The sequence below is a fragment of the Salvia splendens genome, chromosome 11, assembly GCF_004379255.2.
Source record: "Salvia splendens isolate huo1 chromosome 11, SspV2, whole genome shotgun sequence".
Classification (NCBI taxonomy): domain Eukaryota; kingdom Viridiplantae; phylum Streptophyta; class Magnoliopsida; order Lamiales; family Lamiaceae; genus Salvia; species Salvia splendens.
The window spans coordinates 14,025,289-14,097,377 of NC_056042.1; the positions used below are offsets into that span (position 1 = coordinate 14,025,289).

Consider the following 72,089-nt stretch of genomic DNA (forward strand, 5'->3'; position numbering starts at 1 on the left):
AGAATGGCTTGATCAACCAAGCCTTGTTGCATGAGAAAAGTGAAGATATGCATGTGAGGAATTCGCTTGAAAGTTCTACACGAGAAAAGACAAGTGACAACTCCGAGCAAGCTGTCGTCCGCGACCCCACACCTCACGAGCTCAGCTCGTGATTGTACCCATGCTCACAGCTAAGATGGGGACCATGAATGTACTTGGAGAGACGTGGTGCTAAAGGGATTAAAGAAGGAATTAGATTAGCAGAGTTTGTTATGATTAACTTTGTAATCTTGTTTTAACTTGTACTAGATGGATTATGTTAGAGTTCTAGATATTTCCTATGCCGCATATATTAACGACACTTTAAGCATTTTGGATCACTTGAATGAAACAGTAGCTTGAGCTTCCCCATTCTATTTGCAGCAATGTTTAATCTTGCTTCTCCATTGTTTATTCTTGTTGTTTTCAAGAGAATGGGTCCCACCTCATTAGAGAGAAAAGACTTTCCAAAATTAGAAAGTGCATATTCTTGTGGGACGGGCTAAAAAGGAAATAGTGCATATTCTTGGGGACGCAGGGAGTAAAATAATATTTCTTGTACATAGATATGTTGCAACTAAAGTTTGAATCCTCCTAAATTATACTCTATCCGTCTTTACATAATAGTTTCCTTTTTTTCATTTTTGGTATGTCCATAAATTTACTCCCTTCATTCTACAATAAAGTGATATTTTGCCATTTCGGTCAGTACCATAATAAGAGTCACATTTGACTTTTTACCATAAATAAGTAGGTCTCTCACATTACACTAACTCACTTCATTCAAATTTATTATAAAACCAATATAAAAAAAAGTGGACTCAATTCCACAAACTTTTTTTTAATCCATTATTCTTATTTTTCTTAAAATCCATGCCCATAACAAGAGTTACTCTTATTGTAGAATGAAGGGAGAGTAGTTTTATCATTTAGGCAAAGTATTCTGGTATATCCATAAAATTACTATCCCTCCTAACTATATTAATTGTCACAAGCTCTTCTCTACATTATCCTCTCTTTATTTTACCATTTCTCTACTTTAACTTTTTATTATCATTTTATAAAACGACTGTAAAAAACACAAGTGTGACAGTTAATGTGGGACGGAGGGAGCAGTTTTTATGAGCAGTTTTTATGTTTTATTGGCAAAGTATTCCAACCAAAGCATAAAAAATGTACGTAGTCATTAGTTATTCCCTTTGTCAGCTACTTTTTAGTTTATTATCTCCTCAACTCCAAGAATAATTATATACAGTAAAATAATTCTATTGTCTCCTGTACACTTTGTCATGTTTCTAAAATATTAGAAACATTAGATATTACCAGTTTGCTTGATTGTTGAGACTACAATCAGCGGATAGAATATTTGTAACCTTTTCTGCAATTTCCCGCGGGCCGCAGCTCTGTGTTCTCCCAACTTATCTGCTCCCCACTTACTGTGTTTGGAGCCGTAAAATTCGTTGTGAAGCAGAGCAACATGAGTAAATAAGATGAGTATACGTAGAGAGAACATCAGCAATTTGCGTCCTTCCAAGAGATGATGCACAGATTTCACTTTTCGTGTTCTGTAGAATGATAGGTATTTTGATTATTAGACACCATCAGCTATGAGTAAGATATAACTAGAACCGCAGAGTTTATGAGTAAAATCTCAGAAATGATATAGAATGACAACTTTTTAGTGATAATTGGTGGAAATATTTTGGAGTGCATCGCATTTCTTCACCGGATTTGGTTAAATCATGTTTGACGTTAAAAGACCAAGCTAAAATTTCATGATGACAAAGAAAACAGAACAGTCACCTGATTTAGGAAAGGAAAAGATTCCAGAACCGAAGTTTCATCTCCTATCCTTTACGATTGTCTGTAAAGAATTTCAGCATGAAAAAATAGCGCAATTAGTGACAATGATGCCATCTTCGGATGAAACGAAAAACAAGAAACTGCTGGTTTTCGTCGATATACTGCCCATCTGTGAAATGCAAGGTAGAGTACTCGGATGTATGCCAGTTAGAGTAGCAACTGCATTGAAAGTGACTCAAATTCATTAGGTGATTGCACAAAGAAACTCTGCAGGCAACACTGTTTTCGGTTGTCATGCTTGATTATCTCACCTCTGACATTGAAGGATATCTCCACAAATTATTTGGTTTGAGTAGCCATGGTGCTCACGAGTTCATTGACATTCTTCGACCACACAAGATTGCACACCTGCATAGTATTGTTTCGGTTCAGGTTGTCATTCTGACAATAATGAATAAGAGCTTTGGTTGCTTAAACCTCCTTCATTAAATTCCGTTGAACACAAAATAATTTATTCTAAAACGAAATAACAACGAAATAGCTCTACTATAGTCGTGAATTGAGATTTGTCCTAGAGAGCTATGAACCCCATTGAAACCACACTGATAACACTTAAAAAATTAAATACAAAGGAAGTAAATGAATAGATTCATCCATTTCTTGTCAACTAAGGCTAAGGAAGAAGATTTAAGATCCAAGAGGTCGTAGTAGTTGCTATCTAGCACAAGAGATCTTTTTCATGACACACTAGAAGTATTACTATTTAATCATGCTATCATAAACATGTAATATCAGATGTCACATTATGACTTGAGTTTCACATAATAACAATTAGCCTGACTTCCAGTATCCCCAATCTTGACTTTCATTAGTCGAGACCATAGAGGGTAATTCTTTCCATTCAATTTGAATGCTACGGTGATGCTCTTGCAGTTTCGTAGACTCTTTGTCTGATCTGGATTGGGTTTCTCCTCCTCCGTGTCTGACATGTTTTTTATGCAGGATGTGGTTTCTGGATTTGATTTTTTGGTCGGAAAGGTCGAGAATTGGTATTGGCAATGATGAAATTTTTCTGAGCCTAGGATCGTTCTTCCTGCTCTGAGGCCATGTAGAAATCAGTAATCGGTAATTTCATTCTATTATGTTCACTGAATTGTATTACAGAGTTATACCTTTATAGGCTAATTCCATCCTATACAAGGTAAACCTAATTTACAATAAAGGCACTTCTATTCTTGGCAAGATATTCTCTAAATCAATTACACATTCATGCCTGATTCTAGGGATATTATTCTAACACAAACAATATGAATGAAATGGTCAATTGATGGACAGGGCTAAGATTCTTGAACAGTGCATTTGGTGCGTGTTCGAACTATGTTATCTTATCTTTTTTGTCCATCTTAATTGAAGCCCACATTCTCATTTTCCACAATGTACTTCTTCCGTTCCTTCTTTATTTTTTTTTTTCTTTTTTAACCTCATGTCTATTTCTCCATTTTTTGATGGTTGAATTTTGATTTGTGTTGTTGCGTTATGTGAAACTATAGGCCTCATCATTCCGTTCCATCCTCTTCTTCCTCGCCGACTTAGGCATTGACCCAGACTCAGGAGCGGGAGCTGCCCACAACTCGGCTCCTTATCATCGACCCTGTACGAGTCCGTGTTGAAGAACGATCGAACTCAGCTTCTGAATCGAATGTGGCCCTACAGAGCCAAGAGTCTCGACCCTATAGTCTTCGTGGCTGGGCCAACAGGCGCCACTTCTACCGAACAATGGCATGCCGTCGTCCTTCAGCTTGTCCTTGCGATTGTCCTTCAGCTTGCAGTGGCAGGACGAGCGCAGATGATGGATCGTCCGGACCAAAAATACACGATTGTGGATGCTCTTACTATGCCTAACCCTAATTCCTCATTCACTGCTCCACTACATTGGGTTCAATGACATCGTTGTTCCACTACTCTTCTCATAATCTCACCGTCTAACCAGAGAACTCTTGGTTTTCTTCCGCCGCCGTAGGTTACCATCGCCGCTCCAGACCACATATTCACCGTCATCATTTCCAGTCAATCTATATATCAGTTTCTCTTATTCTCATGGTTTGGCTTATTTTGTCTCTAATTTTAGAAGAATATTGTAAATGTAATGAGTTATTGAAGGGGTACATTTACCAAACGCGGAAAAAGTAAATGCGGCCATTATTTTGTTAACTGACTATATTTCGAGGAGTATATTTTAAATGTAAATTAGCGACGAAATATATAAATTTAAGATGGAGGAGTACATATTAAGTAGAATTTGGACTATATTTGATAATGCAAAACAATGGATTACTACATACGACTTTTGGAGTGCATTTGATTTTTTTTAGTTCGTGTGTGCGTATATATTACTCCATCTGTTTTCAAAAAATAGACAAACTTGTACTATATGACACGTGTTTTAATGTGTAATTGGTAAAATAAGAGAGAGATATGAAAAAGTAAGAGAGTGGTGGAAAAAATAGTGGAAGTAGTGTTAGTGGATTGTGGGATCCACATTATTAGTAATGTGTGACTGGTTAAAAACTTTCCATATTTGGACTTGGTCTAAGTTTGAGAGACGACCAAAGTAAAACTAGTGTATTTTTTTAGGATGGGGTATTTACTTTCAGTTAATGATAGACTAAAGGCCAAATGTGGTCCCAAACATATGGAGATTTTACAAATTTGGTCAAGAACATTATCCTTTTGAATTATTCTGTCCCTCACAAATAAAAACCGGTCACATTTAGTCCTAAATGGATGGCACTGTTTCAATTTAACAGTCAACGAATGTTAATTTGATTTTGACCGGATTAAGAGTTTATATTAGAATTTTAATATTTTTCCAAAAAAAATTAAAATTTTTATTCGATTTAAAAAAAAATAATAGCTTGTCTTTTATAAACGCGCCGCCTACCCTAGTTCTAATTTTACATTCTTTTTCTCATTCATCTTCTTCGAGAGGAAGCCTAGTTCTTGCAAGAACCTCAAGTAACCCAATGTCGTCAACCATGGACCTGTCACGACCGCCCATACAAGGGGTACCACAACGCGGCGATCGTGACCGACATGCATGGATTACAATTTAAAAAGAACAACTTAATTAATTTGAAGAAAGAAAAACAACTTAGTTTAAAGATTTTAAGGTTATATTTTTTTTTAAAAGACATAAGATAAAATACTTTTAAAAAGACAATGGGAAAAAAATTTGACTTAAGAAATATAATAACTAAAAACTAAAGTAGCACAAGCACTTAACTTAAATCTCGGAGAATACCATTTTCAAAAGACAACGTAGATGCACGTTTAAATCCTAACACCACCATACATGTCCCAACACCAAAACGAAAAGCTTACGGTCTTAAGACATAAATTAAAACATAGCAACGGATAAATAAGGTTCAAGGAGAGTCAAGGATCACGCCTATGTATGACGACACAATGTATCCTAAGGTCTCTAGCCAGCTCAACATCCACCGCAACATCCCGCTCAACCTGCAAAATTTTTAAAAGAAAAAGCAGGGCTGAGTACTTGTTGTACTCAATGGGCTCATGCCGAAAACATTTATCAAGTTATGTCATCCATACCAGTGATCTCGAGTTTTATACGCAGTAAAGAAAATATCACGAGAACACAAAAATGTTTCCATAGACTGGCCAGTCAAATAATCTCTCCCACTTTTCACATCAATCCAACAATCACAACCACAGTGCGACGAAAGTGTGGCCACACTATTCGCCCACGAGACCGGCCGACTTGCAAGGACGGCTCACGATCCCACCAGTGTACACAACCCGATAGGGTTTACGGTCCTACTCGGACCCGAATTCGTTTCACAAAACAACCATGTAGCCTAACGGAGTAAACTCATACGAACTAGGCATCAGGCACACAATCTCATAACAAAAACAGTCCATGGCATGACATAACAGTTAAACACCCTTGTATCTCCACATAATATTTTTCGGAAAAATAAAGAGGTTTTGAAAAGAAAAGCCCACCTCGTTCTCTTAGAAATTCACAACCCAACTTAGCAACTCTCGATCCTCGAGTTCACGAGTACCCAACACCCTTGTCAACGACAACACAAGTCAGCCTCACACAACATTATTTTACTATGCATGTCCTATCGTCGCTCCCTCAACGTTTTCCTCAATTTCCCAAACCCAACATACATCTCAAAGGTGTAAAACACACGTAACACATTTCAACTTATCACAAGTGATTTCAACATTTAGGCATATTCCTTGGACATACATGCATCATACAATACTTTTAAACTTGAGAAATAAGTGTCATTTAATCAAGGCAGAAAACTGGCAGAATTGCGCGACCGTTTTGTAAAAATCACTTTAAATTCACCCGACCTCAAAACATGCTAAATTTTGGTCACGATACAGAGGACACATTCAAGTTCATCCATGAAAATTTTCATATCGAAATCACGTCATTTAGTCAGTCATATCACATATTGAACTCTCTGGTCGGAACATACAATTTCTGACAGTATTGCGCAATTCATTTGAAAAATTCACCATAAATTCATACGATTCCCAAAAAGGCTGAAAATTTACACAACACAGAAGACACTTCAAATTTTCATATAGTTTAAGAATCACATCGATCGGAGGTCATTTGGTCAATCAAACAGAAAACGAAACATTCATGGCAAGAACTCACGTTTCTGGCAGATTTGCGCAGTCAACTTCAAAGATTTATTAAAAATTCATTTTTTGATAAAACAGGCTGAAAATCACACGAGACATAGAAAACACCTTGAAGTTTACTCAGTAAAAATTTCATAGCCAAATTCGTTCGTTTGATGGGTCGAATACTGTGAAATGAATCCACCGAATTGAAAATGCACGGATACGAAATTATAACTTGAAATGAAAGAACAACGGGCATACGTGGTTCGGCCAAAATCAGCCTACATCCACGGGAGAACTCGAGCAATTTGTATTAATAAGGAAACGAGATTACAAGCTAACTTCCAACCTGAACTTACAACAAGAACAAGCTCTTCTCTCTTGAATCTCCCGAGAAACTCGACCCTGAGATCCCTGGTCTGAGAAGATCAACAACACCACGAACAAGAGCTGAGACTCCTTCCTTGATCACTGAGATCACTGATCAATCACAACTTGGATTGAACGATGAATCACCTTGCTTCTTCTTCTTTTACGATTGCTATCACTTGCTCTGTTTTTAGGTTGAATTGAATGAGGAATTCTGTTATGATCTTCTCTCACTCATGCGTGTGTAGTTATGAGCCTATGTATTCAGCTCAACCGATTCTTGGGTGAGAGTAATCCCATGCACACGAGCCCTCATGAATGCTCACGTACACCCTCAACTAAACCCCATCTTATGCACGCTCAAAATGCTGCAATTGATGTTGTGAGACGCACACTCACGCAACAAATCTCCACCTCGTTTCCAACATCAATAACTCGCTGTCCTAATCCTCCAACTCCTCTGACTTTTATCTTCTAACAACACTCACCAGTTCCAAGCAATATGCAAACTTGGATGCTGGAATAATCTTTGTCAATGCATCAGCCGGATTGTGCTCTGTTGCTATTTTCTTCACTTCCACCATTCCCTTCTTTACTTCATCTCGGATGAAATGCAAACGCACATCTATGTGCTTACTTCTATCATGGAAAGTCTGATGCCTCGACAAACATATGGCGCTGCTACTATCACAATTTATCACCACTTTCTTCTGCTTCAGACCCAAGTCTTCAAGGATTCCCTTGATCCAAAAACTTTCTTTCACCGCATCAGTTAGTGCAATATACTCGGCTTCAGTTGTGGATAAAGCCACCACAGACTGTAAGTTCGACTTCCAAGTTACAGCGGCACCAAACAATGTAAACACATACCCGGTCTGTGATTTCCTGTTGTCTCTGTTGGACGCGAAATCAGAATCACAAAAGCCTTCCAAACTATCCTTGATGCAGTCATCTCTTCCCTTGTACAATATTCCATATTCTGCGGTTCCACCAAGATATCTTAGCATCCATTTTAGTGTTTGCCAATGCACTTTCCCCGGATTGCTCATGTACCTACTAGTGACACTCACTGCATGAGCCAAGTCAGGTCTTGTGCATATCATGAGATACATCACACTTCCTATGATGTTAGAATAAGGGATCCTCATCATCTGTTCTTCCTCTTCTTTACTCTTGGGACAATCAGCAGCTGATAGAACAAACTGCTGTCCAATTGGTGTAGAAACAATCCTTGACTCATTCATTTGGAATTTTTTGAGTAGCTTGTCAATGTAATGCTGCTGACTTAGCCATAAAAGCCTCCTCTTTATGTCTCTAATGATATCTATACCAAGAATCCTTTTTGCTTCACCTAAATCCTTCATCTCAAATCTGCCATTTAGGTCATGCTTCACCTTCAATTTTCATTGATGTCTGATACTGTCACCAACATATCATCTACGTACAAGAGTAAGAATGCCACTGGCTTGCCTTCCCTTTTCTTCACATATACACAGCTATCATATTGTGAGCTCTCAAACCCCATCTTCTTCATATGAGTATCAAACTGAATGTTCCATTGTCTACTGGACTGCTTCAATCTGTAGATGCTTTTCTTCAATAAGCACACCTTGTTCTCATCCCCGGGCCTCACAAACCCCTCAGGCTGCTCCATGAAGATGTTTTCCTCTAGCTCTCCATGAAGAAAAGCTGTCTTGACATCCATTTGATGCAACTCCCAATCATTTTGAGCAACCATGGCCAAGAGTAATCTGATGGAGCTATGCTTTACAACTGGGGAGAATATTTCATTGAAATAAATACCCTCTCTCTGATTGTACCCCTTGGCAACTAACCTTGCTTTATATCTGATTCTATTATCCTCTGATGCTTCAATCTTCTTCTTGAAGATCCACTTACAACCTATCAGCTTTTGCATCCTCTTCTTTGTAACTAGAATCCATGTTTTATTTTTCAACAGGGAGTCAATCTCCTCTTGCATAGCCTTGATCCACTTGGTCTTTTCTTTCCCCTTTATTGCCTCACCATAGTTGCTAGGCTCCACTGATTCCACCTCATCTGCTACACAGAGAGCATAATACATCAAGCTTGAGTTGCTGTATCTGGCAGGTCTTCTAATTACTGCCCTTCTTGTTCTATCTCTTGCTAATTGGTAATCAGTGAGATCTTCTTGATCTTCTGCCTCTTGATCAGCTTGACCAGCACTCTCAATTTCTTCATTGGACTCATGAAGCCCTTGCTCTGATTCTGAGGAACTTGCTTCATCTGAAACTTGACCAGTGTCATGTTGTAGTTGTAGCTCCACCTCAATTGGAACTCTTACTTTCTCTGATATCTCAGCCTTCTCAAGATCCTTGTATGGCATTTCCTTTTCTCTGAATATTACATCCCTGCTTATCACAACCTTCCGATTTCCAGCCTCCATGCACCATAGTCGATATCCTTTAACTCCACTTTGATATCCAAGCATAGCACACTTGAGAGCTCTTGGCTGGAGCTTTCCTTGCTTTATGTGTGAGTAAGCTCTACATCCAAACGGCCTTAGCCTACTGTAATCACCATGCTTCCCATACCATTTGTAATCTGGTGTCTGGAAATCAATAGAGGCTGTAGGGCACTTATTCATCATAACTGCAGAAGTGGCAGCTGCTTCTCCCCAGAATCTTGCTGGCATTCCAGATGAGATAAGCATGCATCTCACCCTCTCAAGGATGGTTCTATTTGCTCTCTCCGCAACTCCATTTTGTTGTGGATTGTTGGGCACCGTCCTATGTCGTTTAATCCCTTTAAGCTTGCAAAAATCATCAAATTCATGGGATAGGAACTCTAGCCCATTGTCTGTCCTGAGGCATTTTAGAGTGGTTGCTTTTTCCACCTCCACCTCTTTACACCAGTCTCTAAACTTGCTGAATGCATCTGATTTTTCCTTCATTACATACAACCACAATTTCCTGGAATGATCATCTATGATGGACAAGAAGTACCTGCATCCCCCCATAGAAGCCACCTGTGAAGGCCCCCAAATGTCACTGTGAGCATAGTGTAATACTGATGAAGATGTATGTTTCCCAGTAGGGTATACCATCTTCTTACTCTTGCCAAGTATGCATACCTCACAGTCCCTCGAACTCAACATAGAGGTTGCCTTGATAACCCCATCCTTTATCAATCGATTCACTCCATCCTTTGAGACATGTCCAAGCCTCAAGTGCCAAGATTCTGGGCTTTGATGATCTGCAACATTCACTTCATTGGTTATGACAATAGCTTCCAAGTAGTATTCTCTTGGCTGTCATGACCAGCTGAGAGCTCTTCAAAACCCTCATGATCCCATCAGCTGACTGGAAAGAGCATCCCTTTCTCTCCAGTGCCCCCAAAGAGATCAGATTCCTTTTAATTTCAGGGATCAATCTGACTTCAGACAATATTTTCACTGATCCATCCTTCATTCTAAGCTTCACATCACCAATGCCCTTGATACTGCATTTGTGGTTGTTCCCCAGATAGACAGATCCTGATGCTTTCTTCAAGTCGTCAAACCATTCAATCTTGGGACACATGTGAAAGCTGCATCCACTGTCCATAATCCAAGATTCAGAGATCTCAGCATCAGCCACATTCAAAACTTGAGCATTCTCTATTTCTTGAGCCACATCAGCAATGGGAGCAGCTGCGGCCTCTTCTTCCTTCTTCTTTTTGAGTGCATAACAGTTCTTTTTGATGTGACCCGGCTTCTTGCAATAGTGGCAAGATCTTGACTCTTCTTTCTTGTCAAATTTTCCCTTTTTCTGCCATTTCTTCTTGCCTAATTTCTTATCAGCCGCTTTGACATTGAGAACTTCCCTAGCCGAATCAATGGGCTTGCTCACAGATGCTCTTTGGAATTCCTTGGATTTCAAGGCAGTTAACACCTCTTCATATGTGAGTGCAGAGCTTCTCCCATACAAGAGAGCATCCTTGAGTTGATCATAGCTCCTCGGCAGAGCATTCAAGAGCATGATTGCCTTGTCTTCATCCTTTATTTCACCATCTACACTCTCAAGATCGTCCACTGCCTTCACAAAGTCATCCATCTGTTCCATGATACCCTTTCCTTCAAGAAATTTGATCGAGTATAGTCTTTGCTTCAAGAATAACCGGTTAGCCAAAGACTTGGTCATGTATATGGACTCCAATTTCTTCCAGACATCAGAAGGAGTCTTCTCCTTGCAGACTTCTCGCAATACCGATCTCCTAGGCTGAGCATTAGAGCACTATGAGCTCTGTCCATCGCATCAATCTTCTTGATCACATCCTTATCATCAGGATCGGCTGTCTTGTCAGGCAGCTCATACTTCATAGCTTCCCAGAGGCCTTGCTGCACGAGCATGGCCCTCATCTTCACTTTCCATAATCCAAAATCATTTTTTCCCGTGAACTTCTCGAACTCAAAACGATTCCCAGCCATTCCTTTCGTTGCGCCTTCAAGAACTTCCCACAGACGGCGCCAATTTGTGAAATGAATCCACCGAATTGAAAACGCACGGATACGAAATTATAACTTGAAATGAAAGAACAACGGGCATACGTGGTTCGGCCAAAATCAGCCTACATCCACGGGAGAACTCGAGCAATTTGTATTAATAAGGAAACGAGATTACAAGCTAACTTCCAACCTGAACTTACAACAAGAACAAGCTCTTCTCTCTTGAATCTCCCGAGAAACTCGACTCTGAGATCCCTGGTCTGAGAAGATCAACAACACCACGAACAAGAGCTGAGACTCCTTCCTTGATCACTGAGATCACTGATCAATCACAACTTGGATTGAACGATGAATCACCTTGCTTCTTCTTCTTTTACGATTGCTATCACTTGCTCTGTTTTTAGGTTGAATTGAATGAGGAATTCTGTTATGATCTTCTCTCACTCATGCGTGTGTAGTTATGAGCCTATGTATTCAGCTCAACCGATTCTTGGGTGAGAGTAATCCCATGCACACGAGCCCTCATGAATGCTCACGTACACCCTCAACTAAACCCCATCTTATGCACGCTCAAAATGCTGCAATTGATGTTGTGAGACGCACACTCACGCAACAAATACAGATCATAAATCACTGGTCATGCATCACAGATTCTGGTTCAAGTTCGAAATATAGGGTTTTTAAAACATCCACAACAAAACACCGATTCTTCATGCTCGAGAACACACATTCATGCTCACACGTTCCTCATTCACATATTTGCATACAAACACATATCATTCACAAATATTTCGATCCAACACCCATGATTTCAACCAACAAATGCAAAAATCAAACAAGTTCTTACGAACACACAATTTCCCTCCCGTTAAAACTTGCGATCTATCAAACCTACACTCTCTACATGCATGTAGGACTCAAAACATGGTTTAAAAGAGAAGTAGGAGGAAAAGTGTGTGAATATACCTTCCTTTGACAAAATGAATCGGTAGAAACGTAGAATGGAGCGATTTGTCGGAGGTTCTCGAAGATAACTTCAACGGATTGCAAGAACAAGGGTTGGATGGAGGATTTTTGGAGATGGGAGAGTGGGAGAGATGAAGAACCATGTGGGAGAGGGGGAAAGTGAAGTGGACGAAAATTTTGGGGAATGGGGGCTAGGGTTTGATAACTTTGTATTTATTTGCTAGGTTTAAGTCCATGAATGAATTAAATAAATAAATTGTGGGGAATTAAAATATAGGCCAATGAATAAAAATCCCACAATTATAAAGAGCCTAATTTTTGAAAATTATGGCTGCAAATTAATAAGGGATTATTTGATACTTACTTGGAGAGAAATAAATCCACAATTTGGGAAATAAAAATAATGAATACAAGGAAACAATTAAATTAAATCTCCAAGTAGGAAAATTATGGTGGGGGCCGAAAATTTTAAGGACTTTGCACAACGAAATTATTTAAATCCCCAATTAAATAGAATAGGATTTAAATTTGGTAATTTCTTTTATGGAAAAAGGCTTCCATAAAATAGGTAACAATCAATTAAATTCCCACAAGGAAAATAATAGTATGGGGCGTGTGACATGGAAGGGAAGTAGTAGAAAAATATTCACATCCCCAATTAAATTGACATAGAAATTTATTTGGATAAATAGGGATTCCACAAATTAGGAAACAAATAAAATATTCTCCAAATTTTATTGGAGAAGGCCGAAAATTGCTAGGCTAAATAGCCAAGGAAATATCCCAACTCTCTATCTATTTTGGGTGAAGGAATAAATTTTAACATGATTTAATTGGATAAAAATCAAAGGAAGGGAGTCAATAAAGCACCAATTAAATCAAATAAAAATAATTCTTTCTCCTATAGGAGATTTTCGAACACTCCCAAGGAAAATAAAATGGAGTTCGAATTTCATGTAGTACTACTTAGGGGTCATTAGTTTGGATTTAATTTGGATTAAAGTCCCAAAACAATTAATTAAATCCACAAAAGAAGTACTATTTCAATAATTAGGAAGGCCGTATATTTCAATGAATCGACTCGAGAAAGAAATAAATGCATGATCTTATTAATTATTTCCCTTCATTGGAAAAGTATAAAACTCAAGCTCATCAATCACATTAAACACGATAATTCATTCCACATAAGGCCACTTAAATCACATAGAAGCAAACGTTTCTAAAATTCCAAAATTCCAATAACGTATCAAAAGGGTCACAAAAGTTTGGGATGTTACAGGACCATTCCAACTACATTGCTGCCTAATACTTCAATGAAATTAATGCACGCAACTACATTTATAAATGCACACAACCATCCTCATACCATAAATGAGGCCAAATATCCATAAAATGATTGATGAATAATATCAGAGAGAAAATGTAAAGAGCTGTTGTGATTACAAAATAAATCTTATCTGTTGGATGCATGCGTCTCACAACATCAAAACGCAGCAAGATGAAGTGTTGAGATGAGGGTGTACATGAGTGCACGTGAAGGGTCGCATGCAAGGGATCACACACTCCACAATTCAGTTGGAAGTCAAGTATATATACTGATCATTCTTGACGCATGCTAACTAATTGAAATCAACTTGATACAAGAAAGTTACAAAGAGAAACACAAAGAGAGAGCTCAAGCTGCAGTTATTCAATCTAAGTCAAGGATTGATAGATGATCTTAGTGATCGGAGGTGAAATCTCAGTTTGATATCGTGGTGTTTTGTATTCTCGGTGTATAGATCTCGAGGTCGAGTTTCTTGAGAGATCTAGGAGAGAAAGATCGGTGTTCTTGTTGTGAATTCTTGTTGATCGATAGTTTGTAATCTCGTTTCCTCATTAATAGAAATCATTCGAGTTCTCCCGTGGACGTAAGATGATTTTGGCCGAACCACGTGTATGCGTTGTCATTTCTTTTCAGTCTTTATCTTCGATCGCACGTTCAAATCTGGTGATTAGTTATTTCACAAATTGGCGCCGTCTGTGGGAAGTTAGGACGTTAAAGGCGCGACGACTGCAATGGCCACCAATCGGTTTGAGTTTGAAAAATTCACGGGGAAGAATGATTTTGGGCTGTGGAAAGTGAAGATGAAGGCTATGCTAGTGCAGCAAGGCCTCTGGGAGGCGCTGAAGTATGAGAAACCGGACAAAGCTGCTGATCTTGACGATAAAGATGTGATCAAAAGGATCGATTCAATGGATTGAGCGCACTGTGCTTTGATGCTTAGTCTTGGAGATCGAGTACTACGTGAGGTGTGCAAGGAGGAGACACATTTGGCTGTATTGAACAAGCTCGAGTCCATATACATGACCAAGTCCCGGGCAAATCGGTTGTTCTTGAAGCAAAGATTATATTCAATCAAGTTTCTTGAAGGAAAGGGGATTATGGAGCAAATGGATGAATTTATCAAGGTCGTGGATGATCTCGAGTGTGTAGATGGCGATATAAAGGATGAAGACAAGGCCATCATGCTCCTGAACGCTCTGCCAAAGAGTTTTGATCAGCTTAAGGATTCTCTCTTGTATGGCAGAAGCACTTCACTCACCTATGAAGAAGTGTTAACTGCTTTGAAGGCTAAGGAGTTTCAAAGGGTCTCTGTCAGCAAACCTATAGATCAGGCTGGAGAAGTTCTCAATGTAAGGTCAGCGGATAAGAAAGCCAACAAGAAGAAGTGGCAGATACGATAAGAAGGATAACATAGAAACAAGATCCTGCCATTATTGCAAGAAACTAGGCCACATAAAGAAAAACTGCTATGCTTTTAAAAGAAAGAAGGAGGAAGAAGCTGCAGGTATTGGGAATGCATATTTGGCACAAGAAATTGAAACTGCTCAAGTTCTTAATGTGGTAGACTTGAATATATCTGAATCTTGGATAATGGACAGTGGATGTAGCTTTCACATGTGTCCAAAGATAGAATGGTTTGCTAATCTCAAGAAGTCCTCTGGATCAGTATACCTCGGGAATGATCATAGATGCACAATCGAAGGAGTTGGGGATGTTTAACTTAGAATGAAGGATAGATCACTGAAGCTGCTTACTGAAGTAAGATTCATTCCTGAAATCAAACGAAACCTGATATCCCTAGGAGCTTTGGAAAGGAAAGGATGCTCTTTCCTATTTGATGATGGGGTAATGAAGGTAGTGAAGGACTCACAAGTCATTATGGAGGCAAAACGTATACACAGCCTGTACTATCTGGAAGCAGGTGTGGTTATGACTCAAGTGAATGTTGCCATTAAGCAGATCCCAGATTCTTGGCACCAGAGATTGGGTCATGTGTCAATAGATGCTGTGAATAGATTGATCAAGGATAAGATCATTGATGCAGACTCCATGATGACATCTAGAGATGGTGAAGTCTGCATACTAGGTAAGAGCAAGAAACTGGTTTATCCTGCAGGGAAGCACACATCCTCTTCAGTGCTAGATTATGCCCATAGTGACATATGGGGGACCTGCACAAGTGGCATCTATAGGCGGTTGAGGTACTTCTTCTTGTCCATAATTGATGATTGTTCCAGAAGAACATGGTTGTATGTTATGAAGGAAAAGTCAGATGCTTTTAACAAGTTCAGAGATTGGTGCAAAGAAGTTGAGGTGGAGAAAGGACTAACTCTAAAATGCCTAAGGACAGATAATGGTCTGGAATTTCTTTCTTATGAGTTCGATGACTTCTGCAAGCTGAAGGGAATCAAGACACACAGGTCAGTTCCAAATAATCCCCAACAAAATGGGGTAGCTGAAAGAGCAAACAAGACTATTCTAGAGAGGGTGAGATGTATGCTTATTTCCTCTAGAATGCCATCAAAATTCTGGGGAGAGGCAGCAGCTACTACTGTAGTGTTGATGAATAAGTGTCCTGCTGCTGCAATAAACCATCAAACCCCAGATTTCAGATGGTATGGGAAGCATGGAGGTTACAATATGCTCATGCCTTTTGGATGCAGAGCCTATTCACACATTAAGCAGGGTAAGATGCAGCCTAGAGCCTTGAAATGTGTTCTGTTAGGCTATCAGGGGGGAGTTAAAGGATATAGACTCTGTTGCATGGAAGCAGGTAACCAAAAGGTTGTGATTAGCGGAGATGTGGTATTCAAGGAAGAAGAAATACCATATAAAGAGCTTGAAAAGGCAAATGACTCAGATAAGGTAAATATTCCAGTGGAGGTGGAGTTGCCAAAGCAGAACAATATCAAAATCTAGAAGAAGCAAGTTCATCAGAATCTGAGCAAGGGATCAATGAATCCAATGATGACCTGGATAATGCTGATGATGAAGTTATTCAACTTGAAGAAGATCTAAGTAACTATCAACTGGCAAGAGACAGAAAAAAGAAGAGAAGAGATAAGAAAGCCTGCCAGATATAGTAATTTAAGTCTAGTGTATTATGCTCTATGTGTAGTAGAAGAGGTGGAGACAGTGGAACCCAACAACTACCAGGAAGCAGTCAATAGTAGGGAGAGGGACAAATGGATTAAGGCTATGCAAGATGAGATTGATTCCCTAATGAAGAATAAGACATGGATTCTGGTTACAAGAAAGATGATGCAGAAATTGATAGGATGCAAGTGGATTTTTAAGAAGAAGATTGAAGCATCAGAGGGAAATAAAATCAGAAATAAGGCCAGGTTGGTGGCTAAAGGGTATATTCGGAGAGAGGGAATTGGTCTTAATGAAATATTTTCTCCAGTGGTGAAGCATAGCTCTATAAGAGTCCTCATGGCGTTGGTTGCTCAGAATGATTGGGAGTTGCATCAGATGGATGTTAAAACGACTTTTCTGCATGGTGAGTTAGAGGAAAGCATATACATGGAGCAACCTGAGGGTTTTACAAAGCCCGGAGATGAGGGGAAGGTGTGTTTGTTGAAGAGAAGTATATATGGTTTAAAACAATCCAGTACGCAATGGAATATACAATTTGATGAACATATGAAAAGAATTGGATTTGAGAGTTCACAATATGATAGATGTGTATGCATGAAGAAGAAGGATGGCAAGACAGTAGCATTCTTACTCCTATATGCAGATGATATGCTTGTGACATGATCAGACATCAATGAGATTTTGAAGGTGAAGCAAGACCTCAAGTGTAGGTTTGAAATGAAGGATCTGGGGGAAGCAAAAAGAATATTGGGCATAGACATCATCAGAGACCGCAAGAGGAGAGTGTTGTGGTTAAGTCAGCAACACTACATTGATAAGTTACTCAAAAGATTCCAGATGAATGAGTCCAGAGTTGTTTCCACTCCAATTGGACAACAATTTGTGCTGTCAGTTGCACAATGTCCCAAAAGTGAGGAAGAGGTGGAGCAAATGAGTAAGATTCCTTATGCAAATATCATTGGAAGTGTTATGTACCCTATGATATGCACGCGGCTAGATCTAGCTCATGGAGTCAGTGTTACTACAGATACATGAGCAATCCAGGAAGAGTGCACTGTCAAGCTTTGAAGTGGATGATGAGGTACCTTGGAGGAACTGCAGATTATGGGATCATGTATAAGGGAAACACTGACTACAATAAGGATAGTTTGGAAGGATTTTGTGACTCTAATTTTGCTTCAAACCGTGTCAGTAGGAAGTCACAGACTGGATACATCTTTACTCTATTTGGAGGGGCTGTGACTTGGAAATCGAATTTACAAACAGTGGTGGCTTTGTTAACGAATAAAGCAGAGTATATTGTGCTAACTGATGCAGTAAAAGAGAGCTTTTGGCTCAAGGGAATCCTGAATGACTTAGGATTGAAACAGAAGAAAGTGGTGGTCAATTGCGATAGTAGTAGTGCAATATGTTTGTCCAAACACCAGACATTCCATGATAGAAACAAGCACATTGATGTGCGGTTACATTTCATCCGAGATGAAGTAAAGAAAGGGATGATAGAGGTCAGAAAAATTGATACAGAGCACAACCCGGCTGATGCATTGACAAAGATAGTGTCGGCATCCAAGTTTGTGTATTGCTTGGAGTTGATAAGCGTGTTGAGGAGATGAAGAAATGGAAATTGGAGAATTAGGACAATGAGTTGTTGATGTTGGAAACGAGGTGGAGATTTGTTGGATGCGTGCGTCTCACAACATCAAAACGCAGCAAGATGAAGTGTTGAGATGAGGGTGTACATGAGTGCACGTGAAGGATCGCATGCAGGGGATCACACACTCCACAATTCGGTTGGAAGTCAAGTATATATACTGATCATTCTTGACGCATGCTAACTAACTGAAATCAACTTGATACAAGAAAGTTACAAAGAGAAACACAAAGAGAGAGCTCAAGCTGCAGTTATTCAATCTAAGTCAAGGATTGATAGGTGATCTTAGTGATCAGAGGTGAAATCTCAGCTTGATATCGTGGTGTTTTGTATTCTCGGTGTATAGATCTCGAGGTCGAGATTCTTGAGAGATCTAGGAGAGAAAGATCGGTGTTCTTGTTGTGAATTCTTGTTGATCGATAGTTTGTAATCTCGTTTCCTCATTAATAGAAATCATTCGAGTTCTCCCGTGGACGTAGGCTGATTTTGGCTGAACCACGTGTATGCGTTGTCATTTCTTTTCAGTCTTTATCTTCGATCGCACGTTCAAATCTTGGTGATTAGTTATTTCACATTATCACTTCCAATTCATCTCAATCTCTTCAAATACAACATACACCAAACATGCAACTTTGCAGAACTAGATGAATAAAAATAAAAGAGGCAGAAAGAGAAAGGGAGAGGGGGAGATCATCACAGCCACTTAAGAATAGTTTGCATACACCAAACATCCATACAATGATTAATGCACATTACTAGAGAGGAAAAAAGTAAAGAGCTGTGACTACAGAATAAATCTCATCACTTCCATTTCATCGCAATCTCTCCATAATCAACATACACTAAGCAAGATGAGAACTAACTTAATACAAGCACAACAGTGTATAAAGTGAAACCACCACAACCTACAATAAGCATACACTAAAAACAAAAAACAACCAAAATCAACCAAAGTCAGGTGGTAACACAACAATTTTGAGGGGGTAACACAATTGTTTTGTAGAAAGAAACACATCACAACATTTTTACTTCTTCTTCGCAGTTGATGAAGTAGCTTGGCTATCACCCACAACCGAGGAGACCTGATCCACAAACATATCTGCAACAACAGTTTGGCACCGTACCCTATTGTTACCAGGTTGATGACACAATGTGCATTTTTGTTTCTCTTCGCCTCGCTGCCACTTCTTACCTACATATAGTTTATTAACAACCAACATTAGTAAGGTTTATGTTTGTACTTGGGATATAACAAGGAAGACAAGTATACCTTTCATGCGTTTTAGGCTGCTCGGAGCTGCTGGCAGACGTTCGGGGCATCTTCTTCTGTTGTGACCGACTACACCACAAAGATGACATTTGTATTCCATCATCAACCCTTTTCGTGATATCTTTTGTCCTCCATCAATGTCATCCCTAACTTGCAGTATCTGGGTTGCCCGAGCTTTCTCTTTGGTCATTTCTCGTGCCTCTTACACGCTCTTTTGTCTCGCTCCCTTCGGACGTCCCGGCAGCTTGGTCATCTCGGGTGGAACAGCGTCCGAGTGGGCCGTCTTCGTCCATAGCTACGGTCCTTGGACCGGGTAGATGATAGCCTCATACGCCAGCTGGAAGGTTTCCTTTGCAACAAAGTTGTCAACATTCTCTGAAGTCATCTCAATCGCGGCAATGGCATGTTGACACAGTAATCACGTCAACATCCATCGTCTGCAGTTGCATGTGTGGTCCCGCAGATCCACAAAAAATTGCTCATTCCACTTGGTATTGACTTAATAAATCCACTCCCCGGCCTCCCTCACCATGCATTCTCCAATCTTCTCCTTTGTGTTCTCAACTTCTTTCTGATTTTCGGCCCAAATGCATATTCCAATCTTACCCCCATCTTCCTCCTCATAGTAAACCTATCCATAAGATACATGCGAATACACTCTAGAGTCCCATACAACGGCTTCTCCCGAGCAAATAGTAACACCTTGCTGTAACATTCAAATGTGTTATTGACAAGGATGTCACATTTTGCTTCAAACCCAAAGAAGGCCCGACTCCAATTCTCCTTAGTTGTATGATCTGCCAACCACTTGTATGCATCCTCATTCTCTTCCTTCAATTCATTCATAGCCTTCTAGAAGCCATAAATGTTAGTTGCTAGAGCTACCTCCCAAATCATGTCCTTCAAATTGGTTGAAGGAAACAATTTCTTGAAATTGCTATGCATATGCCAAACACGCATCTGGTGTTCAGCATGCGGCCAATAGTTTCTCATTGCATTGATTAGCCCCTTATATTAACAAAAAAATCTATTAACAGTAGGAACTTAGGAACTTTCAGCATAACAGTTAGCATAAATGTACCTTTGTCTGTCCGAGATGAAAGTCCACTTGGAAGAATCCATAATTTCCAGATCTTGCACCAACAGCCCGAGGAACCAATTCCATGTGTCAGTATTTTCAATGTGAACAATGGCAAAAGCTATCAGAAAAATCTGCTCATTCGGATCCAATCCATCTCCGATGGCTGTCAGAAGTGTTCACTTGGCTTGCCCCTCCAGATGACACCCGTCTAGGCCTATTAAGCGTCTACAATGACATTTGAAAGAAGCTTTACATGTTCCGTAAGCAATGTAAATGGCCTTTAACCTGTTATTAGTAGCATTCACCCAAACTCTATAGTCTTGTGTTAGCTGACTAACCAATACCCAGTTGTTAATGATTTTAGCATAAGGAAAAATTTAACAATAGCAAACTATTGTGATTAGAGGGGTGGGGGAATAGCTGTAGAGGGGGGATAATAGCAGGAGGGAGGGAGAGAGAGGGGAGTAGCAGTAGAGAGAGAGGGGGAATAGACTATCTGTATGCATTTATTTATTTATCAAGTAACAGAAGGGGGATAAGAGAGAGAGGAACGATTTAATCAAAATTTGAGGAATGACTATTAAAGTCAAAGAATAATAGTCAAAGAGCATAAATTTGAAGAGATAGATACACAATCACCCCTTTTCTACTTATTAATAGCTATTTTGTGTTGATTGGGTCAAGTATTTAACACGGGCCGCACTTATAATTTATCGAAGCTACCAAATGCCCATTTATGGGTTATAACTTAACTATCTTATGTTATCTAACCTTACCAAACACCCCCTTAGAGTTTAAATAATATATTTAATGAATAAGATAAATTACAAATTGTGTATGTATATTTAAATCAAATGATTTTTGTGGTCTTGAGGTTTGGAACCGGCAGTTCATAAGTGGTTCCGGTTACAATTTTCTAAGCGAGAACCGCCCACATCCTTAAAACTTACAGTTCTGGTTGAATTTTTTCTTGAGGTTCTTGTTCACAGTTAACCGCCGGTTCAAGGAACCTTAAGCATCTCTAATGGTTCCATCGAAATCCTTCCTTGGCATTACAAAACCAAATAGACATTCATGGTCAAAAACTGGGTTACCCAAAATGATACTACAACATTAAAAATTTAAAGCAAACACATAATTTCCCTATCAAATCATCACTCAAAAGGCTATGGTACATTTTATTTTCTGTGTGAGTTGTCATCATCTATACGAGAAACATGAATTTCTCTGCCTACAAACAAATTACAGAATCAACATATCCTAACAACGCATCGACACCATCCTAACAAAACTTGTGGACTGGATTTCTTCCCACTACAACCCTCAAACAAAGACTTCACAACTCCATGACCCAATATGTCAACAAAAAATCTGAATCAAAATTCAGACCTACCGCTTCTTCTATATCCGCCCTGCAAGACGAGTACGAAGTTCAAATAAGCACAAACCAATTTCCCAATGATAATGGCGATACTGTACGCGTGATAAACTTCAAGGTCCAACAAGAAATCATCGCCTTAATAGATCCCCAGCAGAAAATGCCTCCAATAATCAGAACATATTTGAGTCAATGACAAGAAAGAGAAGACCAGAAGACGATGACTTGGCGAATCTTGCATGAAGGCATACAAAGAATACCCTCCACCACGGGGATCATTGCAGTTGATATTTTTGCAGCTTGTCCTTCACAGGTGGCTCCAAAGCAGACATGCATTGTTCCCATGCTCCATCCTTGAGCATCTGACAACATTTCAAGTAATCAGTGATTCATCGATCATTTGCACTTTCTAAGTTAGGATTTAGCACAGAAGAATTATCAAGCACATCTTCTATCCGGGCATGGATACTGTCCAAATTCTCCTGACTAGCAGTATAATTGACTAAAGAGCACAAATTCAATTTCTTGATTGTTTTCCAAAATTGATGCAGGCTATTCGCATCATTTTTTCCAACCATTTGCGTTGAGGGTCATGCAATAATATCTCAATATTATGACAAGACAAGTCGTCAGTCTTCAGTTTGGACCTAACCCTTATCAGTTTGTCAGTGATACAATCCTTGTAATGTTTTTAATTTCAAAAACAGATTTACATATCAATATCTTCTGATGAATACAGCATGGCAATTATTCAACCAAAAGAAAGAAAAATATCGTAGGATAGGTATTGAAAATATTAATACAATTGTTACTTACTTGTTTATACCCATGCAACACCTGGCCGACTTCATTGTGTAGGTCCTCACTCTTTATTTCCTGGGAACATAGCATAACATAAATAAGAAAAGGGACATGTTGCATATTCCACACAAAGAAATTAGTGATGCTTCACTTACATGCCAACTTGCAATTGCCTTGCACATAAAGAGAAGAGAATTTAAGGGCCCCGGATGAATTTTCTCTAACCTGAAACCCATTGATATCATGTTGTGAAATCATGCTATAAAGGAAGTCACTATCTGAATACCAAGGGCAACATGAGAGCATAAACCTCTTACCATTGCACATAAACCTCTGAAAGCATCTTCCTTCTCTATGTCATCTCGTATCCTAATATTATTCCAGGGAAAAAAGTTTTAACTAACATCGAAATGGAGAAAACTGGCATCATCCTGAGACAGATCTAAAAATTCAACAATTTTTTTCCTGCTTAGTTCAGGAGACACAGACGAGTATTTCAATTTAAAACTGTGCGCCGTAAAAAGGTGTGCCAGGCATGAAAGGAGATGCATTCCCTGCACTTTTCCAGTGATTAATGTTCAAACTCCCATCTTGAAATACGCAATTGGCCTTTATGCCACCTTCTCTTGTAATGCATTAGATGCAATAAACTTAACCCTTAGCTACTCTTAATACATAGAATCACCTAACAAGTCTCAATTTTTTATGAAAATTGAAATGCCAATAAAAAGATAATAAGTAACAGATAAAGAGAACTTACATGGACAAAGCAATACACCATGACTGCATGAAATGCTCCATGTGTGGTGAGACAAGTTCTGGGCAAACCCATGCAAGCCTTCCAAGTGTAATGGCTGCATTTTCAATGAGTGATTTATTGAGGCCCTGAAATATCAGCATAAGCAGCATGAGAAAAGAATTAGACAAGTTTAACCATACTGATTGCAATTTGCAGGGCACTAAAACTGTAAACGCTGGCCAATCAACTTGAGGATACTTTGGAGTCTCTTATGTGTGGATCACAAAAGTCAAAACGAAATACAATTATACGACAAATTGGAAGTACAGAGACAAATATAGTTTTGATATCATAATCATGAAAGGTGTGTGTTTCCTATTACTGTGGCAGTTGTGCGCCACATTCTTCTGTGATGAGCTACTTTGTAAACAATATTAAGCATCTAGTATTAGTCTGCTAAATCATTCAATGGATTCCAAGCCACATGCCACATATAAAGCAAAGCCTAGAACTAAGTCTCGGTCTTCTAAATCATTCGAAATGCAGACACAGAAATTAGATCTTGTTCCCAAGTTAGAGCAACAATGCAAGAACACTTGACAGATTAGGTGAGAAGTTGATTTAGTAGGTTAAGGTATGATGGAAAATTGCCCATAATTGAAGAGGAAGCATGAACTACCTGATAGGATTCATTTTAATATAAATCATAATCTCAATTCCATTCAAGCAATAGAATGTAAAGCCACCCACACACTGAAGGCAGAGTAAAATTTAAAGCACACATATTAGAAGTCCAACAAAAGAAAGAATCCAGGATGGGTGGTTACCTCAGGATGTTGAAGTATTAGGACCAAAGCTGATACCACAGTCAGAACTACTGGAGATATCTCTTTGCGAACCTGACATTTCAATTTTCAACCAACAAATGTCAAACCTCATTTAACATACAAGGAGAGAATTATTTCTGCTATTAAGATAATAGACTCCCGTTTGCTATTCAGGGTGAATTGTTAAGAACAAGTTTGCACACAAAGACAATGAGTAATAAAAACTAGAGGAATACTGAAGAACAACAAATGCATAGCAGGGAAAGTTACAATCAGAAGGTCAATGACCTATATGAACGCAGAGTAAGTTCAAATAATTTGTACATGCAGATACATGCTAGCGGAAGTACTTCCTATTGAATAGCAAAGTGTTGCACTGGAAGGCTTCATTCATGGATCAACTTGCTGTCAATAGTTATCAGCAATCATTTAGCGTTATTATCATGTCATTTCACAATTACTTCTTTTATCTGACAGCATAAGCATATGACATCCAGGAAATGTTCATGAATAAATTAAGAGATTCTGCATCATACATCAGATTATTCACATTTGTCAATTTCTAACAATTCAGGGATTATAAGGCTTGACACCAGGCAAGAAGGATGATACCTTTATTGCTAGTTCACCAATTGCCCAGCAAGCATTGTTGGCAACAGATACTGTTTCCTTCAGCTTTGGGAGGTTCTGCTGAGAGTGAAAGGTAACTGAACCATTAGGAAGGAAGATCTAATAAAACACAAGCCAATGATTCTACTTACCAATTGCTTAGCAGAAACATCAAGGAACTCAGCTAATCTTGGATGTAAATGAACTGGACAGACCTAATCACATTATCAAAGAAAACCCTGTTGAAAGGATGCCCCAGCTAGGGTAACTAGTTGGACCAAAGCAAAAAATGAATCTTTCTAAACTTACTCTAGCAAGGTCCCCCAGCAGTGCAAAAGCACTTTGTCAGACATCATAGGCATCATCCACACAGCATTGCAGCAGCAAAACTCGTAAATTAGTATGTGAAACCTTAGTGATAAAAACAGAGTAAAAATGATAGTAATAGGAAATTTTGAGACCCAAAAAATAAAATATACAAGAACACAGATGGAATGAACTCATAAACATAATTTTATGCTATTTCCAAAGTTGCATCCAGAACTTGTTACTTAGCAATTAAGAGCCAAAGTTTTCCAGCAGTATCACAGAGTGAACAAAGAACTACTCAATGTAGTTACTGTTCAGTAAAATGCTTATGCAATAAGAAATCAATAGGAAGAATATAACACTGATCACTAACATCACATAGAATCACTAACACCATAGGTTCTCTCCCATTTTAACTTTCAAAGTTCCTCCAACTATATAAGGAACCAACATGACCAAATATAGTAGTCCAGTGCAACGGGCGCCCCACAAAGAAGATTTCTCCAAGAACAAATTTGCAAAACAAGATGAATATATGGTGCTGCATCACAACATTAGACATTATCGAGGAAAAAAAATTACCAAACTCTCTATGCCAGGACCAAGACCCTCAGTAAGTCCTGAGAGAAGATCCAAAGAGCAAACTATGAACTCTTTATCATATGGTGTGCCAGCTGAAACAGGATCAGCCTGAATGGAGACATGCAATTCTTAGTGTATTTCATAGCAAGAAGAAATACGAGTTAAAAAAATCCAATAACCTAAAAGTATCAAGAGATTATGGGGAAAATTAATTAAATGTAAAAAAGTCAAGTTGATCCAGGGTATCCATTCTATTAAACTGAAATGCATCAGGCACATTCTAACTAATACATTTGAACATTTTTAAAGTGAAAGAACCAAATAGCTTAATCCCTTAGGCTCTACAGATGATTTCTTTAAGTTCGATCTCATGCATAAAAAAAATAAAGCAGAAAGAAGTAACAAATCTAACCAAACCACAACAACAGAATCAGGCTACAATTCAAGTAAATACTAACTTACTAAGTAAGAAGATACTTGAGATAATAACTCAGTAAACAGCTAGAATACTAATTCAAACCTTGGCCAGTTGTTGAGCCTGGATGATGCTTATGCACCTCTGATACACTGGTTGAGCAAACTGCGAAAATCCAGTACCCAGTGCCTGAAAGAGACCATGCTACTCAGTTTCTCTTCCACTATCTTGTGTCAGATATATTCACAAATTCAACTCATATAGTTTGCCCTATTTGCACAGCAACAAGTGAAAATATTCAAACATATTGTTGCAAAGAGACTACAATTTACCTGTGCTATTGATGTAAAGCATTCAAGGAGTGGGAAAAGATCTTTTTCAGAGTCTGAAAGCTGCCTGCTGCCACTTTGTAATCAATGGGGGCATTAACATTTCAAGGTATTTAGGCTGCAATAAATAAACAATTTTTGTCCTTTAATGCTGAACAAGGGGAAAGACTAGACATGTAGAATACTCCCTCCATCCCATAATAGATGTCACACTTGGGTGATGGCACGAGATTTTAGGAGATGTTGTTTTGTGTGAGAGAGGACTTTTTTCCAAAAAAAGGAAATGTAACATCTTTCATGAGACAAACTAAAAAGGAAAGTTGACATCTACTTTGAGAAAGAGGGAGTATATAGAAAACCAATATTGTTGAACAAAACATACTATAGTAAATTACCAAAAATATGTTTAGAACAAATTATTCTCCCAAAATGGTGATGACCAAAGACATTCAGACAGAAATAATAACACAACTGAAGTGTGCAATCATGAACAGTGTAGACCTGATTCAGTTCGCCACCAACAGCATCAGCTAATGTTCCCAGAGCATCATATACAATTCTGAGATTCCTTCTCTGTAAACAAAGAGGCTTGTGAAAAAACACAAGAAGAAAGAAAGTAGAAAAGGGAGCAAAATGCGCAGTGGGAAAGTTACACATGTTTTGATTAATAAGTTCTGAAGCTTCTAACCGCATAGCAGGGATAAAGAGAATTTAGAAGGGGAACACAAACGTACCTGATATTTCCCAAAGGCCCACATTAAGTGTTGCAGAATGATGTCCAATCGTGGTACCAACTCTTCTGCAGCTTCCTGCAAATACAAAAGAAAAAACATTAAATGAAGAAAGAAATAACAGTATATGAATCAATAAGACCCATAATATGAATCCATTTACTAAAAGCTTCTTGAAAGACAAAGGTAGGAAGAAGAAACCTCTTCAAGTGTTGCAAATGCCGAACAAGCAGCTTCTTGAACCCTCTTATTGTCATCCACTAATCTTCGTAGTAAACCCATCAAAACTTTCTCAAACTGATCATGACCTTCTCGATGAGCTCCCTACAACAATGAAAGGAAGGAGGGGGTGAATGTCAACTCAACAATCTCATCACGGACACCAAGTGAGCATAGGAACAATAAAGACGAAACAAAAATCAAGAAAACAGGCTAAAAAACAATAGACCACTGCTAATCTGGAGCCAATCGACTGTAATTCTGTAACAGAAGGCTGAAGTATGTTAATTGCAAGGGTGTGTGATTAGATGAGCAAAGTGGAAATCCTCAAGTGGCAATATCTTTGCCCAATTAAAATAGAAATACCCAAAAGACTGTCCAGTCCGGGAAAATGAGACAGATTTCCCCAAATATGAAAGCACACCAACTCAAAGATTCTTCTTAACTGCAAGTGGAAGGCAAGGAATTACATTAAATTACCTGAACAATATATTTGCTGAACCGTGATAGTGTCCAACAAGAGATGCTCCTTATCAGAGGATACTTGTCATCTAAGAGAGGAACAAGAAATGCAATAATCTGCAAAAGAATATAACACACATGAATCCCAGAAAATCAGATCACGAAAAGCTACAAAAGTATAATAATCTAGATTGAACTTCTGAATAGAGCAAACTGATGAACCAAAAACACATTAGAGGAATCCGCTCCAAGAAAACAAAGTAGCAATACAACCAACCAGGATGATAATACATACTCCCTCCGTCCCAAGATAAGCGAGTCGTATTCCTTTTTGGGATGTCCCACTATAAGTGAGCCATTTCCATTTTTAGCAAAAAATCATCGGTCTTACTTTATTCCCCAACTACTTTATTCTCTCTTCACCCCTCTACTTTTCCCTCTCTCATACTTTACGCTCTCCACTCTAACTTATCTAAATACCAATTCCTTAAATCCCGTGCCCAAAAGAAGTGCTTCGCTTATCTTGGGATTGAGGGAGTATTAAAGACCGATCAGGCAAGAGCTTTTATCACATGAGGAAATAGACAGATAGCCAGCTTGCACTGAAATTGGCATGACAGGAGGACGAGGAGGGTATAATTGAAATTACAAGGTGGATTAAAAAAAGTAGACTTTCAAATATAGAAGTAAAACACTGTCCACACGGCAATTTAGAACCCTTGCAGTGTGAGATTGGATATACCAGAATACCATTTAAGATTAATTAGATTCTATAGCTAACTAAATGTAAGATATCCTAACCAACTAATCCTGATAAAATGAAATTATACTCTTAAGAATCAAAGGGGCTTGACTTCCTTCAAAACAGTACTTTTGTTATGCCCAGTGTTGTTAGGGTCGCGGGGCGCACCGGGTCGATGAGGTGAAAATTTGGGTCGTGGGTCGACGAGTCGACGGGGTCGAGAGACCCACAAATCTAGGCTTTTTGCCTTTTAATATTAAATAAAATAAATATATTGCTCTAATGTTTATAATATATCAAATAATATAAATGTAGACGCTGTTCATGTGAATAGAGATAAAGTGGAAAATAGAAATGATCAAAATATCAAAACTGTTCATAAGTCATAACACAATAAATAATTGAAACCATTGTCTGAAAATATCAAAACAAAGGAATATATGAAGGGTGGCAGCAAAAGATCTTTGAATTGTTTATTTGTTAGGAGTGACGAGGCCGAATTCTAAAGTGTAGAAAGTAAGTTTGAAAAGTTTGATGTGGTGCATGCATATATATAGAGAATCGTGATTGAGAGAGTCAGAAAACATGTTAGAGATTTGAGAAAATCAGAGATAGCATGTGTTTAGGGCGACCCAGGCGACCCACTCGACCCAGGCGACCCAGAGGCGACCCTGTATCTCGATCAACCCACCCATGTTGGGGCGGTGATGGTCTCGACCCAGGCGACCCGGGCGACCCGAGCGACCCGAACGACATTTTGGCAACACTGGTTATGCCTCACATCCCAAATACTCCCTCCGTCCCTATGTAGTAGAGGCGTTTCTTTTCGGCACGGGATTTAAGAAAAGTTGTGTTAAATGAGTTAAGTAAATGAATAATAAAGTAGGAAATGAAAAAGGTAGAGAGACGAAGAGAGAGTAAAGTAAGAGAGAAGAAAAGTTGTTGCTTTTCGCCAAAAAAGGAATCGACTCAGCTACAGTGTGACAACCCAAAAGGGAATATGACTCAGAGGGACGGAGGGAGTTCCTCTTACAAATCAAAGGGTGTTGGATATTTAAACTCCGTGTGGGAATGGTAATAACGTACATATGAGACCTGTGAACCAGAATGCTGAACCCATCCAGTTTTCTTCTAAGATCGTGATGCAGATTGCAAATTATTTCTACTAAACATAAATCTCGGTACTCTTATTTTCTTCCCTCACAGTTCTAGCAACCTATTACCACCAGTGGTGTTAGGAGCATGGGGGACACTGGGGCGATGAGGTATATATCCGGGGCCTGGGGCGACGGGGTATGGCCCCACGGATGGGGGTGCACTAACACCCGAATTTTGTTTATATCTTTGCTTTTACATACTGTATCAATTAATATATTATTTAAAAATTTTAAAAGATTAAATATGTTTAGATCTCTTTTCACCAATGGATGAATTGGAAAGTCATGCATGCAATTAAATAGAATTTTAAGAAACATTATGCAAATGAAACAAAATATAAAGAAAGCAGCTTGCCCAGGCTTTAAGTGCTATCCAGCATATGCTTTCAGCTACTGTAAGAGGGGCTCTGTTGGAAAGAGGAAGATGGCCGCCCAAATTAATCATAGGAGAGTTCCTAGAGCATTGAATAAGTGTAGAGTCCCTAGTGTTGTATGTTTCCAATTATCATTTATTGGTGTAATTTACAAGACACAAATTTCCCTATAAATACTAGGGAAATTAGCAAGATCATATACAAGAAAATAAAAACTCTTTTCTCTCTACTCTCTACGTTCTACCTAAACTATGTCATACCAATCTTGTTATACCTCTCTCGATTACCATCTTTAAGATGGTATCAGAGCAGGAAACTAAAAAACATTCTTCAATGGAGGTCAGCCAAATACACAATCTCAAATTATTGATCGAGACAATATCAAATCTAATTGATTTGTACAAATCCAACACAAACCAAAGCCAAAATTCCTACCCGTTGAAGAATCTCAGCGTAGGGTCCAGCAGCAGCAGCCACACAGAAATGGTCTTGCGCATTCAGCGCAAGAAGATGATCCTCAAGCAGCGCTTGAAGGTGCCACCGCCAATTCACCAATTCTCCAAAACATTGGCTGAGAATTTGGCAACTAGCCTAATTAAGATGATACTCAAACACAGACCTCAGGATAAAGCTCAGAAGAATAATAGGATTTTGAAGAGAGCTCAAGCTATGGCTGAGGGCAAAACCCCTTCTCATTTCGTCGAAGAAGAAGACGCCGTCACAGACAGCAGCGTCGACGGAAGCAGCAACACCGGTCGGCAAGAGCATCCGTCAAATTCTGAAGCAGAGGCGGCGGCTGAAGGAGCGACGGCGGAGGCTGCTGAAGGAGCTGCGTCGGCGGCAGAAGCTTTGCCGCGGAGAAGAAGAAAGAAACAGAGGATGCGCTGGTTTTTGGCAGGCGGTGAGGACCAAACAATCGCCGCCGACGCTAGACCGCTGTCTTCCGGCAGTCACGGATACGAAGAGATGGCAGGAAGAATGGCTGAAATTGCAAAAGGGGGGACGAAAGAGTGGCCGAAAATGGGGTTCTCTAAAAACTCCATGTCCATTTTGCAAATCAGCCCACAAAGTTCAGATAAATTCCAAAATGAACCCCACCACAAAAATTCCTCCAAAATTGCCCCCCAGTCAATTCTGATATTACCAAATCCACCTCTGTTGACCGAAAAATTGCACAAAAAACCCCTTTTGTCCGAATTTCCGAAAATACACCCCGACATTTTGAATTTCAGCCTTCCATTACTTGTACAAACACATTCCAAGCTTTAGCGTACTCATCTTCCTCAAACATTGGACCTAAAGACTACCATTGGATTTTTTACTGTGAGGCAACCGATACCATGTCCTTTGATGCATCGGACTTCCTCGATATTTCCCAGTCCACAAAATTTTTGTCCAAACAGCTAGTGGGGAGTTAGCACAAGTAGAGGGGGCGGGAACTGTCACTATCTCACCAACCCTTCGCCTCTCGAACTGTCTTTATGTTTCCTTCATTGTCCCACAAACTTTTGTCTGTTAGTCATGTAACAAGAGATCTCAACTGCAAATTGCTAATGCAACCTCATTTTTGTATGTTACAGGATATCAAGACGGGGACGATAGTTGGGCGTGGCACTGAGCGACATGGATTGTACTATGTGGATGAGATAGCCCAACAGAGTACTGCGATGCTAACTCACGGACTAACTGACAGACAGATTTGGCTCTTGCATCGCCGGTTAGGTCATCCATCCATAAGTTATCTTCGCCTACTCTTTCCTGAGTTAGTTTCTTCTACGCATGTTTTGAATTGTGAAACGTGTGTTTTAGCAAAAAGTCACAGACATTCCTTCAAATTAAACAACACTAGAGAAAAATCACCTTTTGTTTTAGTTCACTCTGATGTGTGGGGCCCTGCTCCGGTTACTGGAGGACAAGGTTTTCGATATTTTTTGTTGTTTATTGATGATTTTTCGCGTATGACTTGGATTTATTTTTGAAAACAAAATCAGAAGTTTTCGAGAAATTTACTGAGTTCTATCGTCTTGTCCAAACCCAATATAACTCTAGAATTCAAATCCTTAGATCGGATAATGGGAGGGAATACGTGAACTCTAAGATGACATCTTTCTTCACTGAAAATGGCCTTGTCCACCAAACTTCATGTGCCTATACACCAGAACAAAATGGGGTAGCCGAGCGGAAAAATCGATATATCCTAGAAATCACCCGTGCCCTCCTCAATGAATTAAACATCCCAAAATCCTTTTGGCCAGAAGCCATTGCAACTTCCGTCTATCTCTTAAATCGCCTTCCCACAGGGATCCTTAACTTCAAAACTCCTCTAGAGGTCTTCTCTTCCCAAAACTCGGTACCATCGTCCCTCCATCTCGACCCCAAAATTTTTGGTTGTACCGTGTTTGTCCACATACCCAAATATGACCGTGACAAATTCTCACCTTGTGCAGTCAAATGTGTTTTCTTGGGTTATGGGAAAAATCAAAAAGGGTATAGATGTTATGACCCGTTAACAGATCGCATGTATGTTACTATGAACTATGACTTTGTTGAGAGTGAATACTTCTATAGCCAATCTAGCGGTCAGGGGGAGAGTCAGACGGATAATCCAAACAGTGACGCACTAAATTGGCTATCTCTGTGGGGAGAAACCATTCAGGGGGAGGATACTCAGGGGGAAAACAACCAAACTACCCTACCAGACCAAAATCATGTCGTAGAAATCGGTCCAACAGAGGAAGTTAGCAGTACCACTGGGCAGTCAAATCCACAGGAACAGAACATGCCGCTTCAGGACACTGCCAAGCTATCTGACCAGTCCTTGAATCCTGAGGTAAATGCTTCTGATCCCAATATCGGTACCCTACTTGAAACCACTAACAGTGACAGAGAAAACAGAAGTGATACAAATAAGCCACCAACGGAACAAGAAAGAGAGCACGACAGATTGCCCCAAAGAAGTGCAAGGGGCATTCCTCCTCGAAGATATTCGCCAGACTGGAAAGGGCGGAAATCTAGATACAGTGTTGCAAATCTTACCCAGGGACACCTCACCGAAATGGCTAGGGCATTCGAAGCTGCACTTTATGAAGAAGAAGAGATTCCGCAGTCCTTCGAAGAGGCAATGAAACACAAGCACTGGAGGGAAGCCATGAAGAAGGAGATTGATGCCTTAATAAAAAATGAAACGTGGGAGAAGTGTACTCTACCTCCGGGAAAGAAACCGGTAGGATGTCGTTGGATCTTCACCATAAAAAGACGTGCAGATGGTTGCAGAATGATGTCCAATCGTGGTACCAACTCTTCTGCAGCTTCCTGCAAATACAAAAGAAAAAACATTAAATGAAGAAAGAAATAACAGTATATGAATCACTAAGACCCATAATATGAATCCATTTACTAAAAGCTTCTTGAAAGACAAAGGTAGGAAGAAGAAACCTCTTCAAGTGTTGCAAATGCCGAACAAGCAGCTTCTTGAACCCTCTTATTGTCATCCACTAATCTTCGTAGTAAACCCATCAAAACTTTCTCAAACTGATCATGACCTTCTCAATGAGCTCCCTACAACAATGAAAGGAAGGAGGGGGTGAATGTCAACTCAACAATCTCATCACGGACACCATCACGGACACCAAGTGAGCATAGGAACAATAAAGACGAAACAAAAATCAAGAAAACAGGCTAAAAAACAATAGACCACTGCTAATCTGGAGCCAATCGACTGTAATTCTGTAACAGAAGGCTGAAGTATGTTAATTGCAAGGGTGTGTGATTAGATGAGCAAAGTGGAAATCCTCAAGTGGCAATATCATTGCCCAATTAAAATAGAAATACCCAAAAGACTGTCCAGTCCGGGAAAATGAGACAGATTTCCCCAAATATGAAAGCACACCAACTCAAAGATTCTTCTTAACTGCAAGTGGAAGGCAAGGAATTACATTAAATTACCTGAACAATATATTTGCTGAACCGTGATAGTGTCCAACAAGAGATGCTCCTTATCAGAGGATACTTGTCATCTAAGAGAGGAACAAGAAATGCAATAATCTGCAAAAGAATATAACACACATGAATCCCAGAAAATCAGATCACGAAAAGCTACAAAAGTATAATAATCTAGATTGAACTTCTGAATAGAGCAAACTGATGAACCAAAAACACATTAGAGGAATCCGCTCCAAGAAAACAAAGTAGCAATACAACCAACCAGGATGATAATACATACTCCCTCCGTCCCAAGATAAGCGAGTCGTATTCCTTTTTGGGATGTCCCACTATAAGTGAGCCATTTCCATTTTTAGCAAAAAATCATCGGTCTTACTTTATTCCCCAACTACTTTATTCTCTCTTCACCCCTCTACTTTTCCCTCTCTCATACTTTACGCTCTCCACTCTAACTTATTTAAATACCAATTCCTTAAATCCCGTGCCCAAAAGAAGTGCTTCGCTTATCTTGGGACAGAGGGAGTATTAAAGACCGATCAGGCAAGAGCTTTTATCACATGAGGAAATAGACAGATAGCCAGCTTGCACTGAAATTGGCATGACAGGAGGACGAGGAGGGTATAATTGAAATTACAAGGTGGATTAAAAAAAGTAGACTTTCAAATATAGAAGTAAAACACTGTCCACACGGCAATTTAGAACCCTTTCAGTGTGAGATTGGATATACCAGAATACCATTTAAGATTAATTAGATTCTATAGCTAACTAAATGTAAGATATCCTAACCAACTAATCCTGATAAAATGAAATTATACTCTTAAGAATCAAAGGGGCTTGACTTCCATTCAAAACAGTACTTTTGTTATGCCCAGTGTTGTTAGGGTCGCGGGGCGCACCGGGTCGATGAGGTGAAAATTTGGGTCGTGGGTCGACGAGTCGACGGGGTCGAGAGACCCACAAATCTAGGCTTTTTGCCTTTTAATATTAAATAAAATAAATATATTGCTCTAATGTTTATAATATATCAAAATAATATAAATGTAGACGCTGTTCATGTGAATAGAGATAAAGTGGAAAATAGAAATGATCAAAATATCAAAACTGTTCATAAGTCATAACACAATAAATAATTGAAACCATTGTCTGAAAATATCAAAACAAAGGAATATATGAAGGGTGGCAGCAAAAGATCTTTGAATTGTTTATTTGTTAGGAGTGACGAGGCCGAATTCTAAAGTGTAGAAAGTAAGTTTGAAAAGTTTGATGTGGTGCATGCATATATATAGAGAATCGTGATTGAGAGAGTCAGAAAACATGTTAGAGATTTGAGAAAATCAGAGATAGCATGTGTTTAGGGCGACCCAGGCGACCCACTCGACCCAGGCGACCCAGAGGCGACCCTGTATCTCGATCAACCCACCCATGTTGGGGCGGTGATGGTCTCGACCCAGGCGACCCGGGCGACCCGAGCGACCCGAACGACATTTTGGCAACACTGGTTATGCCTCACATCCCAAATACTCCCTCCGTCCCTATGTAGTAGAGGCGTTTCTTTTCGGCACGGGATTTAAGAAAAGTTGTGTTAAATGAGTTAAGTAAATGAATAATAAAGTAGGAAATGAAAAAGGTAGAGAGACGAAGAGAGAGTAAAGTAAGAGAGAAGAAAAGTTGTTGCTTTTCGCCAAAAAAGGAATCGACTCAGCTACAGTGTGACAACCCAAAAGGGAATATGACTCAGAGGGACGGAGGGAGTTCCTCTTACAAATCAAAGGGTGTTGGATATTTAAACTCCGTGTGGGAATGGTAATAACGTACATATGAGACCTGTGAACCAGAATGCTGAACCCATCCAGTTTTCTTCTAAGATCGTGATGCAGATTGCAAATTATTTCTACTAAACATAAATCTCGGTACTCTTATTTTCTTCCCTCACAGTTCTAGCAACCTATTACCACCAGTGGTGTTAGGAGCATGGGGGACACTGGGGCGATGAGGTATATATCCGGGGCCTGGGGCGACGGGGTATGGCCCCACGAATGGGGGTGCACTAACACCCGAATTTTGTTTATCTCTTTGCTTTTACATACTGTATCAATTAATATATTATTTAAAAATTTTAAAAGATTAAATATGTTTAGATCTCTTTTCACCAATGGATGAATTGGAAAGTCATGCATGCAATTAAATAGAATTTTAAGAAACATTATGCAAATGAAACAAAATATAAAGAAAGCAGCTTGCCCAGGCTTTAAGTGCTATCCAGCATATGCTTTCAGCTACTGTAAGAGGGGCTCTGTTGGAAAGAGGAAGATGGCCGCCCAAATTAATCATAGGAGAGTTCCTAGAGCATTGAATAAGTGTAGAGTCCCTAGTGTTGTATGTTTCCAATTATCATTTATTGGTGTAATTTACAAGACACAAATTTCCCTATAAATACTAGGGAAATTAGCAAGATCATATACAAGAAAATAAAAACTCTTTTCTCTCTACTCTCTACGTTCTACCTAAACTATGTCATACCAATCTTGTTATACCTCTCTCGATTACCATCTTTAAGATGGTATCAGAGCAGGAAACTAAAAAACATTCTTCAATGGAGGTCAGCCAAATACACAATCTCAAATTATTGATCGAGACAATATCAAATCTAATTGATTTGTACAAATCCAACACAAACCAAAGCCAAAATTCCTACCCGTTGAAGAATCTCGGCGTAGGGTCCAGCAGCAGCAGCCACACAGAAATGGTCTTGCGCATTCAGCGCAAGAAGATGATCCTCAAGCAGCGCTTGAAGGTGCCACCGCCAATTCACCAATTCTCCAAAACATTGGCTGAGAATTTGGCAACTAGCCTAATTAAGATGATACTCAAACACAGACCTCAGGATAAAGCTCAGAAGAATAATAGGATTTTGAAGAGAGCTCAAGCTATGGCTGAGGGCAAAACCCCTTCTCATTTCGTCGAAGAAGAAGACGCCGTCACAGACAGCAGCGTCGACGGAAGCAGCAACACCGGTCGGCAAGAGCATCCGTCAAATTCTGAAGCAGAGGCGGCGGCTGAAGGAGCGACGGCGGAGGCTGCTGAAGGAGCTGCGTCGGCGGCAGAAGCTTTGCCGCGGAGAAGAAGAAAGAAACAGAGGATGCGCTGGTTTTTGGCAGGCGGTGAGGACCAAACAATCGCCGCCGACGCTAGACCGCTGTCTTCCGGCAGTCACGGATACGAAGAGATGGCAGGAAGAATGGCTGAAATTGCAAAAGGGGGGACGAAAGAGTGGCCGAAAATGGGGTTCTCTAAAAACTCCATGTCCATTTTGCAAATCAGCCCACAAAGTTCAGATAAATTCCAAAATGAACCCCACCACAAAAATTCCTCCAAAATTGCCCCCCAGTCAATTCTGATATTACCAAATCCACCTCTGTTGACCGAAAAATTGCACAAAAAACCCCCTTTTGTCCGAATTTCCGAAAATACACCCCGACATTTTGAATTTCAGCCTTCCATTACTTGTACAAACACATTCCAAGCTTTAGCGTACTCATCTTCCTCAAACATTGGACCTAAAGACTACCATTGGATTTTTTACTGTGGGGCAACCGATACCATGTCCTTTGATGCATCGGACTTCCTCGATATTTCCCAGTCCACAAAAATTTTTGTCCAAACAGCTAGTGGGGAGTTAGCACAAGTAGAGGGGGCGGGAACTGTCACTATCTCACCAACCCTTCGCCTCTCGAACTGTCTTTATGTTTCCTTCATTGTCCCACAAACTTTTGTCTGTTAGTCATGTAACAAGAGATCTCAACTGCAAATTGCTAATGCAACCTCATTTTTGTATGTTACAGGATATCAAGACGGGGACGATAGTTGGGCGTGGCACTGAGCGACATGGATTGTACTATGTGGATGAGATAGCCCAACAGAGTACTGCGATGCTAACTCACGGACTAACTGACAGACAGATTTGGCTCTTGCATCGCCGGTTAGGTCATCCATCCATAAGTTATCTTCGCCTACTCTTTCCTGAGTTAGTTTCTTCTACGCATGTTTTGAATTGTGAAACGTGTGTTTTAGCAAAAAGTCACAGACATTCCTTCAAATTAAACAACACTAGAGAAAAATCACCTTTTGTTTTAGTTCACTCTGATGTGTGGGGCCCTGCTCCGGTTACTGGAGGACAAGGTTTTCGATATTTTTTGTTGTTTATTGATGATTTTTCGCGTATGACTTGGATTTATTTTTTGAAAACAAAATCAGAAGTTTTCGAGAAATTTACTGAGTTCTATCGTCTTGTCCAAACCCAATATAACTCTAGAATTCAAATCCTTAGATCGGATAATGGGAGGGAATACGTGAACTCTAAGATGACATCTTTCTTCACTGAAAATGGCCTTGTCCACCAAACTTCATGTGCCTATACACCAGAACAAAATGGGGTAGCCGAGCGGAAAAATCGATATATCCTAGAAATCACCCGTGCCCTCCTCATTGAATTAAACATCCCAAAATCCTTTTGGCCAGAAGCCATTGCAACTTCCGTCTATCTCTTAAATCGCCTTCCCACAGGGATCCTTAACTTCAAAACTCCTCTAGAGGTCTTCTCTTCCCAAAACTCGGTACCATCGTCCCTCCATCTCGACCCCAAAATTTTTGGTTGTACCGTGTTTGTCCACATACCCAAATATGACCGTGACAAATTCTCACCTTGTGCAGTCAAATGTGTTTTCTTGGGTTATGGGAAAAATCAAAAAGGGTATAGATGTTATGACCCATTAACAGATCGCATGTATGTTACTATGAACTGTGACTTTGTTGAGAGTGAATACTTCTATAGCCAATCTAGCGGTCAGGGGGAGAGTCAGACGGATAATCCAAACAGTGACGCACTAAATTGGCTATCTCTGTGGGGAGAAACCATTCAGGGGGAGGATACTCAGGGGGAAAACAACCAAACTACCCTACCAGACCAAAATCATGTCGTAGAAATCGGTCCAACAGAGGAAGTTAGCAGTACCACTGGGCAGTCAAATCCACAGGAACAGAACATGCCGCTTCAGGACACTGCCAAGCTATCTAACCAGTCCTTGAATCCTGAGGTAAATGCTTCTGATCCCAATATCGGTACCCTACTTGAAACCACTAACAGTGACAGAGAAAACAGAAGTGATACAAATAAGCCACCAACGGAACAAGAAGAGAGCACGACAGATTGCCCCAAAGAAGTGCAAGGGGCATTCCTCCTCGAAGATATTCGCCAGACTGGAAAGGGCGGAAATCTAGATACAGTGTTGCAAATCTTACCCAGGGACACCTCACCGAAATGGCTAGGGCATTCGAAGCTGCACTTTATGAAGAAGAAGAGATTCCGTAGTCCTTCGAAGAGGCAATGAAACACAAGCACTGGAGGGAAGCCATGAAGAAGGAGATTGATGCCTTAATAAAAAATGAAACGTGGGAGAAGTGTACTCTACCTCCGGGAAAGAAACCGGTAGGATGTCGTTGGATCTTCACCATAAAAAGACGTGCAGATGGTTCAATCGAGAGATACAAGGCAAGATTGGTTGCTAAGGGATATACTCAGGTGTATGGAGTAGACTACGAAGAAACTTTCTCCCCTGTGGCCAAACTAAATACAGTAAGAACACTTCTATCTGTAGCTGCTTGTAAGGAATGGCCATTATACCAATTTGATGTTACAAATGTCTTTCTTCATGGAGAACTTGAGAAAGACAAGGAAGTCTACATGGAGGTTCCCCCAGGTTTTTGTGAAGAATTTGGAAAAGGACAGGTGTGCAGATTGAGGAAGACCCTTTATGGGTTAAAGCAATTCCCCAGAGTATGGTTTGGGAGATTTTGCTAGGCAATGTTCAAACATGGCTTCAAACAGAGCCATTCAGATCACACACTATTCCTAAAGAAGAGGAACAGCAAAATGACATGTCTAATAATCTATGTTGACGACATGATCATAACAGGAGATGATGCCGAGGAAATCCAAAATCTAAAGGAGAATCTTTTCAGGGAGTTTGAAATGAAGGACTTGGGAGCTTTAAAGTACTTCCTAGGAATTGAAGTGTTGAGATCCAAGCACGGAATATTCCTAAGGCAGAAGAAGTGTGTTCTTGACATGTTAGCAGAAACGGGCCTACTGGACTGCAAGCCTGCTGAAACGCCAATGGTACCCAACCATGGATTGAAGATTGTTGATGGAGCTAAGCCTACAGACCGTGAAAGATATCAACGGTTAGTAGGTAAACTTATCTATCTATCTCATACTAGACCCGACATCACATATGCAGTTGGAGTGGTCAGTCAATTCATGCATCAGCCTCAGGAAGACCATATGGATGCTGTCATGAGAATTGTGAGATATCTAAAGGGAACAGTCGGTTATGGGGTATTCTTAGAAAAAAAGAAAGACTTGGAAATTGATGGATACACCGATGCAGATTGGGCAAGCAATCCAGTTGATAGAAAATCCACTGGAGGATATTTTACCTTTGTTGGGGGAAATCTAGTCACTTGAAGAAGCAAGAAGCAAAAAGTTGTAGCATTATCAAGTGCAGAAGCAGAATTTCGAGGGATCAGAAGTGGCCTGATGGAGATACTTTGGCTTAGGAGGTTGTTAACAGAAATTGGCTTCCCACCAACACGAAAAAGTCAGCTTTTCTGTGACAATAAAGCTGCAATTAGCATTTCAGAAAATCCCGTGCAGCATGACAGGACTAAACATGTTGAGGTCGATCGTCACTTTATCAAAGAGAAACTTGAAAGCGGGATTATCGAGTTCCCATTTGTCCGATCTGAGGAACAACTGGCAGACATTCTCACCAAGGCGCTGAGTCCTACAAAATTCAAAGAATTCATTGGCAAGTTAAGTATCAGGGATACCGTTTCTCAACTTGAGGGGGAGTGTTGGAAAGAGGAAGATGGCCGCCCAAATTAATCATAGGAGAGTTCCTAGAGCATTGAATAAGTGTAAAGTCCCTAGTGTTGTATGTTTCCAATTATCATTTATTGGTGTAATTTACAAGACACAAATTTCCCTATAAATACTAGGGAAATTAGCAAGATCATATACAAGAAAATAAAAACTCTTTTCTCTCTACTCTCTACGTTCTACCTAAACTATGTCATACCAATCTTGTTATACCTCTCTCGATTACCATCTTTAAGAACAAATACCTTTGGTAGACAAAGCATGACGAATACAACAGCAATAAAGAGCATGTTAAACCCAGGATAAAGAGAACAGAAATTAAAGAACATATTGATAATCCAACAAGTCATAATACACATATAGAAGTGTGTCACTGAAAATTACCTCAGACAAATGTGGATACAGGCCGTTAATACATCCCTCGCCTATTGCACCAAGGGCTAAAACAGCAGCTTCCCTATCTTTCCAGGCTTCATCACCAGTAGCAGACAACTTTGCCTGCAAAGAAAGCCAACCACAATTTTTATCACCATTAGCTTCCCTGTGTGTCCTGTTAACGGTTAATTACTTTTTTCGAACCTTCATGTCCAGAAACTCGAATACGTAACTGACATATTTTGGATCTTCATGAACTTATTTAGTTTCATTCAATTAATATGTTATATAGTAATATCGTACTATATCGATAAAAACGACTTCAAACTTGAACAGTGACATTTTCCATATTTATCTTATCAGTCAAGCATAAAACGTATCATGCACACCTGACAGGCTGACACTACAATGACCCTACTCTTTAATTAGTCAATTATTTTCCATGACATGTAATATGTATCCAATATATGTGTCAAACAAGTGTGAAGCTCTACATGCATTTGGACGACCAGTAATCAGGGCAATGCAGCTTTCTTGAAAACCTCCAATATATAACCATTATTTAGCAAAGGATTACGTTTAGCAAACTCCATCGGGATTTGAAACAAAATTTTAAAAAATAAATTAAAAATAAAAAATCTCAATGATAAAATCATGAAAGGGAAAGTCCCTAAGAAGAAAAAGCAAAACAAGAATGGTTCAATCAACAAAAATCATCACCTGCACAATGGGCATCAAGGTGGGCAAGATCCTATCTCCAAACACATTGGACAGGAAGTCCAGAGCAGCTGCACTGCATTTACGTAAGTTCCATACATTTACAATATCATCATCCTGAAATTACAACAAAGAAAGTACTCATTTAAATAAATTAAAAAAAGACTTGAGAGTGGAACAGTTAAAAATATGAAGAAATGATGCAGTACTAATGAATCTGTATTAGTATTGTTTAGAGCAGAAGGGTGAGCAAACCAATTCCAGTCTATTGGTACTAAATGATAGCAATCCCATATTTGAGCCAATTACATGAGCACTCCTAGAGTTACTTCCACATTTATTTTCCATAGTTGTCTTACTAGTTAGTAGTTGGACTAGCACGGGTGTGTCAGGCTGTGTTTGAAGGCCAAAGCCATAAGTTTGTATTTTTGGTTTCCTTCTTATTTAGGTATAGGGTTGGAGTCATTTGTGATCATCTTATAGAACTTTGAGACTGCATATTTGTTGGGAGGCTACACTCTGAAGATGCTTTCTTTTGCTTCAAGTTCATTCAAGCTCAGCACATTATTTTGATTCATTTCTTCTTTTATCTACTTTGTCCTTTGACGTTACCAATTTGGACAGATTTGCCCTTTCACCACATTCATTGTCCTAACACGCAACATAAAGGATTCGTAGGCTGTGATTGCACCCCACAAAGTAGCTCTGCAAAATCGATCAGTTGAACAGGAACGATCGTCTCGGGCAACTTATCCTGTCTGTTCTACATGGCAGGCCTGGACAAGGCACCAGAGCTGATTCTCCAAGACAATTCATGCATTCACCTACTGTTGCGGTTGTGGGAGACCAGCCTCTTCAGTAAGAGTTTCCACTTTTTAATGGTGATGATCTAATATCTATACCCAGTCTGGCCAAAAAGAATTTCTTCGTCCATCACAGTCCTGATGCTCCCAACTCTTCTCATTACTAATACTGCGGCTAGCCGCTAGCCTTCATTGCAATGGATGGCATTTCCATACACCAGGGGTGCTTTTCTGTCAGGCAGGTATTGCTAGAGATGTGATGACTTACTAGGTTAATATGGGTAGTTACCCCGTGGTCCATATTCTCTACAACCAAAGAACCAATAAGAAATATCATAATTACCTCATCTTCCACATCCTCCGATCCATGAAAGCGAGATGCGTGAAAACGAGGCTTCAGATCCTGCATTAAGTAATTTCTGAGGGACATGTATCATATCAAAATACTATGACCAAATGAACTGGTAGGATTGCAATATAACCTGCTCTCTATCTGGAAGAGATCCGTCCTCCTGCAAAAGGACAAGTAGTAAGAGAAATCAAACGGCAGTAATTTCAATAAATCAGTGAAATTGAGGGTTGAGACAATTAAAAAAAATATGAACCTCGGCCTCAACAATAGATTCATCATCATCCGAATACGCCATGTGTGAAAGCAAAATCTGTACAAGTAGGGTAACATATTAACGAAAAATATTGGTAAAGTTATTAGATAGTCATAGAGAGGACTGCAATCAAGCAAGAATCATACTGGAAGAAGACGTGGTAAAAACTCTTGCAAGTTTTCAGGAGGCAATTCAGCTTCACAATAAGCAGACCTGTCAAGCGAAAGCTAGCTACTTAACTACAAAGATAGATCTCAACATCCAAGAGTTCAAACCTAAGAGGAGACAAAAGACAGGGAAAATAAGGAATATCAAAAATAGCAGCTGCATGGGAAACAAATGGAAGGACTCTAGTTCCTGTATTTATATGCATGAGAATATTATTACGTTAATGGTATAGCTAAAACCATTAACGTGATTTACTATGTGTTAAACACTACAGATAATGTTGTCATGCAGCAGATATAATACCGGAAACTTAAGTAAAATATTTAGTCAATCACTCAATTGAACTTCAGAATCTTCAAAACCAATTATTAACTAAAACTTCAGCCACCAGAGAGAATCCCCACAAGAAAGAAAGAGAGAAAAACAACCACATAGAAAGAAAGAAAGACAGAAAGGGAGAAAAACAACCACATAGATGGTAAAGGTAGTCCAAAATTTAAATATACAATTCACTTCATCTGGCTTTTTCCCTATCTAACCCTACATAAATACTGATTTACAATTAAGTAAAAGTAATCCGATCGAGTAAAAGTAATCCAACAAAAACACTAAACATCCATATTTAATGAAAACAAGAGCTTCAAAATATTGGATTCGTGATTGAAAGAAGTCTTATTCAGCAATCATTAATCGAAGTTGCAGAATTCTTTAGTTGTGATATAGAGCTGTTAACTGAATAGCCCAATATTTCACAAAAATAAAATGAAACTAGGTAATATATCAAATCACACAAAGCACATCACTTTAAGGCATACACGATTTCTTAGTGGTCAGTACTGTATAATATATCTTGAGAGCAACTATTTACCAAAATTCACAGGCCTCTAGAGCCACTTCATCATCTTGATCTTTGTTGACTACCAACATATACTCGGTGACGTTCCTTAAATGTGGCTGCAATATATGTTTGAAATGGTATCAGGAACATCAGCAAAAACATTTACGGTGAGTAACACAGTCTTATCAGTAGATTATTAGGTCAGATTAACAAGGTAATACTCCCTCCGTCCCATAAAAATAGGGACTTTGGGGACGGCACGGGTTTTAACGTGAAATTGGTAAAGTAGGAGAGATGTAGAAAGAAAAAGTGATTGAAGTATTGCTAGTGGAGAATGGGACCCACCTTATAAGAGAAAGACTTACCAAAAATAGAAAGGGGCTATTTTTGTGAGACAGACCAAAATGGAAAAAGAAGACTATTTTTATGGGACGGAGGGAGTAGCAAATAAGAATTGGATGATTGAGGATATTCGAAACTGTAAATACTTATATGCATTGAAATATCTACAAATGAATTACACACCTCCAATGCAGCAGAACGAACTTCAATTAGCTGAACAAATGCAGCACACACCTGTCAAGCGTGTGGAAAACTCTAATTATTCAATAGATATCCTAAAAATTGGATAGCCTCAGAATAATGTAACCTACCAACAAACCATATTGGCATAGTATAATAGAGAAAAGGTTTTTTACCTCAACAAATCCTATGTTCAGTTAATTTAAATAGGCACACAAGAAAAGAAAGACTATACATTTGAACATGAATTGCAAAAGTTTAAACATGCAACAGGCAGGCAATGACAGATCACATCAGCTAAATTAAAATGCATAAACAATTATAAACATTATATAAAACATAAAAGTGACATAACACTTGAATAACCTATGTCCGTTCAACTTTTATACGTCTTTTGGCACACATCCACAGATCATTGGTTATTGGCATCAAATCACAACAATTTAGAAATATAAAAAATTAAAGAACTTACCAGCTTCCGCACCTCCGGAGTTGGGTCATTAGCAAGAAGAAACAAACCTTGCAAATATTTATCCATAGACACGTGTAGAACCTGTGGATTGATCAGAACAGATTTTTATAACATTTGAAAAAGTAGCTAAACAGACACATAAAGAAACTAATGTTTCCAAGTCCAATTGTGATGCACTTACAGTAGGCATTAGCATAACATACTGATTCACCGAACCCAAGGCAAGTTTTCGTAGTGTAGCATGTGGTGACTGGAATAGCTGTTTATGCACAAGTTACAAAAAAAATATGAAACTCGATAATCATATGTTATGTTTTGGTAGACATAGGAAAGGAGGGGCAGCAAGAAAAGCATGTCGTGCAAACCTGAAGGAATCTAGGAATAAAAGCATTAATGGGCCGTTCAGATAATGCAGAAATATCAGAATCAAGTACTTGGGGAACATCTTCACAAATCTGCATTGAATTGAAAGACATATTAGAGCATTCGTAATTGCAGAGCATTGAAGTGAAAACAAGTTATTGAGTCAAAAGGTTTAGGTCCCCAATCCCAAAATGAAATGCCAAAGACTACAGAAAGACTGTACAGAAAATAATTAAAAAATATATGAGCAGCTCTTTCTTCTTTCTCCGCAAGAAGAATAATTTGAGAACAGGCAAAGGAAACCAGCATGAAAAGTCAGGAAAGAAAATCCCAACAAAACATCTTGTGTTATTCAGATAATCCAACAATGCAGAATGAACTTATGATATAGAATGGTACAGTGTGCTTATTCAGATAATCCAACAATACAGAATGAACTTATGATATAGAAAAATGATTTAAAAAATAAAAGTGAAACAAAGGCAACAATCTAGGACACTGAAATTCATAAATACCCAGAAAAATCATGGAATTATACCTTAGACAAAGCATCCATAGCACCTTCCATGTGATTGACATCATTACTATCTAAACACTTTACAAGCGCATGTAGCAATTCAGGCCACTCAGCAACTCCCCCAATCTGTACAAAAGTACTAATAACGGTCCCAGCAGTAGACCGAATTTGTTTATCAGCTGCTGTCACACAAGGTAACAACTCCGTCTTTATATATTGTTGGTTTGCATGTGGCATGGTTTTCAATGCACTTCTAAGGTTGTTTTTCAGTAGAAGGCCGCTGCTTGCCTGACCTCAACCGAGATTCCCTGTTATATTACATTTACATATATGTAAGTTGACTAAGACAACACAGGTTCAACACATAAGGCTCATTGGACACCACCATTTATTAGTATTAGCAACTGGTCAACCAACATCATCGAGCCAAAAGTTCTCACAACCCACTAGTTACATAGTTCAAGCGACCACACCTATCCTGGCCAATACAAATGTGGACCTCACTCCACAGAAATTTTGTGATTAAGCACTCGGTTACACCTTCCATTTACACAGCATTATCATGTCAGTTGAAAAGAAATGACTTGTACTACTACATCTTCCAGTTAAACTTTCTGCTATTTTGTTTAACTTAGTAGCACAACTTGCAGAAAAGTTATTATGCTCATTCTAAATCCCCAGCAGAATTTATCTAACTAACATAGAACATTACAACAGGTGAAATCTTAGCATTATCCTATAACAATCTGATAGAATTTCAAAACACGGCCTGTTTTACACAATCTGATACATCAATTCCCCCGAACTTAATCCGTTACACAATTAACTAGACCTAACAAGTAACAGCAGTCATTACGATAATTCAGCCTCCAATCACCACAAATTTAAAAGCAAAGTCAATGTTCAGAGTTAGGGCTCATATCAACCTCCGCTCGCGCGAAAATGGAGAGATAATTATTGAATTCGGGGAACTGAGAGTAGTGTTCCAGCTTCTGCCAAATCATCGATTTATCATCGGCGGTGGGAGCCACCTGCTGCTGTAGAAGCCCACAGATCTCCCTCAGTCCATCCTCCTGCGGCACCCACGCCACCGCTTCGCCACCGGATGCCATCCCTTACTACTTCAACGCAAAATTGAATCCCGTTTACCAAAGAAAAAAGAGATTGAGACGATTTTCGGACAAAGAAGTTGGAGAGAGAGAAGAGAAGCAGAACCAACGATGAATTTGAAGGCTCTGTTCCGAGGAGGAAGAAGAAGAAGACTGAAATTTTAGAGAGAAAGAGTTTGGGTTTTTTTGGTGCTTGAAAAGGCGGGATCGGATGCGGGCGGGTGCTGCGTATACTCTGCGGAGAACCAAAGGGAATGTGTAAATTTGAAAGTGGGCCTGGGGAACAAAGAAACCGTTCCCAGTTGGCTTACTTTTTTTAATCAATCAAATGGCATTCTCATAAACTAGTCATGTTTCCCAAATAATCTATGGTTGAAAATTATACTATGCTCTCTTGCGTGGACGTATACTCCACTAACGATCTTTGGCAATTTTATATTAAAACACCTACCAAATCTAAAGTGCATATTCTTTTGCAATGGAGGGGTATTTCATTTGTCCTAAATTAATTAAGTCTTTTTAGTATGAGATTTAAGAAGTCGGTATTTAAAAATAAAGAAGGACGATAATATTCTCACCGTCTCAAAATAGGAGTCACATTTAATGTGGGCATGAGTTTTAAGAAATGTAAAAAATAGTAGTACGTTGGGAAAGTTATTGGAGTATGTAGTCCATTTTTTTATATTTGTTTTATAATAGAATATGAGTGAAGTGAGTTAATGGAAAGTGATACCTACGTACCATTAATGGTAAAAGTGAAATGTGACTTTTATTATAGGTCGGATAGAAATAGTAAAATGCGATTCTTATTGTGGGACGGAGGGAGTACAATATAAATCAAAATAAAATACTCCCTTCGTTTCCTAAAAATAAGACTTCGGAAACGACGTGGGTTTTCAAGCAAAATCGGTAAAGAGATAAGAAGAGAAAAAAAGAGTAAAATAGGAGATAGGAAGAGAAAAAGTAGTGAAATTAGTAGTCTTAGTGGATTGTAGAGTTCATTTCCTAAAATGGGAGGTTTCTATTTTTAGAAAATGGACCAAAAAGGAAAGAGTTTTTATTTTTATAAAATGGAGGCGGTAAGAAACAAAATAAAGTACTATGAGAAAGAAAGAGTAAAGTAAGAGTGAATAAAATTTTTGCTATTTGTGATACATAGGCAAGTAGCAAGCAACTCGACATATGGTTCCAAGCAATCTGCGATATGAAATTAGAGATAATCAATCAATCTGCGATACATAAGCAAACAAGTCTGCTACGTGGTAGGCTAAGATTGAATTTGCTCCTAAATCTAAGGGTTCTCATTGATGGTATGTTGTCATTTAAAATATGGTAATACAATCCTATATTTTCATGTATTAACCATAAATATAGATATTTATACCTCTAGTTTTATGTTAGCCATTTATATATAATCAAGAAAATTACCGAAATATTGCATGATACAATGTTATCCACCAAATAAACGAAAGAATAACATACAGAAAGAACTATTTTACAATGTAGAGAACTATTTTACAATTAGCCATTTATGTTAGCTTTTTTTACTCTAATGTTACTATGTTTCCACATACACAACATGAACATTACCATCATTACTAGTACAAATAACATAAAGTCATGTTTGGTTGTCAGGATTCTGTCTGGGAAAGTAATCTGATTTCTTAAATTTTAAATTCCTGTGTTTGTTTCCGTTTTTAATCAAACTGGGAAAGTAATCAAAATCCTGAAACAAGAAAAGTTAGTACAACTTTCCAGGATTCTGATTCCTAACTTTTCTTAGGTATTCTTTTTCCCAGTTTTAGAATTCTTACATATTTAATGCAATATAGTACAGTTTATTATTATTATTATTATTATTATTATTATTATTATTATTATTATTATTATTATTATTATTATTATTATTATTATTATTATTATTATTATTATTATTATTATTATTATTATTATCATCATCATCATCATCATCATCATCATCATCATCATCATCATCATCATCATTGTTATTATTTATTACAATGTTTTAAAAATAATTTAAAAGTATAAACCATACTTAATTTCAGGATAATAAATAACTATAATTCAAATTATCATAATTATAACTATATTATTAATATTTATTTTTATTTTTATTATCATAATAATAACAATAATAATTTATTAAATAATTAAATATAATTATATAATAATATAATAATTATTAATTTATAAATTAGTAATTGACAATAAAATTGTAGTGAAATTTTAAATTATAAAATTATTCAATTAAAAATTAAGTAAATATAATGATAATAATAATAATAATAATCTTATTTATTATTATATTATTATATATTATGATGTATAATCCATATTTAAACTATCCATCGTAATAATAAATAAAATAATATAATTATTATCATTTGTAATTAATAATTTATTAAATAATATGTATTATTATTTTTATAAATAAAAAATGATAAGTATATTTTTAGTTTAGTGTTTAAATCAAATATATACTTTTAAATCTTGATATTTTCCAAACACGGGAAAGTAAAGTTATTAGAAATCATATTCCCGGGATTCATTTTCCCAGGAATCATTTTCCTTGCCAACTTTACTTTCCCGCCAACCAAACATGGCCAAAGAGAGAACTATTTTACAATGTGGGGTTCTATTAGAATGATAACCATCTCTTAGTGTAACCAATTCTAATCTGCTAGATCAAAAAATCGGTGGACATGATTCTATTTTCGCCCAATGTCAACTTAATGCAAAAAATTTCAATCGAAGTGTATTGGTGTCAACTCAATACGTAAAAATATCAATCAGGGTTATTAATAAAAACTGAATGTTGGTAGATATAACTAACCATTTTCTCTCTCTTAAAAATATCTCAAAACTTTGAACTCATATAACTATATCAATTTCAATGATTTTCCAAAAAACATATACTCCTTCTGTCCCAACTAAGTTTCGTATTGTTTTTTGGGATGTCCCAACAAAATTGAGTCATTTTCTTTTTTGATAAAAAACAAAACATCTAATAACTCTTACTTTGTTCCACCTCCTACTTTATTCTCTCTTATCTCTCCTATTTTTTCCTTTCTTATATTTTATTTTATATTCATTTAATTCATTCAACACATTTTTCAATCTTCCTGCCCAAAAGTTTTGTCCCAACTTAGTTGAGATGAAAGGAGTATCTAATTAAAGGTAATTTTATAAACAATTTAACGAGATCCTAATTGCATATATTCTACTGATAAAATATAATTTTATATGAATTTTCACTATCTTGATAATCAAGTGAATGTCAACTTAGAATCATAAAATGTCAATACAATTGTATTAACATTTTTTATATGTAGTATGTTGACATAGAGAAATAACGATTTCTCTTTTTTGAAAAAAAAATTATTATTATAATTATATTCAATTGAATATAAAATATTCAAGTAATGACAAAAAGAAAAAAAAATACTATTCTATTTAAATTATTTTCTTTTTATATTTTTATCGAACTAAAAAAACTATCGATTATTCTACAATACATTTTTTGTGTTATAATTTTAATGTTTTTATTATCCATATCTAACTTCTTCGGTGAAAACTTTAGTTATTTAATAATTTCAGTTAAATTGTTTTTGGAGCCTCTTTTTCGAATTTTGTTAAATTTTGATTTACTTGTGAAAAAAGTATATATAAGGAATTACATTGATACCCCTTTTATATTAAAATATTATTTTCAAATTAACACAATGATATTATAGTATATATAAGGAATGACATTGATACCCCTTTATATTAAAATATTATTTTCAAATTAACACATGATATTATTTTAAAGATAAAATATTCCCTAGTCTAAGCATACTATGATGTCAATATGAGATGACGTGTCCCACCCATATCTCTTTGACATAAACCCACATTTTGCATATGAAAACTGTTCGAATTAGATTTAAACTAATAATTAGGAATTGTTTGGTTACTATGCTTTAACATATAATAAGCACAAATTAGTTGCTAAATGTGCAAGAAATAGTAAATTCACACAAAGGGAGCGGTAAGCAAATTAATTAAAAAGGCAGCAACAAAGAGCAAAAAATTGTGCAAACTGGTTAAGAGGCTACACTTGGGAGTCGGAATGAAAAGGAGGCCAACTTAGAAGTTCCTTAAGGGAGAAATTGTCAAGAAGTAACCCTAGAGAATTGGGTTCCGCCACCTTCCATTTCAGCCATGTTTCGAGTTCCAAACTCAAGCCTTCGGCCACCTGCAGAAGGAAATGTCAGATATTACACATATTTGTTTGGACACCGTAATTAATAGTCAATATTTTATAATGTGGAAATTTAGAGACATTAGGGGATTTAATAACATCAATAATATAGACTAACATAATTTTGAAAACAATGACTAAAGTAGATTTTATTTTGTTTTCTTTTTGTATTATTATGTAAAAGTTATATTATATTCTTTGACAATATATGGTATCAGTGGCCATTTATTCACCAACCCAAATCAGATATGACGTGGATATGAAAATTCAATTAAATTGCTTCAAAAGAAGTGTGGGGATTGGATGCAAAACCACCCAAACTAAAGGAATGTACCTTGTCATAAATGGAAATGTACGCAACCAACTGTCCAGGATTGCTTTTATATATATGATAAGGCTTATTTCATGTATCGGTTTTGGGGGTAAAACATATACTACTTGATCGGTTTATCGCGCAAACAAGTGTTAAAATGTGCAGAAATGCTACCTGTCCAAGGCAGCAAGGCCGAACTGATCAAGCACGTACAAAAGGCGAAAAGGCCAAAAATCGGGGGGAGTTGATCAAGGGGCGAGGTCAAGCAGTTAAAGTGGGGACCGCTGGTTTCTAGAAGAAAAACGTGAGGAAATGAGCTGGATGTGGCGCACCATTCTGTTACCCAGGACGACGTTCTAGAAGGGGACACGTGCCAGCTTGTGAAGACGCCAGGACGAACCGATCAGAAATTTGTTATCCAAAAGCGTCGTTATTCTAGAAAAAAGAGCACGTAGCAATCAATGAGTCGCTCATCCTCTGCATGAGTGAATATTCCCTGTCAAGATCGTTATCCAGCTGGAGGCCGAATCGAGCTTATAAATAGAGGCTGCGCCACCACAAGAAAGTATCCGAGACTTTACTTTCCGCCTAGTTTAGCTTAGTTTAGCTTAGTTCAGCTCTCTAGCTTAGTTTAGCTTAGTTCTGCTCTCTTAGCTTAGTTTAGTTCAGATCTCTAGTTTAGCTTAGATAGCGTAGTAGTTAAAGGGCGACCGAAAGGGAGCTGCAGAATAACCATTTCTGTCAGCGTAACTTAAGTTTCCCGTTGAGATTCTTTTCAATTTACCGCTTTCTTTATTTTCGAAGTGTTAGCTTAGTTTATTTTCACGCTGTAATCGTATCTTAGCTTAATCGAAGTTATTCTCTCTTTTAAATCGCGCATTTGCTTTTCTGTTATTACCTGCAATTTACTTGACACAGTGTTTAAATTTCCGTTGATCAAGCTAGCTAGTTTGAATTCTGCCTAGATAAAAACCGTAGTTAAAACTCCCAAGTTAAAGCGTGGCAGCAGTCAACCCCCCTGTTCACTACTCACACACTCGACACACCAACTTCTCTGTGGGATCGACCCCGAACTTGCCGCTTTACTGTTAAAGTAGTGCGAAATCGGGAGTTATAAATATTATCTTTGGCGCGTTTCGGTTCGAGGATTGATTCGATTAAGTGGCAACGACAATTTGCTAACTGGTCCAACCGATTTAGTTATCCTCCATATAACTTGATCCAATCTTAATCCGCACATTTCCGAGCCCACCAAAATGGCGCCGTTGCCGGGGAAGCATGGTGTTACTTTATGTTTGTGTGTAGTGCGTAGGAGTAAATAGTTTATTTCTTTATTTTCTTATTTGTTTTTCCTGCTGTTGATGAGAAGGTACCACCAAGGCGATTACTGGAATCATCCTTTGATATATAGAAGAACTAACAATCGTTGGAGAGTCCAGGAAGCCGGCGTAGTTACCACTCGTTACAGAGCAGCTTTAGAGGCAACAGCAGCAACTGAGCAAAACCCACTACCACCACCACCAAAGCAAACAGAAGCAGAGATGGCCGTTGTCATCGACGACTCGGGAATCGGCTCTTTGCACGCTCATGATGAGAAGGAGCCCACACATGCCATTGCCGCCACTCCTGGGATGCGGACCATCACTATCAAATCAGGAGTGCTGGCCGTCTTGACCCACTTCTACGGTCTCTCGAAGGAACGTCCGTACCCCTTTCTGGAGGAGTTCTGCCGATACTGCGATATTCAGCCCGTCCCGGCTGGATCCACGTCTGAAGATTATAGGCTCAAGGCTATCCCCTTCGTTTTGAAAGGGGACGCAGGAGTATGGCGGAATTCCGCATGATATTCCTCGACCGTTTCTGCCCAGCATCAAAGACAAGTGCCCTGAAAAGGGAGATTACAGAGGCCAGACAAGAGTACGACGAGCCCCTCGGCCAGTACTAGGACAGATTTCAAGGGCTGCTTCAAGCATGCCCCAACCACAAGCTGGGAGAAAAGAGATCTACTCGGTCTTCTACGGCGGACTCACGGTGGACAGCTGAAAGAGCACAGGGATGTGTAGGTGTCGTTCAAGCAAGGATATATCCTACTGGTCAGGATAGAGATCCTAACTAAGCCCAGACCCTGGTTTCAAAGATTCCTCAACCCACTTCTACTGATCAGTATAGTGGTGATAAGGGTCGAATCCCACAGAGATGGTGCGTTTAAACTACCGCGGTGATATTTGGAAAAGTTTGGTTAGCTACCACGCTTGGATTGAGTCTCTACCTAGACGGGAAATTAAGATGGTGTCCTACTGACTAGGAAGGGTGAATGGTGGTCGACATGTAGTGGTGTACGTGGAATTATGGTGGATGCGGTGTAACAGAAAATATTCAAAAAGTACTAGGTTTCTATAAAAGGCTAAACAGAAAAGCAGAGAATAAGTGGTAGTTGTGGTGACTAGGCTGACAGATCTGCAGGGTGTACTAAAGGTGAAGGACAAAAAGCAAAAAGCATCTAAAAAGCAAAGTGGTCCCAATCTTGGATATGGACATCATCTTCTTCAACAAACACAAACTAAAATCAGAAAACAAACCAGATTCAGCACCATAAAAACACAGATTAATAACTCACGAACACAGATCTACAATCAAAAATTCCAAATCGAAAATCAAACATCGAAACTGAAATCCCGCCTACTGATCAGCATGGAAAAAGACAAGAAACACATAACTGCACCTTGCATGAAACAAACCTCTATGAAATAAAAGGGAATAGATTATGCTAACTCGAAGAAATAAACTACTAACTGGAAACACACGATTCGATACTCAAAACGACCAGAAACTCTAGATCTAAGCTAACTAGGCAGAAGGAAAAGAGATCGGCGAAGTAACTGAACAGAAAACAACTTCATAGCATAAAACATTTTTCGGATCTTCAACAAAATACTTCAAAGCAGTGAAGTTCAAAAGCAGCAAAGATCCAACGTAAGGAAAATGCAAGTAAATTAAACTACGACAGCGAAATAAAAGTGTTTTGCCACTCCGGGCGATGGAACTCCTAAACTATGATCTTGCTGGCTGGAAATAAGGATGACTGGTACTCCGGGAACATCTGGGCGTCAGGTGATCATGGCTGCGGCGAGGCAAGAAGCGGGACACGGCTGAAAGACTGGTATTACCGAGAGAACTCTCTACCTAAAGATGGTGGTGAATGAGTGAATGTGTATATCTTCTCTCTCCTTCTTGGCTTCCTTTTATAGGGAGGCTTACCCTTGATTTTAGGGTAAATCCTCATTGCAAGTTGACTTCTTTGCCCTCAATTGTGGGTAATCCGTCCCAGCTATCCGTCTTCTCCATCTCAAGCCGTTTCAGCACGAATACTGATCAGTATGAGATCATGCTGGCGCCCTTTTTCACCTGAACATTCCGAAACTTCCCTACTGGCTAGAACACTCAACCTGCACGCTTAAGCAACTTGTTTTGCAGATAAAGTTCAAATATGCACATCATACTGACCAGTAACCAAAGCCTAGAATACGACTTATCAAACTGCTCACACTTACCACATGTTTGTCCTCAAGCGTGAAGAACAAACAAAAATAAGAAATAAGTCGAATTCTAGCCTGGTTACTCCCCTGACCGACTCTACCTAAACTAGACTCTATACTACGACGGAAAGAGAAAACAAAAACAAGCACAGAAAAGAAAACACATAAACGAACATAGAAAGACTAAACACAAAGATTGGGCTATATTTTCAACCATCCCTCCCCTCGGGATCAGGTGCAATCCGACCTTAGACAGCCTTGAACTTCCGCCGCCCTCCCTTTCTCTCCCAGTCAGTATATCCGCTCGTCAAGATCGCCCAAACTTTCGGCCAAACACTAGATTCACTCAGTCACTCATACCTCTCCGGGAATGTTAGGACTGTTCTCTCATAGTGCTCAACCACAATTGCTTCGGACTTAGATTTCACGTGCAGCTACTGAAGGGCTTAAAGGCTTGTAACGGGGCTATTGGTTTGTAGTGTTTTGGGTGGATGTTCCTAAGGCTCTAAGGTTCAAAAAAAACTTCTATTTTATTTGATGTGGGGGAACTGTGTGCATTTGGGCCTCTGGTTAGTTGCTTTTCTTGGCTGGCGCTTCTGGTTTTGATCTCCAACTGGTCAGCAGCTTCTTGTGGCTTCGCCACCCTTATGCCTTCTTCATTTTTTTTGTGGCCAAGTTTTTCTGACCATTTTCCTTCATCTTTTCTCTCTTTTTTTTCTATGCGGCTTCGCCACCCTTATACCTTCTTTTTGGGCCTGGGATGACTCCCTGGCCGATTTTCTTCCAAACTTTCTTGCCCAGCTGGTTCCTGCCTTCTTATACACCTTTCTGGCCAGTAAGCTTCATTCGCTTCATGCCTTGCACACACACAGTCCCAGTGGCTAGGGGTATTTATCTGGGTATAAAGAGTTAGAAAAGAGGTTCTAAAGGTGGGTTTTTTTTTTGGGGGGGGGGGGTTCCTACTGCCTTCAGTGTTGCTACACGCAGTCACTTCACCCTAGGCAATTTGTGGCAGCCGCTCTTTTCTTTTCTAAACATGTGGAAAGTGGTTCCACTTAAAGCTTATAACTCACATTTTAAGAGGGCTTTCGTGTTTGGCTCTAAGTATGGGCTTTTCTCTCATACTCACATCATCTATCCTGGCTAGGAGGTACTAAGGGGGGTGGTTTCTGTTTTCCAGCATGTCTTATTTCCCTCAATTCCCCTCACCGTCAGCTCAAGACAGTTGAGTTTTAAGCCCAATCAACACACAAAATAAAAAAAACTATACCTAACAGGACACTAACACAAGCACAAACACAGACCACACATATACACATTCATCATACTGGTCATTGCGTCCCCCCTCCCACTTCACAAGTGTCTGCCCTCAGATAGGGCTGTGAAGTGGAAAAGGTAATGGCCAGTATGATGGACACATAGACAAACAGACAAAAACAACATATTAAAACTAAAACTTCTCACACTTAGACTATGGAATGGGCTAAGTGGGAGAGTTTGAAAACCTAAACAGAAACCAACAAACAAAACACACATATATACAAAACTCCTCACACTTAGGCCATGCAATGGGCTAAGTGTGAGCCAACATGCTTACGAAAAAGAAAACAGAAAACACAAACACATGCGCCAAAAAGACAAACCCTTAACTTCTCACACTTAGACTATAAAATAGGCTAAGTGTTATGAATGGGGTTTGCGCACAAACAGAAATTATACTACCTAAATAAACAAAACACAAACAGAAATACGAAAAACTAAAAACATAAAAAAAAAACTAACTGGTCAGTAGGTGTGGTGGTCACTTGTTCCTCCTGCTCCTTCGCGGGGCAGGTTGTGGTGCAGGTGGTTCTACCGGTTTCTCCTCCTCATTCTCGGATTGCTTGTTCCCAGATTCTGCCGACTCTTCGGCATCTCCTTCCTCTTGTTCCGCCTCTAGTTTCTGCTCTGCTTCTTTCGTCTCGGTTAATACCTCCTCTGATACTCGTGGTTCATTAGCTCGGCCTCCATGGCCACTTGGTTCAACAGCTTCCTCTTGGCCTCGTTGTGTTAACTCCATCAATATCTCGTCTATCACGGACGCCATCCTGGCCATTTCTGTTATCAACCGGTGGTTTTCCTCTCCTAGCCTGGTAACAATCACTCCAAAGCTTCTTGCTTCTGACTCAGTGCCTCTCTGTCCTGCAGACTCCTTCAACATTCGTTCCATTACCGATGCCAATCGCACCACCTCGCTTTCAACTGCTGATTCTCTTCTTTCACTTCTTCCATCGCTTTCTCCATCCTTTCGCGACGCTGCTCTTGTTCTGACTTCCTGGGCTGCTGCTACCCTTCCGGTAGGTAAAGCTTCCTCTCCCATTGCGTAGAAGGGGGCACACCCTGCCTCAAATAGACCGGTTTGTCGGACGAACAAAGGTGTGTCAAACAGACCGGGGATCCACCATGCTTAACGGGGAGAGGTCTTCAGCCTCTCTGACGATGATATTGTTCTTCACGAACATTCCCAAGATGTGGCAGAGGTGAGGTTCCTCGCTGGGTGGGTGGCAATTAGATGGCATTGGTAGGCGGTCCAAAAACCCAGATGCAACTTCCTTCCCTGCTTGGCGCACCAGAGAAGATATAACTCCGTCATCGATGTCCTAACAGCGGAGTTCGACTGCCCCAATAAATTGAAATCCAGGTAAAGTGTACAAGACGCAGAATTGGGTTGTTGAAATGAACGGAGCGGGAAATAGTGGACTGGAATTGCCCTGCATCAGGGTGAGTAAGTTCCTCCCAGGCTTCCTGGGCTCAAATTCCACATGTCTGCGGGGAATTCCCCGCTCCCTACTTCTCCACTCAGGCCCTATGGCCTCCTCTAAACTGCACATTCCCAGACGCACGGTCCACTCAATCAAGCTCATCCGTATCTCTCCGCCAAACAGCCTAAAACTGATACATTCCTCATCTAGATCAGTGGTGACCTTAAACCTAAAGGTCGTGAAAAACTCCTTCGCTAATCTAACCGGGACACTCGGATCCCCATTCTCCAACAACCATTCGAATCCTAACGCGTGCAAATAAGATAGAAACTGCTCGCGGGCACCTAACTCATCTAAAGAAGGAATGTGAAGTACCTTTCCGCTCTTCACCTGCTTACTCCCTTCATCCTTGCTATCGAAAGCTTTCTGTAGCTCCTTCGAGTCGAAAAGCTTCATCTCCTCCACCAGATCATCAGTAAGGTCCACTGTCCAGCGCCGGTACCTCAGTCTCTCTACCGGTGGGTGGACTAACTCTCGATGATCATTCTGAAGCTGTTGTTCTGCGTACTCCTCATCCTCCAAAGAGATATCGCTGTCGGAGGCTGATTCCTCGCTGGCAGCGTATTCGCTATCACTTCGCTCCCTCCGGTGTTCCTGGACTCGCTGAACTGACTCAGTAATGACTATGCCAGTGTTTACTGTACGTGGCTTCTTGTTGCTGGGCTTCTTCTTCATAGGGGCCTTCCCCTTTCGTTTTCTCTCTTCACGGTATCTAACTTCCTCTCCGTCATCTATGTCTTTCTCTTCTTCGGGTTCCTTCTCAGCTTGTGTTGAAAGTGGATCCTGGATAGTAGGACTGGTCTCCTTGTGGCCTACTGACCTGGATGCGAGGTCCAGACCCTCAGCCATCCCGTCAGCCTCTTCACCTTGGCCACTCAGTGTTGGAGATACCGCTCTGGTTTCCATTGCAGTATCCTCTAGGTCGGTAACAGGTAAGGCTCCTCCCCAGGTTTTGTGGGAGTTGTCCTTTCGTCGTCACTCAGATCTCTAGAGGATCTCCGCCGTGTTCGGTTTCGCCTTACTAGATGCCCACTTACCCAAACAACGTTGCGATATCCTCTGCGGTTTGGCCGGCTCTGCCTTGGAGTCTGTCTTCACTACCAGTTTCCGTCTGATGGGAATCGGCTTTACTACCTGAGGTGCCACTAGGGTGATGCTTCTACCTCTGTTCTGCTGTCTCTGTTCCTGTTTCCTTGGCTTCCGTAATCGTATTTCCTCCTCTTTCCAGCTGGTATGCCGGGCTTTCTGGTTCACTTACTCCCTTTGTTTCCTCGCTCATGCCTACTGCCTTCGAAGCGAGGTCTAGACCCTCAGCCTCCGAGGCAGTAGCTTCCGCTGCTTGGCCTACTTGGTTCAAGATGGAATCAAACTCCTCATCTGTCATCAACGACCGCTTCTGGGCTGATTCGTTCAGATCTATGTCCTCCCTTTCCACTTCATGAGACACCGGCTCCTCCTCGGGCGTCCTCTCCGTTTTGCCACTCCCCTCATGGGTTGTCTCTTCTTGGCTGGCCCTTTTCTTACGCTCCTCAGGGTCGGAGTCGTAATGGGCGGCGACAGCGTCGAGCTCCGCCGAATCTGGTACCGAGGTCTCCGATGGCGCGGTCGCCGAGGGAGATCCCTCCTCCGATTGTACTTCTGCGTGACTGACCGGTGCAGGTGGAATTTCACTGGGTGCGGTTCCTACGCCCCCCATTTGACCGAAACCAGCCAATGCCGCCGTCCAGTCCCGAGTAGGGTCCTGTTGACGAAGAAATGCCATCATGGCATCCATGGAAATCATAGGTGGTGGCTGAGCGGTCGGTGCTGGTGGTGGTGGATTTTGCTGTGGTTGTGCCTCCTGGGTTTCTTGGCGGCGCGGTTTGATTTTCTTGGCGAACGCTTTCTTCCCCATGATCGGAAATCTGCGATTTAGTGGTGGAAAGTAGGGTTTGATATCTTGGAGAGAGTTGGGGTTGAGAATGATGTTTCCGTGAGAGAGATGGACAAGAATTTCTTGAAAGCGAATTTGAAAATGAGGGTTTGTGAGGGAAAAGGGTTGGGACGGTGAGTTTAATTTGGGTGAGAGAGAGCAGTTGCAGGTGGTTGTAACCGGTTATCAGGGGTTGCCGGTCGCGACGCTTCAGATGGGAGGCGGTTGAAATTGCTGGCCTCTGATTGGTCAGCGTGTCCCTTCTCTCTGCTCACGCGCCACTCCCAGCCGCTGCCACCCTGCAAAAGCTGCACCAACTTTAATTCAAATTTTCGTCCTCTCCATAATTCCCCTCTATACTAATAAGGAAATAATTCAAATGGGCCCTTAAATAAAATCTGAAATAGCACCAGATAGGCCTTTTCAATACGTATTCCAAATTAAAATTAAGGCCCGAAAATATTTTTGGATTTTTAGAAATTATCTTGCATGCAGAGATTAACTACGTATTTACAATATTTACATCTTCCTTAGGTAATTTGGAATTCTACTTGGCCAGTATATGCAACATTAATTATTATTTTTTTTAAAAAAAAACTAGCCATGTGGAAATCCAAATTCCTATCTTACTGATCAGTAGGACACCGTAGTAAGTGGTTGCAGTGGAATTTCATCCACTACACCCACCTCACTATTCTCCCTAAATAGTTTCAGCCTATGTCCGTTTACTATGAAAGGCTCAGAGTTAGGAAAACTCCCTGAAATTTCCACTGCTCCATTGGAACGGAGTGCAGTTATGATGTAAGGTCCTGTCCATTTGGACTTGAGCTTTCCTGGCATCACCTTCAATCTTGACTGGAAGAGTAGTACTTTCTGGCCAACATGGAGCTCCTTAGTTCTTAGATTTCGATCATGCCACAATTTAGTTCGCTCTTTGTACCACATGGCTGAGTCGAATGACTCCAACCTAAGTTCCTCAAGCTCCTGCAGTTGCAGCTTCCTTTCCTCTTCACAGGCTGTAGCATCCATATTCACTTTCTGTACTGCCCAGTATGCTCGATGCTCGATCCCAACCGGTAAGTGGCACATCTTCCCAAAAACAATCCGGTAAGGGGACATGCCTATGGGGGTTTGTAGGCTGTTCGATACGCCCAGAGAGCATCCTCTAACCTTACACTCCAATCCTTCCTAGAAGTGTTCACAGTCTTCTCCAAAAATTTCTTTATCTCGCGGTTAGAAATCTCCGCTTGACCATTTGCTTGCGGATGGTAAGGGCTGGATAGTCTATGGTGCACACCGTACTTTTTCATCAAGGATTCAATTGTACGGTTACAGAAGTGCGTACCTTGATCGGATATGATCGCCCTGGGCACACCGAATCGGCTGAAAATATGACTCTTTAAGAACTTGGCCACCTCCTTGGCTTCACACGTGCTTGTGGCCTTGGCTTCTACCCATTTGGAGACGTAGTCTACAGCAACTAGGATATACAGATTCCCATAGGATGAAGGAAACGGACCCATGAAGTCCATTCCCCATATGTCGAATAGCTCGCAAACTATTATGGGTACCTGCGGCATTTCATCCCGGGCAGATATTCCACCGGTCAGTTGGCAACGCTCACAGCTCCTGCAGAACTCGTACGCATCTTTGTTGAGAGTTGGCCAGTAAAAGCCGCTATCCAGAATCTTCCTTGCCGTCTTCTTGGACCCGAAGTGCCCTCCACATGCTAACGAATGGCAGTGGGTTAAAACATCCCGCTGCTCCCAGTCAGGAATGCACCTCCTTATCACTTGATCGGACCCTACTCTCCACAGATAGGGGTCGTCCCAAAAGTAGTATTTTGCTTCACTCTTGATCTTCATTCTTTGGGCTTTGGTAACACTCGGTACTTCTGGAAGCTCTCCAGTTACTAGGTAGTTGGCCAGGTCCGCATACCATGGCTCTTGCCCTACCTTCTCTTTCCCTTTGCTGTATCATTCTGACCAGTAAGTTTCAACACTTCTTCCCAATCAATTTTTCTGCGCAAAAAATCACCTCACACAAATGTTCCTCCGGAAAAGCGAATAACTGTCACATTTCGGCCATTGCCCAGCAACGGCAAAGAAGTGCCCTGCCTCGGTCTTTGTCGATGGTCCAAGTTGGTTCGCACCTTCGAAAATGGGCATCTTCCTCACAAACAAAGTAGAGCTTCCCCCTTGTAGATTTGTCATGGCTTTTCACGATTCAGAGTGAAGCAAGTTTCTTGCAATTGCAAGACTCGTACCGGCATTGGAGGTCGCGTCGGCTGCAACTCTCGCGGGAACCTCTGCTGTACAACGAACGCTCCATACCTGATGACCTTGAGTCACTGCAATAACTAGGGTTCATCACTGAAAAGAAGAAAGAATGAAGTGGAAGAATGAAGAAGATGAAAAGCGTATATTTTTAAGAATAATAATTTTTATTTTCTAAATAATTTAAAAATGTAATTGTATACATAATTGGGTCAAAATTGGCTTAACAGCCGTTGACTGTTTATTTATCACCGCCCCGTCCATTTTGGACCAATTTCGGCCCGATTTCAAATGTGAGGGGCCGAATAATTCAAAAGATAATGTTTTGGACAAAATAAAAAAATCGCAATATGTTAAAGACCAAAATGAGCCTTTAGTCATATATGAAACATCTGTTTGTTAATTGTGGTTAATATACTACTACCTATCAAACATAAGATAATGAGAACTCAATAACCATTCTCTCGGTCAAACATTCAATCATATTCAAGATGGACCCTTTTCAAAGCACGGTCAACAAACACACCCCAATATTATACTTACCTGTCCAAAGTACTCCCTCCATTTCAACTAAGATGATACACTTTCCTTTTTAGTATGTCCAAACTAAAACGACACATTTCTATTTTTTGGTAACTTTATCTCTCTCCAATTAATACTACTAACCATTTTTTTTCTCAATTCAATTAAATATTCAACTCTCTTTCTTTCTTCATTTAATACTTACATTCATTCTCTCTATCTACAATTAACCACCTTAGCAAACAACTCCTAAAATCTTGTGCTGACTAAAAATGTGTCATTTTAGCCGGGACGCAGGGAGTAGTACTTTTGAAAGCATTAATGATATTAAGTTGTTTATGCATTCAATATTTTTTGATATTCTATCTATCTTTATATATTTTTTGATCATCTTCCTATATTATATATATATATATATATATATATATATATATGGTTTAAATCTATCAAAAGAGGCCCCTAAGTACCAAAATACAGCTCAATTGTCAACCGTTCGATTTATTATTTAAGGGCTACGATTTGTCGTAAAAGTTATTTTTTTGTGTCATAACAAGTTCGGATTAGGTCATATGAGGGTATTTGCGGGATTGCAAATAAGTGGAACCGTCGTTTCCGTTTTTAGTGGGCAGATTTAATGGGAGTGATTAAATTTATTTATTATGCGAATTTTATGGGATTCAACAAAGATATATCATCAAAACTTAATACGTGTGGGAGTAAAATTGAAGAGAACGATTGAACCCCTGCTCTAAAACCCTATTCTTTCAACAATTACTTTCCACTGATTTCTATTTCACGACATCTACAACAATGGTGGAAACTCGGGGGGTCTGAAACCGAGAGCAAAGATGGAAAGGTTAAGGGTTTTTCTTGTTGCGCATTTTTGTGATTTACTATAATATGCGTGAACTGAAGTTCGTTTCACATGTTTTTGAGGAGTTTATGAACGCGTGCCTTGGAAAGAAGAAAAGCGAACCCAAAAAGGACCCACCAAAAGGTATTATGTGGTCAACTGTATTTTTTAGGAAGAATTCTCTCTATAAATCGTCACATTTAATCGATTGCGAATACAAACAATTATACAATGAATATGGTTTTGGGGCTATCGGAAAATAATTTTTTTGTTGACATTGTCGGTCATTCTTATTTTGAAATAAATTGGAAATTCGAAATTCGAACATAAACAGGTTTAGAAGAAGGGTTGAGGAACATCTGATGAAATTACTTTTAATTTTATGTGGCTGTGGGCTTTCTGAATGATTTTTGTGAACAATCACATTTCTGTACAGTAAATATGTTGATTTCCTATGGTCAGTAAAACCATGACCTATTTGTTGTTAATACATGACATATTTATCAGGTTAATAAATTGTTTTGTTGTTGTAACCGAGTTTATACAGAAATGACCTGAATTTTGATATTAAATTATGTAATAGGCTTGTAAATATGACATATTTATTTTCTAAAATAATTGTTCAGATATTACTATGCTTTTATTACGAATTATGCTAGAAGTATGTATTCATTGTACTTTATATGCTGTTATGTGTATCCTATTTGTGCTATCAAGGCCACTAGAAAAGGAGGGATCAACAAAGTGTGCAGCAATTGAAACTACTGATGTTGGGAGCAAGTATACAGCAGAAAATGTGAAATGTAGTAATTAGAAATGAAATGTTTTGGAATTACTTTACATATTATTATCTAGATACTATTATGATGTATTTTGACGTTCGGTAAGTAAATGACTCATTCAAGGTATTGCCATGCTCTAAATTGATTTGATGGCCACTTTGTGATTTTAGGGCCAAAGGAAAAGGCGTTGTCAGAAAAGGGTCTAGCATCGGACACTGCCTATATTCATGGCCGGTTACATTAGTTATTTTATTCACCAATTGAAATGAGGGACTTTAGAATTTTCCATTCATCACCTTGTTTTTTGTAGTTTAGATATGTCATTGGATTTTATGTTTGACATTTTATTATATGTAATTTAAGAGAACATGGTTTGATTCCTCAGTAAAACTTCATTGCATCTTGATATTGTGAGTTTGCTTTAGTTATTAATGTGACAAATTAAATGTATCTATAAGGGTCATTGTTATATGAAAATGTCTGGGGCTTGAAAAACTGAAATACAAGTCATTCTTTTATAAATTATATAGCATAATAATGACATATTCATGTCATATCATCTATCACAACATAGCAACGGTAAAAAGGAGTCATAATAGAACATAAAAAAGGTATATACGAGTCATAAAATATGCTATCATAGCATAACCACAGAACCACACCCATATGTCATTTTTAGACAATATGGAGGTCATTCTTAGTCGGTTTTAGGTCATGATAGTAAACATGACCTAAAATGATCTAAAAATGGCATCCGCATTTTTCAAATCCGGATTTTATCATATGACCTATAACAAGCTAACAATGACAGGTTCAACAGTTCGGTCTTTAAGATTGGTTTTGAGATTGATCACAATTCTATGCTACAAATATATGCAAAAAACATAGTTGAAGATTTAAACAATGATGATGGATGACACACAATGAAGAACATAACAACGAGATGATTGAGTCATAATAGTAACATAAAATAGAATATTTATTGAATAACTAATTGATAACATTTAAATGAAAACCAATCAATAAAATTGACCTCCATAAATCGTATTATCTACACTTTCATCATTGTTACCATGCGGGTACTGGGAGTGATCCTATTTCCATTTAAGAAGGTCTCGAAAGAAATAAATATGCAAAATCACTAATAAATTTTGAGAAAAATCAATAACTAAGATTACAGGTGAATAGACAAATCATCAATGGAGTGATGAAGGAGAAGAAGTCGCATGACAATCTGGTACATAATATATACACGATTAATTCATATTGAGGATGAAATAAAAACTTGTAGACGGTTGTAGAAATAGTTGTACGATGATGATGAAAAATTCGCAAAAGTGAAGTTTGGGTTAGAGTTAACCGTGATTTAAAGATGAAGATGATAAAATCTACTAATTTATTCGATAAAATTGATTCTGGTGAAGAAAATGAATCATGGTTAATAATTTTTCACGAAGATATAGAGTGGGAGAAAGAAATCTTAATTGAAATAAGAATATTGCATGATTGTAGGAATTACCATAACAAGAGGAATACTGATGTACCAAAATTAGCCTTCAACGTTTTATTTTTAATTTAAAATGGATGAGAAATCAAATTAAAATAGCCATCAGATCTAATCCTAAGATGAAAAAACCGTCTAATCCTAAGGTTAAAATTTGGTCTGTATTTCTTTATTTAAATTGATTCATGTTTGGATCAAAATCATATATATATATAGAAAGAGAGGTGTGATCAAATACAAACCCCTATCTATAATACAAACTACAAACTTTAATCCTACACACTCCTTGTAAGTAATCAACGGTTAGCAATGGGATTCATATGTCAATGTCAACGCCTAATACAAATTCTATCACTGGGGGGAATGTCAATGTCAACGCCTAATACAAATTCTGTCACTGGGGGGAATGTCAACAATGTCAACGCCTAAAGTTTGTATAGTTTGTATTATAGAGGGTTTGTAGATTATCATGACCCTATATATATATATATATATATATATATATATATATATATATATATATATATATGGGAAAATGATCAATACAAAACTTGATCTCAATACAAAATCCAGACCAAATCTTGACCATGAGATTTGACAATCCAATGGTCAATAATTAAACAAAAACACGGAGGGTCATTGTAAAGTAGTTTTAGGTCATATTATAAATTTTGAGTTTGAGGTCATGTTAAAATCATTTCATGTCATCCTTACTATAATGACGTAAAAATAAGCTTACAATGACCTAAAAATAACTTTTGTATGCTTGGTTCTGCATTTTTGTATTAAGAATGAGTTTGCATAGATCAAAACCCTATATATATATATATATATATATATATATATAGGTCCATGATCAATTGAGATTTTTTAAGCTAATTGAGAAATGATATGCAATCACAAACACTCATTTTTATTAAATGAGTGGTCCAGATTTTGCCACACAAAAAATAATTTTAAATTAATTTATTATGAAAGGGTATAATGGTAATTTCATCATACATTTTATTTAATAAATTTTTTTAAATATTTTTTTCGATTTTTTTTTATTTTTTATTTATTTATTTATTTTTTTATATATTTTTTTGTCAACTATATATACAATTCACGTCAACTATACACATATAATGTCAACTACATATACAATTCATGTCAACTACACATATATAATAATGTCAACTACATATACGAGTCATGTCAACTATAAGCTGTTGACATTTGATGTGCAGGCTATTGACATTTGATGAGCAGGGCTATTGACATTTGATGTGCAGACTACACATCGTAGTTGACATAATGTCTCAGTAGTTGACATCGCGCGAAAAAAAAAATTAAAAAATAAAAAAATTTAAAATTTTTTTAGTTGTTGACATTTTAATACGAGTTGTTGACATTTGATATTCTGGCTATTGAAATGAAATGACGATAATACCCCTTAGTTGACATAATCTACTTGCAGTTGACATTTCAAAATGAGTGGCTGATATTGCATCTCATTTCTCAATTAAGCTAAATAATCTCAACCTAACAAGACCCTATATATATATATATATATATATATACATATATAGGGTCCCATTATCTGCAAATCGCCCCCTTAGTGTAGAGCTAGAGACTAAAATATAGCCCTTTGATCTAAGTTTTGATGGATGAGATGAGATATTGCACAAATAATTTCCGCCATTCTTCCTAAGAGCAATTTACTTCATCCCAGGGGCTATTTAGTCATAATACATTTTTGTAAGTTATTTTCAATTCTCTAGTGAAGTCATTCCATTATAAGATGAAGCAGCGTGATTATAAGATGAAGATATTATATCACAAGATGAAGTTATTTATTTTGGACTGTAACACCCCAAAGAAATGACCTTAGTCGGAAATTGATTTTTCCGATTAGGAGACCGGAGAATCAGGACTCTTGTCGAATAATTTGATATTGAAAATAGTGGTTGGATATGTGAAAATGTGGTTGGTCTGTATATGTGCTAAGTATGTTGGTATGTGATATTGCTTGGTAGATGTTATGTGGAATTCTTGATGCTATGGAAACGTTAATTCAAAATTGAGAAGGAAATAAATTGAAATATCAAAGTGTATGATTAGAAAGTGATTAAATGAAAATTAAGTGTTAGAAAATCATATATGGTTGGAAATGAACGGAAATTAGAAGGTTTATAATCAGGATAAATAAAGTTTACAAATTAGGTTTTCGGCAATGTTTTTTTTTATGCCGAGAGGGTTGAATAAATTTAAATATTAAGTGATAGTTAATGAGAGTTATTGTATCTTTCTAAATGAGTATTAAAAGTATAATATGAGTAATATTATGCAAGAAATTAGAATTTGTTTAATGTTTGTATAGGAAATTGATAGAAGGGCAAATTTGTAATTTCGCATGAATTATACTTCTCTAATGACTTGATCTACGTGTGGCGATTTTACTCTTGCAAGTAATACAATAAGATGAGTTCTTTTTAAGTATATAGAGAAGTCTAGAAATTTATTATATGCATGGGGGGGATGTAGGATTATGCCAAATGGCAACATAATGTCCATGTATTAAAATAATAGTTGGAGGCACCTTTTAAGATCAAAAAAAAACTTTGGGATTCTTCTTCCCAAATTCTTCATCAAAGAAATCGGCAGCCCCTCCCCAAGACTCCATGGCCATTTTTCTTCACTAATTTTCAACTTACATCGATGATATAATCTTATAATCGGGACAGTCTTGAGGTAGGACTACTTTCTTATCCTAATTTGCAGAGTATAAATTGATATTTCATTTAGTTTGAAATGTTTAAATTTCTGTTCTCATGACTTGAGTTATTAGAATGATCTACCTTTGAACCTTTGAATTATTGATGAATACATGATTTGTGATAGATTATGACATATTTTAATAAATTATTAGAAGCTATTGTAATCTAAGCATGTAATATGAAAGTATACCTTATGGATGGTTTTGGTAGTTCGAAGATCAAGCCTGATGATATATATATATATATATATATATATATATATAGGATTTTGATCCAAACAAGAATGGGTTTAAATCAAGAAATAGAGGCCAATTTTCAGCCTTTGGATCTGGCGAGATCATCTAGATTTTAAAGGATCTAATGGCTCAATTAATTACGTAAATCCTATTATTTTAATGCCTAAAAATCCAATAAGGTTAATATAGTCATTAGCTATATTTCTATTGTTATGGTATCTCCTATAATCTTGCCATTTATCTTTCCACTAACAAATCTTACGCGTGAGTTATGATTTTATTTTCATCAACTTCATCTCCTTCCTATCTTCATCTTCTTCAGCCACTGTACCATCAAACTTCCATTATACTTGTATCAGATTAATCTTTTCCATTCTCAATTCTATACCATCGTCGTTGGAAGATCCCAAATCCAATCGTTTTCCAGATTTAATCTGTTCCATTTCCAATTGTACATCATTGTCGTTGGCAGATCCCAACTCCAAAAATGGAATCCGACACACATTCTACTTCGCAGCCCAAAAGAAGAAACCAATTGATGAAATTCTGAAGTTTGATACCATGTATTTTGTTTTTGAAGTAACGCCAGTTTAAGTTTTTTTAGTCCATTTTATTTGCAATGTCACGTTGTTTGAAATTACTCAGTTCGTTCAGATTTGTATTATGCATTCTGGTACTCAGTAGTTTTTTGTCATGACTCGAATATGGGATTATTATGACTCAATTTACCCATAAGTTTCCATGACCCAAATATTCATCTAGTATGACCAAAAGAATAGATTATGTTTTGGGCATTATAACAGTATTATTGTACTCAGTAGTTTTATGTCATGTCTCGAATATTCGATTATTATGACCCAATTTACCCATATGTTTCCATGACTCAAATATTCGTTTAGTATGACCCAAAAACATAGATGATGTTTTTGGTTATTGTTTGTGTATTCTTCTCTCGTACTAATATTTGATTTTTTTAATATGTTTAAAACATGAGAACAATCGTGTATTTGGTTTTTTTAATATGTTCAAAACATGAGAATATTCTTCGGTCACACTAATATTCAGTTTGTTTGATACGAACATTTCGATCAAATTGTATGAGATATTCTGGTACTCAGTAGTTTTATGACATGCCTCGAATGTTGGTATATTATGACACAAATTAACTTAACAATGCTATGGCACAAATATTCATTTACTATGATCCAATGTATCGAATAATGCTAATCACATGGGCTATCGTCTACAAGAAACAAGAGGAAAGCATTCCAAGGTCATTGTAATGGAAGTTTATCTCATCTTACAGATGAAATAATATATAGTAACAATGACATCCAACCGACATATAAACATGATTTAAAAAAGAGAATTACAAGCTCTTAACACCGTTTCATTAAAATAGTGGTAATCTAAACATCCTTTCGGTGCTTTTGGGATCGGCGGTATCTTCTTCTTCACGTCGTTCTCTGATACACTACGTGACATCCAACCAATTGAAGTGAAAATTTTGCCAGATTTTGTAAATTTTAAGTCAATCGTTGTACGAAATCATACTAACCTTTTCCGTCATGCCTCGCCGATCCAGAAGCTCGATTGTCGACCATTGTTGAAGTACGCTTTTGGGTCACCCTCCTCGTCGATTTCAGAATCGTATTAGTATGACATAACGTTACTATCAATTATCTTTGCCCACTTTTGCCTCCAAATTCGTTGCATCAAGACGAGGTTAATACTCTTCAATAAACAACAATTATGTAGTTGAGATATAATCACAATCAAATCAAGTCATGATTTATTTTGTCTGACCTTTTCCAGAATTAGTAACAACTCTTGCATTTGCTACCCCTTTTTCACTTTCTGCAGAGATTTTTTTGTGATGCTGTACATGAAGCATCAATAATTTAGTGTTTAACATTTACACAAACAAAGCAGATTATGAAAAAACACACGAACAAAAAACAAAGTGCACAAAAAAGAACTAAAATTTCATTCCTTCAAATAATAACCCAGACAATGTAGTCGACATACCTTTCTGGTCTTTAGGTTTTGCCGGTGCCTTCTTCTTCCCAGTATTTCGTTCATAGACTAGGTCACAGCCAACCAATGGAATTGAATTCTGGGTCAGATTTGAGTTGAGTTTCTGTCAAATTGTAAAAAAAAAAACTTACAAACCTTTTCCGTCATGTGTCGCGGTTCCAGAAGATCTTGTGTCCTCCATGGTTGAAGAAGACGCTCTACAAATCGTGCTTGTCAAGTATGGGTTTGAAGTCGATTTTGATGCCCAGACGATTCCTTCGTCGCCGAAAATATAGTTTGAGTTTGGTAGGGTTTGGGTGATTTTGACGCAGAGACGATTTGGTTTGATTCTAGTCTGTAGGGTTTGCTGATTTAGTGATGTATTTTTGGTGAGAGAGAGGAACTGAATGGCGTGGGAATCGAAGATTCAACTTAATAGCATGTGGTGTAATGATCCCAATTAATCCACTCTTAAAAAATGGAAGGGCGGTTCATTATATTTTCTATCCCTAAATTACCCTTATATGACACAGATCGCTCCTATTATGAC

The 72,089-nt window shown here is 38.6% G+C and overlaps 1 long non-coding RNA gene and 2 pseudogenes across 2 annotated transcripts in view; 1 reads left to right on the forward strand and 2 right to left on the reverse strand.

Moving 5' to 3' along the window:
- LOC121754470 overlaps positions 1-2,810 on the reverse strand; it is a 7,749-nt pseudogene extending 4,939 nt beyond the window's left edge.
- A 19,302-nt stretch (positions 2,811-22,112) lies between these two features.
- LOC121756494 lies at positions 22,113-48,007 on the reverse strand (annotated as a pseudogene).
- Positions 48,008-69,104: 21,097 nt separating this feature from the next.
- The window catches only part of LOC121754901, a 5,434-nt gene continuing 2,449 nt past the window's right edge, over positions 69,105-72,089 (forward strand). For both annotated transcript variants that reach the window (XR_006040583.1, XR_006040582.1), the window contains exon 1: positions 69,105-69,261. This is a non-coding gene — a long non-coding RNA (uncharacterized LOC121754901). The remainder of the gene's footprint in view (positions 69,262-72,089) is intronic.